Source organism: Ruditapes philippinarum, unplaced genomic scaffold (genome assembly GCF_026571515.1).
Source record: "Ruditapes philippinarum isolate M1 unplaced genomic scaffold, ASM2657151v2 ctg70_1_1_1_1, whole genome shotgun sequence".
NCBI lineage: Eukaryota > Metazoa > Mollusca > Bivalvia > Venerida > Veneridae > Ruditapes > Ruditapes philippinarum.
This window is the reverse complement of record NW_026858237.1, coordinates 19,192-91,280: the sequence shown is the minus strand read 5'-3', so window position 1 is coordinate 91,280 and position 72,089 is coordinate 19,192. Positions and strand designations below refer to the sequence as shown.

Genomic DNA, 72,089 nt, shown 5'->3' with positions numbered 1-72,089 from the left:
TATAGATCAATTATCGAGTCCCGTCTATTAAGAAATGTATTAACATTTACCTTATGTTGTCATGTTTGCATGATCTAAGTGAAATAAAGAAAATTAAAATTAAATTCAGAAACGTTTCTATTAAAAGAGCCCCATTAAGGTAAAAAAGTCTTAAAACATAAAATATGAATATTTACATAGATAAACACATAAAGTGCACTGAAATAAAAAAGAACAAACTCTGAAAACGATAAAATATATATCCGGAATTAAATTGAAAACCGATAAAAAGTGCTATTCATAGCCCAAATTGATTGACGAGCGTTGTATCATTTGTCATTTTTTGGTCATTTTGCTAAAAATAGAAAGATTATTCTGAAAACGGGGCGAGGGAGTGATCTGAAAAAGTTGCATTGAAATTAATTTTGAGTATGTTTTATTTATTATCCCTTTTTAACTTTATTATTTTAAGTGCTACACTCAAGCTATGTATTGTTGATTTTTAATTTTATATTTAAAGGTTTTTTTTACTTTAGTTGAGCTCATAATTCCTAAGGGTGACACGCAGGGACAAATGACCATACACATGGCATTTGTTACACGTTGACTATTCACCATTTACAAGAACGCTACATGTTATAGCTTGACCTGTACATGTAGGACATGGACGTCAATGCTTCTGTTCTTTTTGCTGTTGTTAGCGACCTTGCCTCTAAAACTATTTAATCTTTCGATATTGTGGTGTCTGTTAGCGGGATGATTTCTGTCAGTGAACACATCTATTTTTCTTTGTTGAATTAGTGTCTTGAGCTACCTTAAAGGGACTCCACTGAGGTTTAAAGCCTGTAAACATTTGAATTACTTACATAAATGAGCTGGGGCACTTTAAACAGATATAAATGCAAAGATAGACAAGAAAAATACTTTGAAATAAATTAATCGTATTTTATGCTTATCTTAGCCCGGTTTGAGTGAAAAGCGTTTAAACGCTTTTCATTTTGGGTCATTTTTTTACAATTTGAATAATTATTCTAGAAAAACGATGTCCGCGGATGATCTGAAATTTTGCACAAAGATAAGTGCTCTAAATATATATCAAATGGTACGTTTATCTGGAAAAACTATTTTCAGTCCCATCATGTCAAAAAAAGACAGGGGAGTCCCTTTAACAGCCTGGTACATTCTTTACATCTTCCTTACGGACTTCTTCAAATACTTTGGGATTCTATAATTTCACATATCTAATGGCCCCGAATGACAATTCTTTCATGAACAGCGTTTTTGTATACTGGATGAGAATGGCATTTAAAGTGACTTTATCTTTTATCTTTCGGAACCTATTTTTACTGAGCTACAATAATTGAGATTTAAAATTTGTTTATGCTCTCAATATGTTAAAAGCAAATTCCTGAAAAAGAAGTTTTTAACATTAAAGCTTTGATTTGCTACCGATTGCAGAGTAAATCACTTTCTTTGTAACTATATATAGTAGCCATATGTCAAAATCTGCTTTGATCCAGTTGACTAGCCGACATCTGATAATGACCTATTCGTCATTATCATCCGAATCGCTTAACCCCTGTTTACATATAAAGTATCATTATTAACCATTTCTCTGCCAGAGGGTTATTGTTTTATTGATCACCTATTTGCAAGAGGGTTTTCTAAGAAATTACTATATTATTAATTAATAATATTATTATTTGTTATTAGTATTATAATAATTATATATGTTTCCAAATCTGCGAGTATAATAATAATTATAATAATTATTGTCGATGGTATAATTTTCTTTATATTTATTATTATTTTTATCATTAACTTATTATTATTATTATTATTATTATTATTATATAAACGGCTAAAGCCGTCCATATGGCAAATGTGCCGAAAATAACAGAGACGGCATAAGCCGTCCCTATGGCAGTGAAAGGGTTAAGTCCGAAAGATATGCTTTCGATTGAATGTGTTTATAATTCAAAACTAAAAATCTTTTTGAGAGGATATGATTAAAACAGAAGTTTCCGCGAATATGTTTATTACTCTATGATGATTCTAATAGTAAATGTGACAGTCTCATTTATTTTCCTTAAAAAACATCTTTTACAGTACAACTTAAATGTTGAACGTGCATCTAAAATCTATAATTCAAACCACTGGCATCATAGCCAAAGAAAGTCAGACTTTTCTCCACCTTACCTTTTCCTGCTTTGATGTTTCCTCCCCGACTACTTCCTCTACTTTGGGCCGGGGAGGAAGCTCACATATATACAGACTTTTGCTCCCCATTTTTATTATAATCACTAGATTAATAGTGATTGCTTTATTTTATCATCAATACATATAAGTTAGAAAAAGGGCCTTTAAAGCAATTTACTACACATAATATCAATTATTTGAATGGTGTTTAATGAAAATAAATTGATTTATCACTAGACCTTAATGATTATTACAAGTCTTCATCAATTTATCATTACCCAACACCCATAATCTTTCAAAAAGAAGGTGCTGTTTGGATTTAAATACCTGATAAAGGTGTTAAAATATTGATTATTTTCTGGACAGATAAACATATCAATTTAAGATATTCGGCATGATATTCAGGATTTTCTGTGTTGCATGTAAGCCAATCACATTCATTGAAATAATTTCTATTATGAGATCTGAGGATTTTGGTGAACAACAAACTTTCATCTACTATGTAGCATTTTTTACCATAACACATTTAGAAAACGTTCCCTATTATAACAAAGTTCCCTACACTATTTCCAATACTTTCACATCATGTTAAAAAAATATAACAATACAATACCTTTGTGCAAAATTATGAAAATAACACGATTAAATCATTTTGGGGAGAACTGTCTGCATATTTCAAATTTTGGGAAGAACTGTTGGAGAAAACTGTTTAGAGGAGAACCCTCAGAGTGAGGAACTGTAAAATGGGGGCATAGTCTGTCATTCATAGTTAAAGATGTATCCAGTAACGTCAATTAACTAATCATGTGGATGTCATTTCCCTCATGATGAGATCAAGTTCAATTAATAAACTGATTGACTTTAGGAATAAGAAAAGAAAAGTCGAGCGTGGTTTTGGCTTTTGTTGTTGGAAAATGAGTGTTGTCATTGTTGTCAAATGAATGTGTCGATACAGAATTTAGAAGGAACAGTTTACACTGCGGACACAGAGCAAAAAATGTACAACTATAATCCTTAGAAACAGATATGACCTCCGATGAAAATTTCTAGAATTTGGACCACTGGCTTATTGAATATGGCATTTATTGAGCATGAATGTAACATTTTGGCATGTTTGAAGCGGTGTCATTGTTTTGTAATGGTTCACAGGAGAGCGATCAATGGCAATAATGGTCCTGTGCGATATGTTAATTATTTGTAATTCGCTTACACAACTAAGAATTCCATATTGCATGTTAAGATAATATTCAAACTGTAACGAAATACCGTAATTTTTGTTTCAAAAAGTATAATTATAAATTATGGGCTAAACTTCTTTTTAGACTAATATTTACAGTTAGCTGGGATTAAACCTTTTTGAAAAGCGCGCCACTTATACAGATTAACGCTTTTATATCTAAGATATGAACAATTTTAGTCCTACGATATTTGTTAAGGCCCTTTAATTATTTTTGTTCTTATGCTTTGCCCATACTACTTCTCTTATACTACTAATACAACTTGAGTGAAACACAAAGTAGCTACGACAGATAGGTAACAAAGTCAATCACCCCTCAATACAACGACTTTATAGACTTATAGACTGTCATTAGGCGACACATGTGATTAATGATCGCTCTTGTGTAATATTTATCGTATACGTATACAAAGATGACAATTTGAAAATAGATACCATAAAAATCGCTTTGATTTATTTTGCTTCATGTACAACATAATTAAAATGGTGGATATTGAGGATCTCCTTCACGAGGACACACGAGCTATTCATTCTGCTTAACACATCTATAATTAATAACACAAGAAGACGATGAAGAAAATGATTTATTTTAGAACAGAGATTAAAGCATACCAAAGATCAGATCAACAAGCTCCATACACCAACAATCTAAGAATAATTTGTTTATAACAGAGGTAAAACATATCAATTAATGCTATAACAAATTAAGTAAAAATACATATGATCACAATTACATGCGATTCACAGATAAATTAATGATAAGAATAGGGGGGAAAAATACAAATCTTAAGCGAAAAATACATATTGAACATAACTTATAAAAACTTTCTGTATAACCTATTTACTGTTAATGTAAAGGCAAATTACAGCTTTGATTTCACAAACATTACATCTATCAATTTATTTGATAACAGTCTTTACATAAAGTCTATTATAATGAAAAGGTTTGAAAAATTTTAGTTTCAGACAAACATGGACGTACTCATACTAAATAAAACTAGTGTGATATTCGTCTTTAATATTATTAAATGTCAAATTGTCATCATTCATCTTTTCTGTAAAAAGTACTGTACAGGTAAAATACCAATTACTTCTTAATTGGCATCTTTACTTTCGAATTTTTCTTTTTTTAAGATGCCGTTAAAATCTATAGGTTTTGGTATAAGCTCCCTGAAGCTCAATATGACAATACAATACTATTTTGACCTACAAATTGTAATATTCCATAAATAAATATCCTTGGAATCTTTGTAAACTACGCGCCCCTCAGGTGACATTTTCCATTCTTTTTTCCCGGAAATGTATTCGTTTTTACGAAATATTAATTTGTAATTACGAAATGATAATTCGTTTTTTACGAAATATTAATTCTGAATTACAAAATATGTATTCGTAATAACGAAATATTATTTTTTTTTACAAAATATAAATTCGTTTTTAAGAAATATTAATTATCATAATATAAATATCATTTCGTAATTACGACATATTAATTCGTAAAAACGAAATGTTATTCGTAATAACGAAAAAATAATTGGTAAATACGAAATAATATTTCGTTAAAACGAATTAATTTTTTTTGGGTTTCAAAGAGTTTTGGTAATATTTATAAAGAAGGCCTTGAAGCTTAGTTCCTAACTAAATATAAGGCATGTAAATGCAATATAAAAAGGAATTTATTTCTTTCTCCCCAAGTTTTATAACTTAACACTATCGTATATCGTATTAAAATAATCGCCTGTCAATAGCGTAACCGCCACAGCCGTGATAGTGCACGCGCTATGAAATTTTGTAAAAATGGGGGTCCTGTGCTTCAAATCTAAACACGGATCGTTTTTCGATATCATTGAGTTTTGAAATAAAATAGTATGTTTTTATGATCGCACGGTGCCCATACATAAATTTGTAAGGAAAAATATACTTTTTAATTGATTACATTGGTGAAAATCTGGAGCCCCCCCCCTTTTTTTTTAAATGCACTAAAGTATATGATAAAAGAAAGTCATAATATAGCGTTAATAATGCCGGGGAAATAAGTGTCGAAAATATCATTTTAGGGTCTCGTAGTAAACTTTCTCCAAATACACACTTTTAAAAAAGAAACATGTCAGAAAAGATGAATTGCCTCAAAAATTAAAACATTGCTGATGGGAACATGTATTTGACAATGGGGAAAAGGAGGATATTTTGGATTGAGAATGACTTCTCATTCAAAAACCCTGTTCACTTATATTTCGTAAAAACGAATTAATATTTCGTAAAAAACGAATTATTTTTTCGTAAAAACGAATTATTATTTCGTAAAAACGAATTAATATTTCGTAATTACGAATTAATATTTCGTAAAATCGTATTATATGACGGGGAAATAAGTGTCGAAAATGTCACTTTAGGGGATCGTAGTAAACTTTCTCCAAATACACACTTTTAAATGTATTACACTTATTTTTTAAATGCCAATGCTAAGCAAAGGAGAAAATTATAAAGAAAACAGCTCCATTCAATAAACGTGTGAGCTATTTAGCCATTTTGTTGTTTTTTGCTTTTTTAATTTTTTTTTGTAAGTTTTTGAAATAAAGTGAGTGACAACACAATATGTGAGTGAATAATTGTGAAGTGTACAATGCAATGTAAAAGAGTCATACATCTGTAAAATTTGCCATTGGTAAAAAAATATTGACAATGCTATTAACCTACATGTTGAATAACTGTTAAAGGATGGAATGTAAACAACTGTGCAGCCTATCAATAACTACATGGCGCAACTTGTATCATATATGGAACTGCAATTGTGTACTATTATTATAGCCTAATCTTTGTAAACTGCAAAATGGCTTTACATGCTTTCCATGTACATGTTTACCTTAAATATTGCTCTTTTGATTATTTATAAAAAATTGAAAAGTACATTTTTTGCATATATATGAGAGTAATTCAAAGAATAAAAGAATTGTTTTTTTTGTGTTTTTTTTTTTTTTTTTTGGTTCACACCATATATCAAGAAACAAACTCAAAGATATCATAAAAGAATATAACCTCATTGATATATGGAATAAGCTAAATGAAAACTCATTTCAATATACATGGCGGTCAAACACCACACCAAATATATACTGAAGACTATTTTATTGTATCTGAATATTTAAATAATTTAATATCTCAATGTAATATCAAACTAGGCTTTAAAACTGACCTCTCGTGCGTTACCTGAAATATTAAACTTGGAAATTGTAATAGAGGACCAGGATATTTTAAACTTCATAACAGTATTCTTCTAGACAATGATTTTAAATTGATGTAAAATGAAAATATAAATGAGGCGGTAATGATAAATTCAGAAGCATCACCAGATATTCTTTTGGAACTTATCAAAGGAACAATAAGAAAAACAGCAATAAAATATTCTACACATAAAAGAAAAATGAAAACGTATTAGAAAACACTTTAATTAAAGAATTAGCTGATCTAAACAGTACACATCACATTCGTTAATATTTGTAGTAATAATAATTTTAATACCGATAATAAAAATGAAAAATATGTACTTGAAAGAATATCCATGAAAAAAATAATTAGAAAATGTATATGAACAGTAAATAAATGGCTTATTGATAAGAGCAAAAGCTATCCATGTCGAAGAAAATGAAAAAAAAACTCAAAATATTTTGCTAATTTAGAAAAGAGACATGCTGAGGAAAAAGTATTTCGAAATAAGTTATAGATAGTAAAGTGATCAGATTTTACAAGAAGAAGTGAGTGAAATATTATAAATCATTGTGCACTAAAGTTCCGCAGAAAAAAACAACAGATATTCCTTTTTTTGATAATAATACAAAAAAATTATCAAATGAAGAAAAAACAAGAAATGTGTGAAGTTTTTTTTAAGTGAAAATGAATGTAAAACTGCTCTTTTTGAAATGAAACATAACAAATAACCTGGCTCTGATGGACTTACTACAGAATTTTATAAGATATATTGGAATAAAATAAAAACATATTTTGTTAACTGTAGTAATTATGCCTACAGAAAAGGCGAACTATCAGAAATTCAAAAACAGAGTATAGTAACCTTAATACCTAAGGAAGGTAAAGACCGAACTTCACTTTCAAATAGGCGACCTATAAGTCTTTTAAATATTGACTATAAAATTGCTACAAACGCAATTACTAAATAATAAAAAGTATAACATAAGATCATTAGTCATGAGAAAACAGGTTTTATGAAAGGACGCTATATAGGAGAAAATGTACGACTTATATTTGAGATAGAAGAACACATTGAAAAAAAAAACAAGTCTGGTATTTTATTCTTCTGTTTTGATAGCTTATATCATGATTTTATTGTCTCCACTATTTCAGTTCGGTGAATCACTTATTTCTTGGGTTATACTCTTTTACAACAAAGTAAATAGTGTAATCATAGATAATGGTCATATGTCAGAAAATTTTCATATTCCACAGGGAGTAAAACAAGGATGTCACCTTTCCTCTTTCTTATTCATCATATGTATTCAACTTTTAAAAAACAGGATTGCTAAAGATAATGACATTTAGGGATTTATAATGAATAATAAAGAAATGAAACAGACATTATTTGCTGATGATGCAACATATATAAATAATGGACAAAAAGATTATTTTGAAAAACTAATTAAAGTCATTAATGAATTTTGAAATATATCTGGTATCAAACTTAATACATCAAAATCATCAGATAAAATTACAACAAAATACAATTTACTGGACAAATTGGCATGATAAAGGTATAAATTATATAGATCCAGCAATTTGTGTGATTTTTGTTCTATGGAGATATAATCTATTGAACATATAATATAGGAATGTCAATTAACACAAGTTTTCTGGAACAAAATTCAAACATTATTATTCTCGGTTTCGGTATATTAGGTAAACATAACACTGTAAATTTTATCATAATTCTGTGTAAATACTTCATATTTAAAATGAAATATAGCAAATATATACCCACTTTTGAAACATTTATGCCACTTTTCTCTAATAGGATTAGAATTGAAAAAAATATAGTTAGTACAAGACAATCTACAAAATGTTGAAGTAAAATGGTCAAATTTCAATAAAACTTAAATTTTAAAGACCCCAAAACCACACAATAGACATATAATTATGCATATACATATAGAAAAAGGAAACGATCTTCAATTCTTATCCCTATTTAGTCCATTATTTTTATTTGTTTCGTTTTTAAAATATATTTTTTTACTACAGCTTTGTCAAATATCACGTTGAATGTAATTTTTAAACTACCTTTAAATAGGGACATAACTGATAAATTTATCTTTTCTCTCCTTTTTTTTCTCATTCCTCGTTGATCTCTCTCTCTCTAAAAATATAAATAAACCAAATAAAAACAAAAACAACCAAACACAAAACAACAAAATAAAACATGTAACAACAAACGAACAAAATTAAACTTTTAAGAACGTTATGTTTATTTGGTTTTGAAAACAACAGGTCCCGTCGTAAATGACGCAAAACATTATATAGAATCAAATCAACAAAAGTTCACATATAGGTCTTTGTCAACAGGGGAGATAATTCAAATATCCATATCTTCCTGAGAAGATCAGAAATATAGTTATCATGGTGAAGTAAGCATTGAGGCGAAAACTAAACACAAAATAAGCATCATACAAATTATGAATGGATTGTTAAACAAGCAACAAAAAAGTTAGAATAGTTAGGAAATATCATTGGAAGTCCATGCATGTCCCTCGAAGAAGAACTTAAATAAATTCCATAACTGAACAACTGCTCATTTATGTGATGTATATCAGAATGTTTTTCTATGCAATATGAAAAACAAGATCAAAAAGTTAGGGCGGTGTTCAATGAACATCTATGAACTAAGTGACACTGGAACAGCCCCTGTTTGCTGAGATTTAACATTATCTTACGGGCACTACGATTTTGGATTTGGCCTTAATCTTTTTGTTTTCAAATTCTGAGATCATACAAAGGTTTCGAATTCTTTTATCCCATTACCAGATATACATGCCTTTAACGCCTTTTTCACCACCTTTTGTTGTTTAAAATGGTGAAAAATGTCTTATTTAGGCCCCCAACACTTGTTTTTGTTCGAGAAATGTTGTTTAAAAAAGAGACCATTTTTTTCGGCGCCGCCCCCTAGCCAGAAGATACATCAGGGGGTTGCCTTCTGGATGGGGATTTGAATAGATGCGGCAGCCCCCCTTATCGCCGAGAAAATTTTTGACTTATGAGAGGCTAAAATGACCCCAGGTCGATCATAAGGTAACGTGTAACTAACGCCGGAAAGCCTTTGACTGTATCTCAAACAAAAGAAATTGCAGCACTTTCAAATCCATTTTGATGGACAAAATCAACGTAAAATAGTGATTTTGGCAATTTTGAGATGTCCCCTCGTTGCCACGGTAACAGGAAAATTTAAGACTTAGCATGCTTATACAAAGGCAAAGGTCCAACATTTGTACCAAGTTTGATTAGTATTGAAGCAGATTTTATAATTTTAAAGCTATTTGATTTGTAAAGGAAGACTTTGCAATGAAAACAACCATTTTTCACAAAATGCTCATGCGGTAATGGGTTATACAGCTTTTTGTATGCTGACATATCAATACGCATTAGACTGTTTCGTCCGTTTTTATTTATTTATTTATTTTTTTGCCATTTGCTCAAATATTATCTGGAATGCTACATGTAATTTTCAAATCTCATGCTCTCCAAGTAGTAAGCTAGGCAGTAAAATTAACGATAATCTGACCGAAGGCCAACATTTCGAGATTTGTATGAAATTTAGATATTATTTTTGTTCATATATAAAGTAAACAGAAATATAAAATTATTTAAAATGAAATACAATAACACCTATATAATAATTTGTTATCCTTATAGTACTTCCTGATATGGTTTTGAAATATATCGAATATAAATCAATGAAAGATCGTATTCCTGCTTTGAGGTTATTTATTGTTTGGTTTTATTAACCTGTCAATTACATATGATTACACGGTCGATGCACACAGTATATTAATCTTCGGTAGATGTTCGGCAAGTTCCGTGAGATATACGCTGTACGATGAAATTAAATTTAATTTGTATCTATAAACTTAGTGCACTCAGCGTTATGGCGCAATAGGATAAAGCATGAGCTTATAATCTAAGTGCCACACGTGTTTTAAGTTCGAGACCGCGTTGGTCCATGTTTTTTTTTCTTATCAATACTTTCAACATTATTGAAGCTATATATGATTATTTTATGCTGTTCGTTTTATTTTATTATGTTTATTTTAATTTTGTTATGTCTATACTCATTTAAATAACATGTTTTAAGGATTCATGTTTAAAATTAAAACGGATTAAAATCAATAAATGTCTTTTCAATGCCTAAAACACACTACAAATCTGTTCCATTAAAATATACTGCAGAAATAAAAAAAGAGTACTAGTAGACCTAAAACATTGGCAACAGTAAGGATCGAACCACAGACCTCTCAATCATCAGGCATTCTCTTAACCGACTGTGCTATTGTGAATTAACGAAAACCTTTACATTAAGCTGGCGTGACTTTCAATCCATGACTAATTTACTCCACATTAATTCTCGTAAACTACACGGACCAAACCGAAGTGAAACCGAATATTTAAATGAGTCCTATGATGTATTCATAATTGACAGGTCAATAAAATCAGACTATAATAGTATAAAATGTACTCACAGACGTTCTTCTCAATTATATAAACAATGTATACAAATCAATAAAATAAGGACAGAAACGAGGTCAGCGCATTTCTCATTACATACAACAATCACTAAAAGTGTAAACATAAAATTTAATATACATGTATATTACGCATAACAAATATCATTCTAAAACTAAGCTGAAATAGTATGTGTGAAAATGTAAATAATTATAGAAAAAAAGTTACCTCTTGAATAAATAAATAAATGTTATTTAGGTTTGCAAAAATGAATCATACAATCAATAAAAACCTCATAGCATGCTTGATATTGACAAATACATTTTTACAACAATTTACGTTAATTTGCATAAAAATTACAAATTAAACTTCATACGAGGTCATTGATTCTTTTCAGACTTGAGCCTCCTCAAAGATAATGGTACAGATGCCGTGTAACACCGCACTTTGGGGTCAAACGCACTTTGGGGTCCGACCCCAAAGTGCGTTAAACTTCGCACCGCACTTTGGGGTCCAACGCATTTTTGGGTCAAAATCGAAAAATTGACCCCAAAGTGCGTTAATATGCTACATATCAACGCACTTTGGGTTCCAGAGGTCTAAAGGTGTCATCTGAGTTCTGCGTAAAGTACTGACTTATTTTCGATCTGCGACATTGAAATATTTGAGGTGGAGTTCAAGATGGCGGTCAATACTTAATGATGCTTAAGGGGTAAAAGTTTCATTAATTTTACCACTTGAAATATCTAAAAATTGTGTTCATATAACAAAATTACGTTGGCATTAAAGAGATATTTGCATTTCTTTTGTTTTTAGTTTTGCATACATATTTCATTTTAGTTTTACATATATATTTTTTCAGTTTTGTATACATATTTTATTTTAGGTTTTCGCACATATTTTATTTTTGTTTTTCGTACATATTTTAGCCAATCAAAACAGCCTTCACATCTCATAACAGCCCATAGTTGAGTATAAAACTAGCACAGTGGTTTGGACACATTTCGGACCATTTTTGGAATCGGCCCAGTCGTTTTCGGCAGGGCAAGTCTGGTTGCGGCCAACCCTTTTCGGCCCATTTTTTAAATTATATGTATTTTATATAATTCTTGTTTTTTTATTATCATATACTAGTATGTTAGTGTCTTTTTGGAAAGGGCTATTGATTGGTGATCAGTTATTATTCCATGAATATGCACCACTCAACCCCACCCATTGAGAATAGCGGGGGGTGGGGGCATTGACTTTAAACCAAGCCGACCACTGGTAAAATCTTCGCCCTGCGGGGGATATTCAGATTATAACATTCCTGCCTTATGCCCCGGGACAGCGCAAACATTTAAACACGATTCTTTTTTAACCCGCACTCCATCGGGGGCAAGGGAGGTGGTGAAAAATGACTGGTGTATTACAATAATGCACAATAAAAGATCTAAATAGGTCCTTATATTCCACTGATTTAGAAAAAATGCTTAAAGCTTTGAAGGATTTTTATGAAATTTGGGTCAATTCTTTAGCACATCCAGATAATGTGCAGAACTTATATGCCAGGTGTGCCGGCTCAAGGTCGGGGTCACACCTACAGGTCAAAGGATTAAGACTTGGGTTTCATTCTTAAACCCCATGAAGGATTTTAAGGCACCTTGTGTCAAATGTTAACCACATCGAGACCATATGCAGAATATATTTATATTAAAAAGTGTTGTTATTTTTTTTTGATACCTCCAAAGATGAAAATGTTGGTGCATTTGCAAATGGGGTACTGTAATTTACAGATGGCGAAGTGTTTGAAAATGGTGTTTTACAAATGGCGTAATTATCACAAATAGCGTCATGTACAAATATGTACGAAAAAACAAAAGTAAAATATGTACAAAAACCTAAAATAGAATATGTATGCAAACTAAAAAATAGAATTCGTATGTAAAACTAAAAAAAGTATGTATTCAAAACTAAAAAAAAATTATGTACGACATACAAAAAAAAAATGTAAGAAAAAAAAGTATCCAAAAAATGCAAATGTCACTTTTATGCCACCGTTCAAAATACTCAAGTTCAGAAATTGTGTATTCCTAAAATTAAAAGATGCTGCGAAAAATATCCCGTTCTGTCAGTCATTTACTTGATAACTTTTGGTGCCATATTGAGCCACATTTTAAATATGTTGGGAATGAAATAAAATGCAGTTAATATTTTTTTCCAAAGAACTATAAGTATACTCTATTGCAATGTCCTGATGAAACATCAAGTTTTTCGATCGGACTATAAATACTGATTTTTACAAATACATTATTAAGCTTATTAACAAACTTAAGGGTTATTGTAAGCTCCGCAACAACCGTTCGCCAGAGGCCTTTTTTATGGGAAATCTTACATACTTCTTTAGAAAGAGCAAACATGAATTTTATAATGTTAATATAATGGTATCAGAGAAATGTAAGATGCTTGTTACCTGAATATAGTAGCGATAAATGTGAAATTATTTGTCATAAAAGTAGTCCAAACAATGTAGTATTTGATTTCCATATAAAATACTAATTCACTATAACTGTACTCATCATTGTCAAAAAGCAACAGATGAAAAAAGATGGTTCAGGTAATTGGCCAATGTGTAATTTTTGGATAATATAGAAGGACATAAAAAAGCTTTTAAGAAAAACAAAAAAAGCATAATGGGCCTTTAAAACGTTATTTTTAACCAATCGGTGGGATGGATATCCCACAATCCCCTCTATACCCCCACTGAGAATTTTACATTATTCTGAAGCTCCGCTCTTAATGTGCGACTACTTAAATAGTTGGTATGTTTAGTACTGCCTGTACGGACTACTACTTAAAGCCGCATCTACACCTAGTCAAGTTTCTTATATGTCACATTTAGCTAAATAAATCGCCATTTCAACATATTATCAGACACAATTTTGTTACTGAAATGTCTCACTAAGATTACCCAGTATTTATACCTTTGTCTCTGCAAAGACTATCATATTTCTATAAAATGTGTAAATAAAAAACGGGAAAATAATGCATTTAGCTAAAAAAAACAATGGAGTTAGGTGTACATTCTTTTAAAATAAAGGGAAAATTTGAGAAAAAAATGTTTTAAGCTTAATAATTGATACAAATTCATTATTTGGTGATTTCTGAAAGTTCTTCACTTCCTAATCAACACCATTTAAATCCCTATTGATTCTACTATAATTCAGGGCACATGTTTTGCGTCTATTTAATACCCTGATTTTTTGTTTACCATTGGCTTTGACTACAATAAATTATTTAAAACATAATGAACATTCATTTTCTATGACCCCAAAGTGCGGTCGTTTGCCTGATGTTAAAAAATGCATATGTACCTGTTTAACACACTTTGGGGTCGAAATTGGACCCCAGAGTGCGTAACGCACTATGGGGTCGGACCCCAAAGTGCGTTTGACCCCAAAGTGCGGTGTTACAATGCTCTAAACGTTAAAATAATTTACACGATTTTATATATAATCTTAAGCGCTATCCTGGCATGTGAGTACATGGAGTAGTTTTTTTTTTAAAAATCGCAGTTAAATATCATTATTTTTAATACGCTCACTCACTAAAAATCTGAGTGTTCGTCACACAAATTCCGGAAATTCAATTATGTTCTTAACAAAGTAACCGTTAGAGTCCTGATATGAAGTAACGAAAATATTCATTTCTTTGTATGAAACAAAAAGAGTTCATGTACATGGAATATAAACAAATATAATTTTACAATGTTGCTATATCAATCTTTTTTTATTTATAGTTGTTGGAGGAAAGATTGTTATTGTTGTTGAGTATAAAAAACCTTTTACAGGACTCATAATCTAAATAGTTTTGGATTGCGCACGAGGACAGAATCCCCCTCCGATAACAAGGTCGCTTTTTTGATTGGAACGGTTTGAACCTACTGCCGAACTGACACTTTGATTTTGTCTCGTTCACACAACTGTGTGATTTGACATTCATTTTTGTGTTTAAACAAAAATACGGGTACTTCTTTCGTTAAGAACTGCTCGCATGCCAGCATTATTGTGATTTGATTCAATAAAACCTTAATATATATACATTGCGAATTGCGAATATATCCGAATATAGGATGCGTATTTATATAATGAAATTATAAAATAACATTCACAATAAATATATATTTTATACTTAAGTTGCCCAAAAAGGTCGCAAACATACCTGTTCCCGAGAAGTGAACGTATCAACCTAAAATAAGCAAGTGTGTTAACTTGTCCCTAACAAAATATAAACTATTTTAATATTTATCAGCCAAAAGTGATTTAATTTTACAGGATCCTACACTGCCTATCTTTACAGAAGATCATTGATAATCCTGGTCGACTAGGACAGGAGTTTCCCCATTAATCCTAACATGTGTGCTCAAAAGCTTTGAATATATGTATGCGTCTGCAATCCTTACTTGCAAAGATATTCATAATAATCATTGATATTTTGTTTGCGTTTAAATTTGAGGAAGTCGACACAATATATTTTTCACGTGGATTGCAAGAATAATTGCACACTCTTTCAATTGTCCTACTTTATCATAAGCAGAAATTGTTCAAATAGGAGAATTGTTTATGAAAATCTATACTTTTATAATATTTTATTGAAAGTAGTTAATAAAAAAATGTTAACTTATTTAAGTTTTAGAGACAATGCTTTAACGACTGAAGCATTAAGAAAATCATTAAACAATCAGTTTATTTTGCATTTCTATCAATTTGTCATATCAATCATTTCATTAAGATAATAGAAAAAATGCGTAATGATATAATTACCTTATAACGAGACTTTTTTCGCTATAACTAAACTATGATTTTGAAATTGACTGTGCACTGACACAAAATGATATGTCGTATAACAATAATAGGCGATTATTTGAAAAGTGCTTATGTGTAATCATTTAACTTTGTCTCTGACATGTTTATTTGAGTCAAACTATTTACCGCGACTTGTTTGTCACTATTAATAATAACAACAACACAAAACAAACATAACACCAAAGTTTAAATTATTAAAAAAATCAGAATAGTCGAGAATCGACAGCTAGACGAACGAGACTGAACTGATACATAAGTGTTCAGCGTAAGGTTTGCTTTATCTGTGACACAAATCGATGTGTTATTATATCTTGAAAAAAAGTTGTTTCCTTAACCGATGTAGTGTAGTTGGCATTTGTTTGTGCTTTTTTTTCGAACCCTTTTTTTTAAAGACTTCTTCAGCAACTTTGTTATGCAATACTGTCATTATCGTCAAAAGGTCGTACCTGAATAATACAAACATAAGAAAGAAGACATTACAGACTGGAATAAAGAACAAAATAAACAATAATATAATGCATATATTATCACATTAGGTGACAAGATATAAACTGATTGTTTTCTTTTATGTATACCAGAAGAACGGTGAAGGAAATACATGACATCTTGGGCCGTTCGAGACCTGAAAATTAGTCAAAAATTAGATTAAACCATGTAATTTGCTTCGTGTAAATCGTTATTATTGCAAAAAATGTTTTATCTGATATATATCCTTACTATTACTTCCGGTGTCTATATGGTGTGAAGACAATCTACGTTTGGCAATTGTAAATTTAATCTAGATCAATGCAAATTATAGAAAGTCTGTGCCGCGTTTAAGTAACTTAAGATTCATAATAGTTCTAGTCATTTAAAAAACTTCAATAAATATATGTTTGCATTTATATCTAATTGCCAGCATTCCTGCATAGTATACTTCAAATTTATTCTTAAAAGGTAGCATTATTAATGTGGGACATCAATAAACCTAGGAAAATTGTTTTAAAAGTGTTTTTAGCTCGGATGAGTTCGAACATGGGTCATCTCGGATGAAAAACTAGGTCACAGAAGCTAACAAGAGGGCCATGATGGCCCTAGATCGCTCACCTGACCTATCAAACTCATCCAAACAATTACCTAGACAAGCATTCTGACCAAGTCTAATGACAGGTGAGTCAAAAATGTGACCACTACAGTGTTAACAAGGATTATCCATATTTGAGCAGTGTGACCTTGTTTTTTACCCAGGTGACCCATATTCAAACTTGACCTAGAAATCATCAAAACAAACTTTCAGACCAATTTCCAGGATACTTGGATCAAAACAGTAGCAACTAGAGTGTTAACAAGATTTTTCTATTTTTAGCTCCGGTGACCTAGTTTCACATGCGATTTCGAACTCATCCGAGCAATAACCTAGACAAGCATCCTGACCAAGTTTAATGATAATTGAGTAGAAAATGTGACCACTAGAATGTTAACAATGTTTTTCCATATTTGGGCGGTGTGACCTAGTTTTTCATCCAAGATGACCCATGTTCGAACTTGACTTAGAAATCATCAAAACAAACTTTCAGACCAATTTACAGGATATTTGGATCAAAACAGTAGCCACTAGAGTGTTCACAAGATTTTTCTATTTTTAGCTCCTGTGACCTAGTTTTTCATCCGAGATGACCAATGTTCGAACTCATCCAAGCTATCACCTAGAAAAACATCCTGACCAAGTTTGATGATGATTGAGGCAAAATTGTGACCTCTAGAGTGTTAACAAGGTTTTTCTATTTTTAGCTCAGGTGACCTACTTTTTCATCCAGGATTACCTATGTTCGAACTCATCCAAGCAATCACCTAGATAAGCATCCTGACCAAGTTTGATGATGATTGAGGCAAAAATGTGACCGCTAGAGTGTTAACAAGGTTTTTCTACTTTAAGCTCCAGTGACCTACTTTTTCATCCGAGATGACCCATGTTCGAACTCATCCGAGCTATCACTTAGACAAGCTTCCTGACAAAGTTTGATGATGATTGATGCAAAAATGTGACCGCTAGAGTGTTAACAAGGTTTTCTATTTTTAGCTCCGGTGACCTACTTTTTCGTCCGAGATGACCCATATTCGAACTCATTTAAGCTATCACCTAGACAAACATCCTGACCAAGTTTGATGATGATTGAGGCAAAATTGTGACCTCTAGAGTGTTAACAAGGTTTTTCTATTTTTAGCTCCGGTGACCTACTTTTCCATCCGAAATGACCCATGTTCGAACTCATCCAAGCTATTACCTAGACAAACATCCTGACCAAGTTTGATGATGATTGAGGCAAAATTGTGACTGCTAGAGTGTTAACAAGGTTTTTCTATTTTTAGCTCTTGTGACCTAGTTTTTCATCCGAGATGACCCATGTTCGAACTCATCCAAGCTATCAACTAGATAAGCATCCTGACCAAGTTTGATGATGATTGAGGCAAAATTGTGACCTCTAGAGTGTTAACAAGGTTTTTCTATTTTTAGCTCCGGTGACCTACTTTTCCATCCGAAATGACCCATGTTCGAACTCATCCAAGCTATTACCTAGACAAACATCCTGACCAAGTTTGATGATGATTGAGGCAAAATTGTGACCGCTAGAGTGTTAACAAGGTTTTTCTATTTTTAGCTCTTGTGACCTAGTTTTTCATCCGAGATGACCCATGTTCGAACTCATCCAAGCTATCAACTAGATAAGCATCCTGACCAAGATTGATGATGATTGAGGCAAAAAATGTGACCGCTGGAGTGTTAACAAGGTTTTTCTATTTTTAGCTCCAGTGACCTAGTTTTTCATCCGAGATGACCCATATCCAAACTCATCCGAGCTATCACTTAGGCAAGCTTCCTGACAAAGTTTGATGATGATTGAGGCAAAAATTTGACCGCTAGAGTGTTAACAAGGTTTTTCTATTTTTAGCTCCGGTGACCTACTTTTTCATCCGAGATGACCCATGTTCGAACTCATTCGAGCTATCACCTAGACAAGCATCCTGACCAAGTTTGATGATGATTGAGGCAAAAATGTGACCGCTAGAGTGTTAACAAGGTTTTTCTATTTTTAGCTCCGGTGACCTACATTTTCATCCGAGATGACCCATGTTCGAACTCATCCGAGCTATCACATAGACAAACATCCTGACCAAGTTTGATGATGATTGAGGCAAAAATGTGACCTCTAGAGTGTTAACAAGGTTTTTCTATTTTTAGCTCTTGTGACCTAGTTTTTCATCCGAGATGACCCATGTTCGAACTCATCCGAGCTATCAACTAGATAAGCATCCTGACCAAGTTTGATGATAATTGAGGCAAAAATGCGACCGCTAGAGTGTTAACAACAAAATGTATCGGACGGACGGACGACGGACGGACGACGGACAATCATCGATCCTAAAAGCTCACCCTGAGCATGCTCAGGTGAGCTAAAAATAGAAAAAAAAACGTTGTAAACACTCTAGCGGTCACATTTTTGACTCAATCATCATCAAACTTGGCTAGGTTATAGCTCAAATGACTTCGAACATGGGTTATTTCAGATGTAAAACTAAGTCAACGGAGCTAAAAATAGAAAATCTTGTTAACACTCTAGTGGCTACTGTTTTGATCCAAATATCCTGAAAATTGGTCTGAAAGTTTGCTTTGACGATTTCTAGGTCAAGTTCGAATGTGGGTCACCTTATTTCTGATGTTAAACTAAGTCACAGAAGCTAAAACTAGAAAAACCTTGTTAACACACTAGTGGTCACATTTTTGACTCAATTGTCATCAAACTTGGTCAGGATGCTTGTCTATGTAATTGCTTGAATGGGTTCGAACATGAATGGGTTATCTCGAATGAAAAACTAGGTCAAGGGAGCTAAAAATAGAAAAACCTTGTTAACACACTAGTGGTCACAGTTTTGACTCAATTGTCATCAATCTTGGTCAGAATGCTTGTCTTGATAATTGCTCGGATGAGTTTGAACATGGGTAATCTCGCATTAAAAACTAGGTCACAGGAGGTAAAAATAGAAAAATCTTGTTAACACTCTACTGGCTACTGTTTTGATCCAAATATCCTGAAAATTGATCTAAAATTTTGTCTTGATGATATCTAGGTTAAGGATGAATATGGGTTACCTAGGATAAAAAACTAGGTCACACTGCACAAATATGGAAAAACCTTGTTAACATTCTAGTGGTCACATTTTTTAATCAATTATCACCAAATTTGATCAGGATGCTTGTCTAGGTGATTGCTCGGATGAGTTTGAACAATGGTCATCTCGGATAAAAAAAAACTAGGCCACAGGAGCTAAAAATAAAAAAAAACCTTGTAAACACTTTAGTGGCTACTGTTTTGATCCAAATATACTGTAAATTGGTTTGAAAGTTTGTTTTGATTATTTTTAGGTCAAGTTTGAACACGGGTCATCTCGGATGAAAAACTAGGTCACACAGCCCAGATATGGAAAAATCAAACTTGGCTAGGTTATAGCACAAATGACTTCGAGCATGGGTTATTTAAGATGTAAAACTAAGTCAACGGAACTAAAAATAGAAAAACCTTGTTAACACTCTAGTGGTCACATTTTTGACTCAATTATCATCAAACTTGTTCAGGATGGTTGTCTAGGTAATTGCTCGGATGAGTTCGAACATGGGATATCTCGCATGATAAACTAGGTTACAGGAGCTAAAAATACAAAAATCTTGTTTACACTCTAGTGGCTACTGTTTTGATCCAAATATCCTGGAAATTGGTCAGAAAGTTTGTTTTGACGATTTCTAGGTCAAATTTGAATATGGGTCACCTTGGATCAAAAACTAGGTCACACTACTCAAATATTGATAATCCTTGTTAACACTCTAGTGGTCACTTTTTTGACTGGGATGAGTTCTATGGGTCAGGTGAGGGATAAAGGGCCATCTTGGCCCTCTTGTATTATAATAATTAAAGTTAAGTCTACAAAGAGTTTTGGTAAGGTTTGTTGACGCGGGGTATTAACCCTTGAACATAAAAGCCCCATTTGAATCATTATTCTATCAATATAATGGCAAAACAAAAATGTTTAAATGAACACAGACAATAAATTACCATTAATTACATAAATTCTTTGAAATTGAAGGATGACGTGTCTTAGACAAATTTCTTAAAATCAAGAGAGTCTCTGGAATGAACGCACATTTTATCAGATATTGGCTACTAGGAAACATTACGTTGGCAACATGAAATACCCAAGTAATATGCAAATTTGTCAGAATTTTGAATTTTAATGTGAACATTCCCCCCCCCCCTAATATTTTCGTCTCAAGTAACAAAGTATACTGGTATTGACCAACATAACCATATCATAAACTCGACGAATCTCTTTAGTATATATAGATAATTCAGAAGTCAGCTAGAGAACCCACACTATCCAGTAATTTCATATACCTGCATTTTGTTTGTACCATACGTCTATTATGATACTAAAAATAGGTTAAAATTTACAGTTGTTGAGTCCATAATAAACATCAGAATTACTACCACAATTGAAGTATTGTATGTAAATTTTGAATAAAATATAATATCGTTCAATGTATACATGAAAATTATATATCAGTGAAGTGCAATTAACATCATACGATGCTTAGATAGACATTTCGCATGTCAAAATCTATTTGTTTTTGTTCAACATAAACAACATATACATTGCATGTATAGACATATATAACAACTCTTAATATAGATGTTACATGTAGGAATATACAGAAGTTAAAATAGTTGTAATGATTAAAAATATCAACCAACTGATTGGAAAAAATAAGTTAACATCAAAGCGTGTTGTCCTAGTTGACTATATAAAAGTTTGTTAATTATTTGTTCAGTGGCATTAAATCGTAAATCAAAAACTTTGTCCAATTATTTACTAATCTGAGATAAACTATGTTTATTCGAAAATGACATAATGTAATAAAACTTATTCAATGTGGGAAAAGATGCATTATGATTTAGTCTCAAAAATAATGGACAACAAAGCAGGGAATGCTATTCATGTTTTGTGTACAAAGTTTACATTTTCTCTTATTTCACTCTGTTTAACCCTATTTATCTCAAATTTTGAATTTCTAAAGAAAAGGAGAACCAAGCCTGAAACATGAAGTTTTCTCAACTTTTCAGTTTGTTTTTAGATATTCCTCAAAACAACAATTATACAATTCATTGCCATTGACACACTGATCACAATGCATGATATGTATAGGCAAATGCTGATTGTTAACAATTCTGTTCAATAAACTGTAGATACCATTTTTACATAAAGCTGTCAAAGGCATAATTTCAAATGCTCCATAGACTTTGTTTCTTTAACACTAATTTTATTTTTAGTTTATAGATACATGTATCTTTATATTTGTATTTTCTTGGTGGTACTTGTACATTTTGCTATTGTATTATGTTGACTATAACTTGCAGTAAATAATACAGGACAGAGATCTGAAAATTCCATCCAATCCATTATAAATACATCGATCAAAGATAACATAATCTGTCAGCTGTACTCATAACAGCTCTATTTCTGAATTGTGAATGAAATATACAAATCCCTGGTTTTAAACGCTATTGGCTTTATTTTACACACAACCAAAAGAATTAACGTGCGTATCGTTGATTGATCGCTTTGGAATGTCTTGTTTTACGTCGGCTGGAAGAGCAGTAAAACAATTTGAGTAAATGTCCTCTACATGATCCATGTTTATGTCATATGATGAGACGAAATTTAAAGGATCAAAAATATTCAGCTTGGACTCGAATGAATTTATATTCCAAGATAGGATATTTATTCATTTCCATTTTACTTTATATTTTGTATTACCGCGGGACACCTGTAATTTTAGATCAGTTTTCTAATTTTGGTAATGGGAGAGAGAGAGACTACCGAAAACATTTTCACGTATTTTCCTCGCCACAAAAGTAATTTGCGTAAAAACAATCAAAGCACTTAAAGCATCTTTCTCTATAATCAACATGTTGCAAATATAATGTGCAGTCATGCCTATGAGATAGCTTTAACCAATGTTGACTAACACGTTCACAAAATTGTAACATAATTCAGACAAAGAAAAATGTAAAGTGCTCTAAACATTTCACAGATTCATAATCATTCACGATAAACAGCTATTATGAAATTATACAAAACAGCTCTACTTACTTGTCATCATTTTGTTATATGAATTATGATAGTTATTTATCCATGTTCACTGATAAAAGGGTATCGCAGAGGTCAAAATGAAATTTATGTTATTCAAACAAAATTATCGACAACTCACTTTTCCATAATAATGTATGCATACAAAGCAAGTTTAACAGATCGTCAAAAAGCATTTTAAACATTTGCAATTCATAAAACAAGTTATACAAAAGTGTAAAATGTGTTTTTATCTCTCTTAAACATTTAATGTTAAATTCTTCTATTTTGGTATTTAAAAAAGAGAATATATGAATATTTCGGTATCTTTTTATGAAAATTTTATCAGGCGCATACCATTGTATTTCAGGAGACCAAATTGTTCCTCTGTCACCGACATAAGATAGGACTGTTTCTTGAAACGGACTTAAGCACAAAACATTATTTCCAAAAGTTGATCATATGCCTTTTGACTAGATACTTTTTTATGAAACGCAGTCCAGAGGTTATGTCTAAATTTAAACAGGGAAATAGAGTTTTTTCTTTTCAATATGCCTTCATCTGCTTATATGCCAGTCTTGTTCCAAATATTAATTTAAAATAGAAACGTTAACACTTAACAGAATTTCGTAAAAGTCTATTTCTTGAAGGAATCGTTTAATTGAGTAAAAACGCAGCATCTCTGCCAGCAAAAAGGCCTCGTGTTTTAAATCTGCATATCTGCATATCTAGGTGGAAAGAAATTACAAAAATTGCATTATAAACATGTGCTGAAAAGGCTCTTTAGCATTTGTACTTTTTATCCTAAGATAGTTAACTAAAAGCATAAATACGAGTATATGTACAAAACATTGCATGCTTTTATCCTTTTTTCAACAAGTTTCAATTTACTTTAGAATAGAATATTGTTTTATTGAATTCAAGTCTCGATTTGACCTGGCTATTAATTTTCATACACTTATATTATATGTGCTTTACAATTACCTTCTGCTTTTATTCCATGTTTGCTTTTAAATGGAAATAATTACGGTGAAGAAGATTTTCTTGAGGGCTTTTGATACTACAATTCAACGGGACATGACAGTCTTTAGAGATTCTGTTTAAAGATAAAATATTATAGAATGAATGTTAGTTGTATTTTTACACATGTATAAATACTTGAATATAATGTCTCCGAAAAAGACAGAATTTCACAATATAACACCTATTATACTACTATCATTCCAGGCGAGCCGTGTCAAAAAGTGTGCATTTAGTGCAATTGATATACAAGGTTTCTATTTTTTTAATTACGGGCCATCCCGGTTCATAAAATATTTTTGCGGCCAAATTGGTTACTTGCAAGACTGTTTACCTAATGACGAAGTAAACTGATTACCCAGCTGATAATTTGTTTGATATGCATAAAACAATTAAGACAGTACAATAAATAAGTTTGAAAGTCATTTTAATAGAACTGTATGCACTTTAGACATGCACACAATAGCCGATTATTTCAAGGTGAAAGCACATGCATGGCAAACAAAAGTACGATGGATTATTCAAAGTGTCAATGGTTATTTTATAACAAATATCGGCGTCGAACAGTTGACTTTTCAAATCACTTTCAACTTTTCATACAATTAGCTTTGCTCTTGAGAAATACTGCTGAAGTAATAAAATGGGAAAAAATTGGACCAGTATAAATGGAAAGATGATCTTCGAGGTATTTTACAATGATTTAATAGATTATACTCCGATTTTATTGGAACGTGCGCTAGAGATAGGCCTAACATATTAAGTAAGCTATCGGATGTTATGACAATTTTAAAACGATGCAGGTCGAGTATAAAATAATTAAGATGCCGGGCACTGCACGATAGTGATATTCAGCATGAATGGTGGGGTGGTATGTGGAACAAGTTAAAAAGCGAAAAGTATGAATGCTTACGAAAATTTTAGTACACTAGAGCATCAGTCGATTACCATCATTATGTCTCAAAACGAAACAAATATAACAAACATATGCAAAATGAAACGAAAACGATGCGTAAATGACGCAAAAACCTTATAGCGAGTAGCAATGTTCTAAAGCGATTCTGACCAATCTGAAAATAAAGAATGTTACCAACTTAAAAACGGGGTTGAATGATTTTATAGATTTTGATGGATGGTATTTAAGATATAATTTATGTCGTTTTCATATATGGTGATGTCGTTTTGATAGATGGTGATGTCGTTTTGGTAGATGGTGATGTCGCTTGGATAGATTGTGATGTCATTTCATATAATGGTGATGTCGTTTTGATGGATGTGATGTCGTTTTGATAGATGGTGATGTCGTGTTCATTTATTGTGATGTCATTTTGGTAGATGGTAATTTCGTTTTGATAGACAGTAATGTCCTTTTGGTATATGGTGATGTTGTTTTCATAAATGGTGATGTCGTTTTTATAGATGGTGATGTCGTTTTTATAGATGGTGATGTCGTTTTGATAAATGGTGATGTCGTTTGGATAGGTGGTGATGTCGTTTTCATATATAGTGATGTTTTTGATAGATTGTGTTGTCGTTTTGGTAGAGATGATATTATTTAGATATATGATACTGTTTTGATATATAATCACAGCACCGTTGAGAAAATGAAAGCATCGTATATTGAGATCACAACACCATTTATCAAAACGACATCATCATCTATCAAAACGACATCAACATATACCGAAATCACAGCACCGTTTTTAAAATGAAATCGCAGCACCATCTATCAAACCGACACCATCATTTATCAAAACCACATGCCCATTTATCTGAACGACATCACTAATTATCTTAATCACATCACCATCTATCAAAACGATATCACCATATATGAATCCGACATCACCATCCACCCAAACGCCCTCGCGATCTACCAAGCTGACATCACCATCTATTAAGAGGACATAACAATATCTCAAAATCACAACACTGTCTATTAAAAACACCGTATACTGAAATAGCAGCACTATCTATCATACCGACATCACAATGTACCAAACTAACAACACCGTATATCGGAATCACAGCACCATTTATCAAAACGACAACACTATTAATCAAAACGGTTTCTCCATATATCGAAATCACAGCACCGTTTATAAAATGAAAGCACCGTTTATTGAAATGACAGCACCATCTATCCAAACGACAACACCATATAACTAAATGACATCACCATCTACAAAACCATATCACCATTTATAGCTTATACTTTTTATTTTACAAGAAGGTTTTTAAAGATTTTCCTAAATAACGTTATATAAAACTGATAAGTCCCTATTGGGCCACTTTTGTCCCTAGGATCATTATTTATACAATTGTTTTAGAGGGCCATTTGATGAAATTACATACTAAACATCAAAGCTCTATGTCTTGTCGTTTTTGACAAGAAGAGTTTTTAAGATTATCCTATGAAACTCTATGTAAATGTAGTGAGACCCTTATGGGGCCCCTTTTAACCATATGGGCATAATATGAATACTCTTCGTAGAGGACCACTTGATGATGTTACATTACACATATCAAAGCTCAACGCCTTGTAGTTTTTGACAAGAAGATTTAAAGACTTTTTAAAAATCTTTTGCTTGCCATGGAAACCAGAGTTCTGGATGGAATTCAATTATCTGAACAACTGTAGCACAGCTCCGTGCAAGGAATATGCCTGCCATGTTTTAATAAATTTGACATAATAATAAGAAAATATTTTAAATGTGCTCTATGACCATATATTCATTGTCAGCTAGTCCTCGATAATATTAGTCCGCTGATTCTGTTTTCATTTTTGATCACCATAGCAGAGCGCAATAATTGGCTTGCGATCCCTAATGTCAAGGTCACACTTCTAGATGAAGTTTTAAAAAGTCTACATTTTCTGTCCGCTCCATAACATTCAAAGCGCTGCAATGTTTTTAAGATAACTTAGCAGAAATGATCAACATTATGACACCATGTGCAGAGCACAACAATCAAGTCACTATCCTCAAGGTCACACTCTAAGGTCCAATTTATAAACATCTCTCTTTCATGATCGTTCTATACTGTTTTTCTAAATTAAAGGTTTTAAAATGTAATCCCCTTCTGCAAAGCGGAATGGCTTGCTATATGAATGATGTGATAAAGGCAAAAAATATCGATGCAATTTAATACAGTTTACGCACAAGATTTAAAGATAAGACTGTTCTTGATACCTTTAATTTCAATTACGACCTGATGGCCTAAATTTGAATTGTATGTACATGATTGCAAGTTCGGATCTTCGGCAAACCCTTTTGTTTTTGTTTAATTCATAAACTGATTAGAATTATACAACATGAGTTTAAATCATAGCGTTTATTATTACGCAATTTAATTAATTTGATTAAATCATTTTTTTTTCATTTAATTAATTTCATTATGTTAAGTCGTACAATGAGTGATTTACATGTTTAAGAAAACATAGCTGTCAAGTTTTTTTTTGGTCTTTTCGTTTATTTCAAACTTTTCGTATTCTATTTTTACAGTGTTGTCTTTAATCACCCATTGATTGTAAATTGGAAAATTTGATTTCCCGCTGTTTTTTGAACAAATTATTGTGGTCATGTGACGTAGTGCTCACCCTTGCACAAGTCTTGTTACTGAGCAGATAAAAGTGTACTTGCTTTGCTAAACTTTAATTAATTGTAACTATTTTGGTGTTCTTGGAAATTAAAGGTTGAGGTTGGTTGGTCTTATTTATTACTATTGAGTCATTTTTATCAGTCACAGCACAGTAAGAATCAGAGAGTGACAGGGGTGTATTATATATAGAAGACCTGATCCACAATGGTATCTAAATATATGTTTTGCTTGTGTAATTTAATTTAAGTTTGTCAATATGTTTATTGATAATTTTAAGTAAGGACTAAAAAAGATATTTCTAGACTGGCTGACTTGACCAAAGTGTGAATTTATAGCATAATATTGTTATATGTGTTTAAACTCATATATCATACATATATGTATTATACTTTAAAAATTTGTTATATAGCAATTTCTTGTATTTGTGTAATTCACAGGTTTGATATATCAATATCATATTGTACGTTACTGTCTGAAGATATGTAGAAACATTTGAAAGCGCTAACAGAAATAAACGTATAAAAAATTAAAGAACTTTGTACTCTGCATTTCCCAAAACATACTTTATATATATATATATATATATATATATATATATATATATATATATATATATATATATATATATATATATATATAATATATATTACAACTGGACTTTGTTGTATTGAACCCTTATACCGACTGCTGGCTGGGGCAAGTGTGGTTGGGCAATATTATCTTCATATATGGGCTGGAGTCCACCTAGTCACACTTCAAAAAATGATAGAGGAGAACAATATTAAAGAAATTAAAGAAATTCATATGATCCTAACCTACAACCTTCAATTTGAATTAGTAATTGCTACTCATTGTCACTGAGGCTGGTATATATATAATACATTTAGAAGACTTATGTCCTAACCAAGATTAAGATCATACTTGTAGTTTGAATGTGCTCATTCTCACAAGAACATGAACAATATAGCAAATATTTTCTTTTTTTCTTTTATTCTCTTTTTATTTCATAATACCTTACTGTAAATGTTAAAAACCTTTTTGGAGGCATTTGTCAGTTTTTTTTCTTAATTTATTTCTCAAGGAGACCCAGATGAGTTAGTTGTCGACAAACCTGATTTATAGGCCAAGTTAAAATTAGGTTGTTTATGTTTGTTAAACCATTTATGTTTTGTTTTTGGCTTCAAACGGAAGTATAATTGTATTCTAATAGACGTTATAAACATGGAATCTTTTTCGGTGCGCCAATTGAGACGAATTTGTAAGAAAGAAGGATCGATGGAAGGAAGGAGGAAAGGAACAAACAGAGAAATAAATGGTTGTATAAAAGTTAAACAAAATAATTAATAGCAACAATAACTTTTCAGTTTGATATGAACGGCGAATAATTATGATAAAATACTACATGTTTATCTATATTTATAAAACGTTAGTGCTTACTTTGATGCATAGTTTTCCAATAGTGTGCACAACGTTTGAATATATACAGATCCATCTCTGTCATTTCTAAAAGCCACATATCCAGAAGTTGTAGCAAAACCAAGTAAAAAGTCAGCTTTTTCTGGAAGTGATCCTACTTTAAGGTTCCTTTCACCGCCCAAAGCATTGGGGCCATCTGCTTGCCACCCTTAGAAAATAATATGTTTGGTCAGAAAAATTGGTTAATGTGCAAAAGTTTGCTTCATTAGAAAAAAGGACGACGGCAAATAAATGTTAAAATTTGATAAGATATAAAACTTACACAGACAATACGCCAAATGAAAAATAAAATATAATAAGACCAGTCCACTTTTGTCAGTGCTGAATAGATAAATAAAAGTAAAATAGAAAATGGTTATAAACTACAAATGTGTTTAGCAGTCTTTAATATCCTTAGTTGTACTAAATATATTTGATAGTTTTTGAAAAACTTGCAAATATCCTAAATAGAAAGGGAGATTATTAAGCAAAAAAATGCCTTTCACGTTTAAAGTGAATGTTTTTGATATATTTTAGGAATGCACCAAAAACAAGGCTGTCCGCTAAAAATTTCAAAAACAAGAAGAGCAATGACTGAGCAAATATAAATCAGAAGATAAGCTGTCCTATAGAAACAAATCCAGATTTTGCCATTGGGAGAACAAAAATTATTTCAAGTGCAAGTGAAAAGCTATGGCTGTCTTTTAGAAATTGACCGACATTGACAAAAGGGCATTACTTTGCGCAAAGAAATGCTGTCATACTTAGAAAGTTAAAATGCATTCTAAATCCGAAGAGACGTACTTTGAAAGTATCTGAATAATGGACGCAAACAAAAATGTTAACCAGGGCAAAATCCAAGATGAACAATAATACTACAATGACTTGGCCATACACGCCCGAGTGCAAAGTTGTTTTCAGTAATAAAAAGTTATCAAAAATTATTTTAAATAAGAGAAGTGATCCATTTATTGCACTTGCATTGAACATATTTTATGTTGCGCCCTTATAGTTTTAATTTTGAGGTACAAAAAGGTGGTATTTTGCATCCATATTAATGGTATTCACGGCAGTAAGCCGCAATGAATTTACCAGAGCACAGTTTAGCCACCGCATCGTTTCTGGACAGGTTGCCAAGCAGTTAACTAGTACTAGTTTGCCTTCACTTTTGCTAGGAGCTTAACTGTTGCATATACTAGAGTAGAGAAACAGAGCTTATCGTCACATTAGGGCAATAAAGTAATAAGTGCTTCTAAATTTAATAGCAGTTATTTAGTTATTGCACTAAGGTGACGTTATGACCGTAGAAAGGATTTCGTGATAAATCACAACGAAAGTGACCTACACCGTCCGGTAATCGAACCCGAGTCGCTCGATTCACAGTCCAACGTTCTACTTATTGAGCTAACTGGACGGCTCATTTATCTCCATACAATTTTCACGGAGTATATATACTGACTGAAAACAAGAATAGTGTTGGTTTTTCAAATGATAAAAATTCAAAATAATATGTCTGATAGTAATCAAATTTTTAAAATGGTATTTTCTTATTTATAACCTCCCTTTATATTAATAATTTCAATACCCACACAGACATTCAACGTAAGTTTATGATTTGTACATAATAATAATTCTACTCTTGTAAAGCCAAAAAATGATGCTGCATTATAAATATTTATGCTTTGCACGTTGTAGATAGGAAAAAAAGACTTTTAAGACATCGACATGTATACATTATAAATCTGTGTATTTATTGTGTACATATTGTGTGAGACCTACACCCTTTTCACTCCTCCTGGGCATACCTTTTTCTTTAATATCAGTGATTTTGTAACTATTCAAAGGATCTTCAAGGTAAACATGATACATGCCAAATTACTAAGATCTGTAATTTGCACAGTAATGCATACACGTAAATAAGTTTTCCTGACTAAGTGAGCGCTGGGACAGGGCCATTATTGACTCCAGGCGTATGATTTATAAACATATTGTAGATGTTAACAAGGCAATGTTTAATGCAAATAATCTAAGTTTTAACATAAAATATAATATCTTTTAAACATGATTAAGATATTGGTAAGTTTAGCCTAACAAAAGTCAAATCTGCCTCTGCAAAACGTATCATTATTGTTTGGATTTCTGCTAAGGCGTTTCAGTTTTCTTCCTATGGTTCAAAAGGTACAGACAAGACACGAACACTGATTTCAGATGGATGGACAGACGGACGACCAGATGCATAGAAGAGTTATAAATAGAGGCAAAACTTTTGCAAAAAAAATGTTGGCGTCCTTTTACGCAAATAATAATGTGTATCAAGTTTGAAGTGTACAGCTGTTATAGTTTGTGAGGAATGGACATTAACGAAAACGATTACCAACTCAGACGCCGGCGCTAACACCGACGAGACAGTCATAAAATTACTCTATTTTTTCTTTCTTCTAAAAGTGGACCAAAAAGGCCGGCAACTCATCCTAATGGTTATCATACATTTTTCAAGCAGGAATATTTAAAACATCCATGTTGAAAAAGATCAAATTATAAATAAACTATAAATACTTCAACAATATAGTCGTGTTGAACTAAGACCCAGACTGTACCAACCATTTATATTAAATCTTAAATAAAATTAGAGTTAGATAGTTTGTATACCAGTTGGTAATCAAACAAGGGCTGTTTTAAACTAATCTGAAGCTTTCAAACTATTGAAGCTAAGAACATATGCACCCATTTATGCTTTATTTATATCATTGTATAACAACAACTTGTACGTCTGCATACAGGTGTCCAGCATCTCATCCAAAATAAACAAAAAACACGAACATGGTAAAATTGCTTTCTAAATCTATTGTTGTTTCCTATGAACAAATTGGCGTTCTAGTCACGATCTTAACAACAAGAAATATATCATCGAAAATTGTAAATGTTAAATTTATTTATCTAAATCTACTAAAATAAGCGGCCGTTAATTTTAATCTGTCATAAGCTTATATGTTTGATTTTTAGATGCTTTATAAAAAACTCACCGCCCATATGATCACTCCCTTGACATGCTTGGAAAAAAAAGAGTTTTGGTTTTCCTGCAAGACTTGGGCAACATGACGCTTGAAAATAACTAGTCATTGTTTCAATAGTAACACATTCTTCATCGCAACAAATTACTTCATCTTTATCTCCATGCGATAAGATACAGCAGACAAAACAATCCATCTGAGTGTGATTCTTTTTAGCATATTCCTTCAAAATTGAATCCATGGCTTCGCCACGCATATTTTCTTTCACCTCTACTATGAATTTAAGTTTCTTGAATACTTGCGACAGACGTGCTAAAATATCAAAACAAGCAGATCATCTATTTATTTTATATATAACTGATATATTTTATTTTTACTACAAAAATTTCAACAAGTAACTCATAGTGTATGAAAAAAACCACTTTCAAAATGTAACCAATGAACCGATTTTGCCCCATGTAATATCAAAATATAAAATAAAATAATAGGTCCAATATTGTCAGTTCAGTTTCGTTTTCAAAATATCTATATTAAACCCGTATTGTATTCGAAATAAAATAATATTGCCAAGTGCGGTGGTGTGAATATAGAGAAAGGTCAGAATATATATTTTAGTGTACACAGCGGCATGTTCAAAATAGGATCGACAGCTGTGTACGCGTCTAAAACAATTTGTGCGTACAGATGTATTAAATCCTTGTTACGTCAGTTCTACTCATTTTAAATTTATTGCAAATAAATATGGACAATTTAATAAAAAAAGCTGATTAAAGTCATAAATGTATAGCAGATTTCATCGATAAAAGTGTAGTGTGGAAAATAGGAACAAGTCAAAATCCTAATTAAATGTCCAAGAAATATTTGAAAAATATAAATTCGTGATAAACCTCTATCTTTATGAGATCCTTTTCTTTCTGGAACAGAATTGTCATATTCCTGGTTGTTTATTATCAAACACCATCCTATAATATAAATAAAAACGTTTCCTTTCGACGTATGGTTAATAAGGAAGCCCTTACTTGGAGTAAGTTTAAAGCATTTTTCAACTGATGAAAATCCTAATATAACTTAGAATGCTATCATTTTTTTTTTATCTCTCAACAACTTTCTATTTCCTGCAATCTTGTTACAATTTCCAAAACAATTCTCATTTGCTACCAAAATAAACATTGCCTTCATTTGCTCTATTGTCAATGGGGTAAACATAGTGATAGAGTTTTTTGTATGGGTACCACTTTATTTACATTTTGCTACCTTACCATCACATAACTACACATTCGACGCAACTTTCTTTAGATGATAAACATATTATATACTCTTAAAGCTGCATGCCTCCAGATGTACGAAAATATTTCAATAAAATCAAACTTGAGAAAAATGTACTAAGATTTATGGAAAAGTTAAAATATTCAAGATTTATGTAATAATTTATATTACATTTTATGTGCGATTTATGACTGATTTTTCAGTATTTTTAACTATATTTCTACTGCATTACTACCGCAGTTAGGGCTATTTTTGCACATTTTGTCCCCTTTTTTGTTATGTAAGTGGGTTGCAGTTGCAATTGATAATGGGTAAATTGCTTCCTTTTGGTTATCTCACTAAATAATACTTTTAAACACATTTTCAAAATTTTCCTGAAAATTAGCATGAATCTGTATGGAGGCTATTCGTTGCCAAAAATCCAGCCGTTTATATCTGAGTTGATCAGTTTGTTTACGGACACAATACAATTGTATTCCTTTGTATGTAAACTCCAATGTTGTATTCTTGGACTGAGTTTGCCGATTTAACATTGAAAGCATGCATTTCAACAAAATACATTTTGTTAAACGACAAAACATTAACTGTTTTCTGATAGTAGCAATACCAAGTGTTCATCTCATTGTTCGTGTATACGCCGACAATCAGAAGTAACTTTCTTAGTTTTACATTGTCAAACCATCATGATTCGGATCAGCATAATCCAGCTTTACTCGTTTTTCAATAAGAGATAGAATAAGCTCCCCCCATTTTCCCGCCCACTACATCATCGTAAATAAACGTATTTATCTGCTCATTTTCGGTATTTACCGCCAACGACAAAAGGAAAAAAGAAAATAAAACCGTTTAACCACACCTTTTAGGTGTTTAGTTATTCACCATAACATAATCCATTTGTATGATTGCCATTCTATGTCTTTATTCAATCAATATCAGCGGTCTTTAAATGATTATAGGCATTTAAGTTTTGAAACGTTGTAGATACTAGATTTCCTAGAAAAAGAAACTAAAAAAAATAATTTAAAAAAAAACTCAACAGGTTACTTACTGTCTGAGGTTAAATATTTTTCAAGGAAGTAAAAAGAATTGATAAGACTATACTCAACGACAAATAAATTTTACTGAGAGGATACCAGTTTGCATAGGAATGAGTAACATTGACAGTTAAGCTTTCAAATTTTCAAGTCAACATCTGATAGAGATTTTGATACGACTAAATACATATACAGACCAAATTCTGGCTGTTGTCTTTCCTAGTAGTAGCATTTACTATTAGTAACCTGAATTCTAGCGTATGTCTTGACAAGAAAAAAAACTTTTAACAATAGTAATATAAAAACCAAAGTTGTATGTACCCTTTCGAACATAATGTTTTATTTTTACCATACTGTATAGATATATTTTCCAATTTTTAACATTTTCTTTTCAATAATCATATTTAAATGAGTCCAAAGGTATTTATATTGATTATCAATTTAGGTATTACTTATTTATTTTATCTCTAAGAAAACACTATCAAAACTTAATAAATATTCCATGTAGTATTACATGTAAATAAAAATAGTTCTCTGCTTTTGATCAGAAGGTAATATCTATTGACAGCAGCATGTATACACATATTTTAGAGCTATTATTTTTTCAGTACAATGTATAAAAGAAGACCTTAACCTACGTCAGCTTACATAAATATAATAAAAGGCTGACTTAAAATACCTCCCAATGGAGGTAAACATAGATGCTAGGACACACTGAATATTTATTTCAACATTTTATTTCAACATGATATTGGGACAAATTCACAAGTTTTTTGGTTATATTACGGAATTATCGATACTAAACTTTGAATTGTTCCGGGCTTATACACTTGGTAAAAAATTGCGTTTTTCTACAAGCCAATATAGTCCTTTAAAGAAAGAATGCACAGCCTTACAGTTCTCTTTACCGTGTTGCCAAAAGTGACTTGCATGTATCGCATTCTAATACTGTTTGTTGAATGTAAAAGACATAAGTATGTGAACTTCTGTTGTGACGTTTGAAGACACACATACTCTATCGATATCTGTAAAACTGTTTGTGTAGTTATATATGGGAAACATTTTCTTATGTAAATTCACCAACTTTAGCATTTGCATATTATTATGCTCATTATCAGTATAAACGTTTTTACATTGTTACATTATATCTTAACCAACTTTGCATTACTTGAATATCCTGTACTAAAATACATTTTAACAACATCTGAGGATGATCAAAGTCAACTGTAATGCAGCTGATGTATGTGAAATTTATAAAAGTTTATATAATTTGAAATATTTTTGTACTAGCAAGAGTTACCTCTCTTTATATTCTGCTTTCGTGAACATTGGCTCCGTCTATTAATTTTCGCCTATTTCCGAGATAGTTCCATACATGGAAGTTGCAAAATCGTTTACAAATGTTAATCGCGTTAGAATGTAAAAGGAAAGTGCGGTGTTGTCAACCTGAGAGTGTCACGAGATGCAGTTACATTCTCAACGTCATGATGCACACCATTAAACGTGTTGTTTACGTTCTATCGTTAACATTTCTACACGTCAATTTGAAGTTATACATTTCTAAATACAGTTTGCAGTTTATCTAAGTTGCATGTTTACAGATTCCATTTTATCAAAGCAAAATAATCAAAACGCGTAATACCAGTGCAGTATTTAACTCTCGGATCGCCAATTATATTTTTACTAATCTGTTTAGTAGAACCGAAGTGTGCGTTGTCATTTTTCAAAGGCTTGATTTTTGGCATTAAATAGCCTCCATAAATCTGGAGACAAGCTGCTTTAATCCATTACTAAAACATTATTCAACACATGTGTGATATTTCAAAAGAATTAAAAATATATTTGGATTTCAAACGACTATGTTAAAAGTGTATGTACATTTGAAACTCATTTTAATTATAAATATAAGGGTTGTCCGGAAAGTTCGTAGACAAGACTTTTAAATTACTATAAACAGTCATTATCAATATGAAGATTGAATATTTTGCTAAAGTATTTATTTGCTACATATTTCTAAATTAAAAGAAATGATAGTAATAAAAGAAACAGTAATATTCGCAAAGCGCCGATCACCATGGCAACATGATCAACGAATCACGGAGCACTTTGATTTCATGACGATAGCTCGAGTAAAAAGTTGCTAAAAGTTTAATCTTTACTTTAAAAACAAAACCATCCATAAAATGTTGAAGGCAACTTGTGTTTAAATGTCAAACAAGATTAAGAAACGGTGATGACAGTATATCGTATAAGAAACGCTCCAGACGCCTTAAGTTATCATGGGCTAGACATCGTATATAGCATGACATGAACAATGACTGTTGAAATCGGAAGAAATTGAATAGCGGGTAACCATGAAGTTAATATGACGCCGTTGACGTTGTCAAAGTGCTCCATGATGATGTATATGTTGTATGTAATTACTGTTAAAATACAAACGTAAGTCACAGTTCAGTAATTTTTGATCAATGTGTTCGCTAGATATATATATTTTTGCTGACATAATTTGTACAACATATGTATTGTTATACAATAAAAAAATAAAGAAATATATGAACTTTCCAGACATCCCTCGTATGTTTACTTATTTAAAACAGCCACGGCACTACTTAAAGCGATTGTTCTTTACCCAACGAAACAGTAAAAATCTAATATATAATCGTTGATCATGTCAAAGTTACCAACTATTCATACAAAAGTATTGCTAAAAGTATCTTCCTGTCAAATGCAAAAATTATTGATAAAGGATAACTCCATCAAAAATTTGTTTAGTAAATATGTTTACTAAGATATCAGCAAATGCATAAATGAAAGTGACCAATTACTCATAACAAAGGACACACAAAGGTATTTACGTACCAAAATTATCCATTCAATAACACCAGTGTTTTATTACACCAGTGACCTTGAATTTAACTTACATTTCATCATTTCTTACCAACAAATTAAAATCTCCTTAGGTATATCCATACTAAACATGGAAAGCGTAGGCAATAAATTAAGATTTAATAAGCAAAGTGTACCACTCATTATTTATCATTATTAAAATATATCATTATAATCATACTTAAGCAATGAAGCAGATTGCCTTTTATCTCTCTCGGATCTCTTTTTGAATAAAATGTAATCAATACTTTTCAATTAATCATCTGAGCATGAGCTTTTTGGACCTATAGACGTTTTTACCAAAGCTTATTTATTCACCTCTTTTATCTTTCTCTTTCTCCATTCGGTATTCTTCGAAAGCATCTAAAATAAAAAAGACACTAGTATAATAATGTTATTTAATATATATATAATTCTAGAAATGGCGAAGAAGACAAAAACTGTTTGTAGCATAACGCCTCCAGATTCATGCTAATTTTTATTATTCATGTATGGTTACGGGATAAAGTCTCAAATATATTTAGTCTTTATGAGATAATAGGTCACAACATGGAGTAGTAAATTGATCTTACATATATCTTACATATATCTTACACAACCCACATTATCAGTTGTTCCCAAGGACTCGGTCCTAGAACCTCTCTTATTTCTTATCTATATAAATGTTATTTGTAACTTCTTAAATTTTCTTACTATCTACTATTTGCATACGACACAGCTGTGTATCTTTCTACTACTGTAGCATTTCTCTCATACCACCTACAGCAAGAAATACACCAGCTAAAACATAGGACACGAAGTATATTCCTTGAAATGTCAAGTCATTCAGATTACAAATCGGTAGACATAAATACAAACACTATACACCATCCTAGAATCATCAGAGTACCTTGGTGTCACTATACCAGAAAATCGAACTTGGAATAGCACCTTGACAACATTGTTAAAAAGCAAACCAAATACAAGGCTCTTGCGACGAATATCTCTGAACCACTTAAAATTAAAGCCTAAAAGACACTTTTCCGACCCGAGTACAGTTCCAGTGTTTGGTTCCCATACACTTGAGCTCTCATTGACCAAATTGATGTGAAGCATCATGCTACGCGCTGTATCAAAACGAACTGCGACCGTACATCAAATTTCTCTGCTTAACTTGATATTTTCTAAAGTGGAGGAGCCTAGAACAAGGACGAAAAGATAAGTCCCTTATCATGCCTCAAAATATCCTGCAAATAAGGTTGCAATTCTTCTTCCTTACTACCTTAAGTCGGCAACTAGACCAAACCAAAGCGAACAACCCATTCCTTTGCTTAATACAAATGCAAACAACTACCAATTACTACAAAACCTCATTCTTCCCAAGGACCATTTTTCATTGGTATGCCTTCCCCACATGTTATCACCATGGCCCGGGCCTATACCGTAAGCAAGATTGGTCATTTACACACCCGTCTTGCTTTTATTTTAAACATTTATCTAATTGTTTTACCTTTGTCATAATTAAGGACCCCGGCAGGGTTTTGACTAAATGAAAGACGGACAGTCCGATAGACAGAGGGATAAATTATTGCTTGAACTATTTTACTTTTCGCAAAATCTTAGTGTATTTTTGTCACATTTGATTGTCTTGATGTATGCTGGCTCAACTGGAGGCATGCATCTTTAATACATTTTTTTCACAGACACACATTTCCCAAACCTGTGTTACAAATATGTACCAAAAACCATCGAATTTTTTGTGTGATCTTTTTAAAACTATTTCAATAAACTTGTAAAACAATTTTCCCTTACAGTCTTTTTTTAGGATTGTATAAATATAAAGCTGTATTTCAGATAAAACGTCGTCGAGCGTATGTATTTCTGAGGAGTTATGTATATATTCTGTTCTGACTTTAGCACATGAGAGCCCTCAGAAAACACGAAAGCATTAAAACGCTTAATTTCAAACTCAGCAGAATTATTCATAAATACATAACAAACAGCAATCATTGTCCTTGTATATTTCTCCGATCGTGTATTTGGATTGAATATTAATTTATATAAACCTGATTTAATCATTATTAAGTAAAAATATTAATATTCTAAAAACATTGTTACACACAAACTCGAAACATATGTTACACACACAGGCGAAACCGAAACTTGTTTATTTATCATCAGTTATAAATCACTAACAAGGTAAAATCTGCCCAATATAAAACAATAATCAGTGAAAAGCTGCAATAAAGCTAAGTGTTATTTCTAAATATAAGACAAAATAAGAGTTTTGAAAAATATATTTTTAGAGGCATGAATAATTAGCAGAGTAATAATACTGACAATACATAATTATTTGTACTTCTTAAATGAAAGTGTGACGACTCCTCTTAGTTTTCGTTAAGTGATTTTCTATAATTGTGTAATGTATTTGTTCAAAAAGATATCACACCTTTCCGTGGTCCTATTTCCCGTAAGTAAGTTCTACCTTATGCTTTCCCCAGTCACTAGTATTGAAAGATCAACAAAAAGTTCTGGAACAACATCCGACACGAACCGACAATTGGTCGGACGTCCTTTATAAATTACAACGCTTGAAGAAGGGTAACCATAATTTGTTTAAATATTTTGATTCAGCTGTTTTGTTAAAGATGTCTATGTTTGCCATGAATGCGAAATAATCATAATGAAGTTGACGCGGCTTGTAGGACCCGGGAAATATAAAAAAGTCTTATTTTATAGATTCAATGCAATTACTTCTAATAATGAGAAACGTCGATTTTGAAAAGGTTTGCGAAATGTCTCAATGTTATTGAGAATGATATTATCCCAACATACACGATATGGTAGACAAAACCATCAATTTATAATTAAGAAAGTGCAAAATGAATCTTTCTTTGTGTTTGGGTTCCTGCACGCCGGAAAATGTAATAAATGATTTATCAGTGGTGGATAATTAGTTGTGATCAAATGTATGCATCACAATTGCCGATAGTAAAGGTGTGAGGCGAATGGTACGTATTTCAGTAAGTGTATTGTCCCCACGCCAACTGTGACTTTTCTAGATGTAATATTTTATGTCAAAAAGAACTTATGCGTTGACCCAAAACCACAAAACTCCCAACACCATACTGTTAAGAGGCCTGCTTAAGTTCATTTAAATAAGGCTATCATTAGTATAGTACTTGGATAATTTTAGTTTCTGGAGTTTAACTGTTACCTCTCAACGGCGTTGTTTCACTTGGTTCTTTTGCTTTCTTAGGCGGAAAATCTGTTTCTGCATATTTTGTTAATCTGCTGTCTCCTTTTGCCATGTATTCATTCATTCCAAATGGTTCGGCTTCTGAACGGTCCTCATAAATCTTGTCTACAAATATAATTTTTCATAGAAGTAACAAATTAAAGAATCTATATACGCTAACATTTGTTTTGTCCAAGACGTACGGATACTTGTAAAGGGAAGAAAATGAATGTTTCGTGATAATTCATGCAACACATTAAAATGCATGTATAGGCTATTTTGACAATACTTTTTATTACTTTATAGCAATAGGGGAAGCCAGATCAAACCTGTGACTTATCTGGAAAAACACTTTAAAGCTTTTTTAAATTCCGAACACTCCCGAGCCAGAAGAAAAGTTCGGATTAGAAAGGTTTCCGGATTAGAAGGTTTCTTACATGTTCTTTTTCATGTTAGTTGCAGAATAGTTTAGGGATAGAAAATGTAAATGCATTTGAAATTGCAATATAATTATTTTATTTTTGCAATCTCTTATCGTTCATTTTAATGCATGTGATTACGAAAATAAAAATTAATAAAAATAAATAAATAAATGAATTAATTAATTGAATAATTAATAAGCAAAAAAGTTTTGTCCTCAAGAGTAAGTTAACCTACTGTGTTTAACAGGAGGCTGAGACATGATTAAATACTCGTACCAGCATTTGTAAATGGTTGTTTACTCTTATCTGATTCAGCAATTATCCGAATTCACTGACAGTTTTATTAATTTCCGTTACTTACTCACGTGTCATTTAATTCATTAAAAAGATTAAAAGATATTTCTGTTGCATCATGTCAAATATTCAATATTTATTGAAGGTGAAGAAAAACAATCAATAGATATCAAGGCAAGCTAACTGTAATATTACACTTTCGCAGATCATACGTTTCACACAAAATCAAGCGAAGTTACTCTTTACAGTTTGGTGAATGTTTACACCTGCAGGATGTGCGATTATTTGTTATTTTGAATGTAGGTGTGATATTTTTTGGCAAAATCTTTTAGGATCCGAGAGGTTAAATTTAGAGTACATTATGAACAAACCATTGAAAAAAATCGTCCGGAATTCGGAGTAGACTTGTTCCGAATCCGAAATAATTTTTTTTTGCTATTGAAAATAGAAGGAATAAAATGCGGACCGGACACTTCGCTAGGATAAGAAAGGATTCCGAATAAGAAAAGAACAGAACAGACATTTTATTAGACTTATACATAAGTATATCATCTAAATACATAAACATCAATGTTGAACATTTCACATATCTAGAATATATTACAAAATGTTAATCAAATGCACTTTAACATATATTTACATATACAACATACATGTATAACAAAGACAATAAGGTGGTAATAGGTATACTACAGCGCATCAGATCATATTATTTATAAATGAATTTCGAATAACAAATGCCTCTTTCATATATTTGCACGAATTGACAATATCGTTTTTATTTGAAGAAGTAAGCAAATGATGAAATTTAAAAACAGATGGATTGACAAAATAAAAACGAGAAGATTTCGGATTAGCAAGGTTCCACTGTACTTATATCTGAAATATAAATATGAGATCATCGCAGAATCTAATTGGTTATAGGTAATCAGGTATATAGAGATGACTGTCAAGTTTTAAAATTTAAAGTATATTGTATTACTTTACATTCTGTTTCTATATCCTGAGCTAAATTTCAACTTTTCAAAAATATTTATATAAAATTGAAAACATTTCAGATATGTTTGAAAAGGAAAGTAAAAGTGTGTTTTACAGACTGGTTACTTTGGTAAAGAAGCATGATGAAAATGCTCATTTCAGAAACTTTAAGGGCCATATGATTCAAACAAAATATTATTAATTGTCTTGACATATTAAACATACAAACCACCTGTTTAAAGTAGCTTGTTACTTTCCTACCAAAATTTGACAACATCTCAGATTTTTTGATGATTTCTGATATGCAAACATGTATTATTTTGTAAAGAAATAGCGTTAGTATGACATCAAAGCGATCCGTTTCGTCGGCGGCGGAATAGTGTCTTTTTATCAATAATTCCACCTGTTTTATCGATACTCATTCGATTTCTTCGTTTAAATTTTACAAGTAGAGGTATCCCTTTATATTGATATCTTTCTTAGAATTTTGCTGAATATACTGATATTCTACGGCTCACTTTTCACCGTTTTGACGTACACATCGTTATCGAAATACTAATTGTAATATGAAAAAAAAATAACACGGTGAATTTTGCTATAATTTTTATACCCCGGGCATATAGTAATTGAATCGTCCGTCCGTCTGTCCGAACGAGGTTAACCTAGAACGGCAAGTTGGATTTTTCTTAAGTTCTTCCTGTACCTTGGTTGGGCTAAGAGTTAGGTTTGGTGCACCATTTACCGGATTAAACTCCCAAGCAGTACTTATGCTGCTGACCGTTCCAAGGCGGCGCCCTTCTGTGTTCCTCAGATGTATGTCTTTGTTGTTTCATACTGCTTTGGGGACACATTGGTCTGTGTCTCTTGTATTCTCGTCTACGGTAAGTATCTCCACTTTTGACCCAAGTTTTATTTCTTTTATTTTGCCCCACTCTTTTCACCGAATATCTTATCCCCTGTGTCCTTGCTTTGTGGGCCTTTTTATTAATCATTTATTTGTTTTCTTTGATTTCCTTGTCGGTTACTATAATTTCTTCTTATGCATCATTTTAGTGATTAGCCTGTCCTTGCTCTGCCTTGCCTGTTTTTGTTTTTGGTCCTCCTTGGCTCCTTGCTTCTAGTTCTTGTTGCTGGGCCGTGTGGGGGTTGCATTCATTGAACGCTGCCTTTCCTTGTTGATCTTGTTTATCATATTTGATTAAATTTTATCATGCCACCAAAGGTGGGCCTAAAGGAATTGATCATTATGTTTTCTAAGGTGTATCAAAATTAGCAATGCTGCTGCCTTCTTTTTTCTCGGTTGACTCATTATCAAAGCATGAAATTCTGCAGGAAATAAACTGAAAATAATTGTAAATTAATTACAAATAATGGAAGCTTTTGATGTCTCTGTAGAGATGTGCAAGACTGACAGATGAAAAAGATGGTCTGAGGCTAGGTCTTTATATGTCCAACATGATAAATATGCAACGCTTGCTTAACTAAAATTTGCTTTGTTCGTACTCATCGTGGTCCCATCTGGATGACATCGTACCAAAACACGATGGCAACACGACGGTATTGCGGGGGCTTCACGTAATCGAATACCCTTCTAAAGACATTAGGGAATCTTCGTGTTTCCTTCGAATTGTCTTCTTGAGGCGATTGCACCGATGATCACACGAAGTAAATACGAAGACTACACGATTTGGCAACATGGCTTCACGACCGCCTACGAAGCGCAAAATTGGCATACGAATTCAACACGAAAATGAACCTTCGCAAAGATTTTGCGATGGCTCCCGATGACTGGGGTCATACGATGACAGAAGATGCCCTCACGAATGTGCCGATGTTATTTCGATCAGATCCGAATTTGACAAATTCGGGACAGTGTGACGCCTGCATAAGAATAAGCACCAGTTTGATCATGTGTCAATTTTTTGTTCAGATGATTTTCATTGTGTAGACATGTTTATTGTCATTTTCAGATATTTCTGATTAATTGAATAATTATAACAGTAATGGAATATAAAATAAAGTAAAAAATTGAATCGAATCATAAAAAACTTAATAGTATCAGGGTTAATAAAAAAAAACAATATTGGAAAATAAAGTGAAAATAAGAATCCCTAAAGAAAGCCCAACACGGCAAAATTGAAAATGTTGCAGGCTCGGTTTGATTGAGTCTGTTCATGGACGGTACTGTCAAGTGCAAACTACCGTCCACGCCCCCTAGCACCGGCTTAAGCAGAACTCAAAATTTAAGGCGTGCTAACGCATATTCAAAGCGTACTTACGCAAATTTTATGGCGTTGCAATGCTAGGTTTATAAACGCGATAATAAAATCAATGCTATGCAAAAAGGCAAAGTTACGCGAATGAAGGTGCTAGAATGCATATGAAGGCAAGTTAAGCTGTTTTAATGCGCAAGGATGACTTTAAAACTCATCATTAGGCATGCCAATGGAAACAAATGCGTATGAACGCAAATGAAGGCATAATAATGCAAAATACAGCTTTTTAACTAAAACAAAAGGCGTTATGACGTGTAACAAATGTGTTTGAATATGAAACAAAAAAACATAATAACGCTTAACAAAATAGTATTTAATGGCTTCATGAGCAATTAAACTAAATAAATTCTGAATATCATTTTTTCAAAAATAAGATAAGCAATAGTCATAGAGAATCATATATTTTCGTCAAAAGAAAGGATATTAATATAAAGACAGGATTTTGTGGTAAAGGACATTGAAAGGACATGTTGTGGTGTCTGTGCATAACATATATTACCTTTGTTATTTTCAACCTAAAAAGAACAGAAGATATTCAGTTAAACACATAGTAGACATCTTACCTGAGATTTCTTTTTGGGAATGTGATGTTGAAGATGGCAGTTGTAAACAATCAACTGCGCTAATTGTCATGTCATCTGAAAAATAAATTCACTAACTGAAATCGTCAATGTTTGAACACATAATATAAATGCTATCAGCCTTCGGGTTGGGTCCGTTAAATGGTTAACTGATCGGTCACAAGAATGCTATGAAGCACTCAAATGTTTTGCACTTGATATAAATAAAGAGTTTTACCGTGTAATAAAAAATCATTTTCAAATTACCATTAACCTGTTTTTTTTATCAAATAATAGTATCATTAAATGAGAATACAAGATCAGCCATTATCAATACTATCCAATATGTTCTAAGAATTAAAATAGGATGATTTCGGACAAAGTCCGTCTGAAAACAGTTTGACTTCCTGTAAATACCAAACGTATTTTGACAAAATAACTTTATGAAAATAAAGTTTACTTGGAAACTTTATAGTATATCGACAAAACTTCATATATGCATCCAGCTCAATTTTAATTTTTATTTCGTTTCATTAAACAACAATACCAAGCGCTAAATACATTCTGTTCAAATCTCAATTGACACATATTACCTTAAAACGATATTCATGGCTATAAATGGAATTGTAGATAAAATGTTGATTACGAATCAAATAGCGATGTTTTGTTCATAGTGGCGTCTGCGATCTTCCTTTTGAATGGAATGATATGTAATCATGAATAAATCGTAGAAATAGCATAAAAAGCAAATGATATATTTGGTACAATATATTTTTTAAACAATACTTTATATCTATTTTTTCTCAGTTAAGAGCACTTTAAAAGATGTAAAACTATGTTATATCAAACTACATGTATACAACAAAAACAGTTGTATACAACAAAAACAGTTCACCATGGAGGTACTTTCATGAATAAAACAACTGATTTATCTAATAAATGACTCGGTAAATTCAGAATCTACCGAAAGTCTAATTGTTTAAACGTCATAAGCTTGCCATACAATTTGTTGAAATAACCCTTATGACAGCCCTGTACTACTGCATTTAGTGTAAGAGTTTCTTTCGTTTGTTGAAAATACAATTCCTGCCACTATGTGAAGTATGTAATATCTAATTTTGTTAGTTTCACTGTCTGTCAATATATGTACATGCTTAAAACTGTTGTAAAGATAAATGTATAAGTGATATGCACATATACAAAAGCAATGTATATCAGGGAAGAAGTTCTTCTGTTATGAGTTTTTTATATTATGTTTACTGAAAAAAGTCATTCATCCACAGAGAATGTTCACAAGTAATTACTGTCAAAATAAAGCAAGCACTGAGCTTATTTTCATGTTTTTAAACCTAAACAACCTATGCAAGTTAAAGAAGGTTTACTTCGGTCTGGTGTCTTTTTCAAAGAATTCTTATGTTGTTATTAAGGTTGTAACCGCATTTAGGTGAAATTATAAACAATTTTCAAACATCGAAGAAATATGTACTGCAAATATTTGGCATATAATATATAATCATCAAAATTTTTGCATTCATTTCTTATTTTAAAATTTGACTTAGACTTTATAGAAAATAAATTTCTAATTACCTCCCTTTATTAAAATGACAATGTAATTTTCGGTTATACTTTTACAAATGATGCTTTTTTTTTAGCCTACAATATCGATAAATCTTCATTTGAGCATATATTAAAGATATAAAACCACAAAACAATTAAATTACGGGATCTTTAAAGATATTTTTGATTATGATTTATCATTGTGGCTAACTCTTAGAATGTAAATGAAAATGTCGCTTGCTTCAACTTACGATATCAAATACTGGATTAGGTATTTATTTTTTATAACAAGAATTTTCTTAACTCTATGCCGGAGAACTTCTTTATGATCCTCCTGAATAAGCCAAACGCAACGTATTTTCGTATTTTCTTATTCCGCGTCAATTGTGTATGTATTGTTCTTTCATTGTATTTTGTTTTTATATGTATTGTATTTGTAAGAGTTTGTTTCTATCTAGTGTAGAAATATTTAACCCGGCGACACTGGTGGCCAGTGTGGTTTCTTATGGTCACAGCTGCGACCGGAAGATTCTAGATCTACGGAAGTAGAAGACGAGATCCGTATCTTCTGATGGAGTCTCTGGTCCTTACAAAGCTAGGAGTGAGGTTCCCCGAGAGCTACGAGGAGAGGATTCGAATCCCGACGACGTCCTTTAAGGATCGCCAACGTAAAGTATCTACGAATATTGTCTTTATCACATATATTCATTATTGGATACTTCGAAAAGATTTGAAAGGATCCAAGAATATAATCATATATAGTTTCTACGTGTTATTAAAATCTGATGTATCAGTGTTTTTAAGTCTAGCTAGCTAGCAAATTCATTATTTAACCGTAAGGAGTAATTTTTCATCATTTACTGATAACGCGTTCCATAGAAATTCATCATCTTCACGACGTGTAGAATTTACGAGGAGCTGGGATGACTCACGACATGAACAGTGTGCAGAACTTTTTATTTTAAAACCAATTTAACGGGTAACTCCTGTTAAATTACCTTATAGATATTTTTGTTTTGTAAATTATTGGATTTTATATCATTGTGTATAGTGTGAATATTGAGGTATGTGTATTTTTTTTTGTTGACATGTAAAACGTAATTTTGTCATATATCCCGGAACAACCATTTTTCAATCACAACCTAAATTCAAACACATTCTTAAATTGGCGTCAATGTTGTCATGTTGGACTAAAGTGCCAAAAGTCTCAAGTAGTATTGACTTCAACTCCTACAAAATTGCCATACTTAATTCATTTGTCAGATATTATCAGAAAAAAAGAAATTGTTTGTTTTATTGTAATCATGTAAAATTTTCCCAATTAAACTATGTCAAAATAGTAACATGTTCAAAATTGTGATAAATTTTTGTGAGGGTAGGTGAATTTGTTGAAGTATCAGCTGCACAGTTTGACCATTTTCATCAGTCTTGGGTGTATTGCAAAATAAGTATTTAGGTGATGTACCACTTAATATTCATCAGATGTAACAAAGGGGTCCTTAGTAATAAAATCTTATTTATTATCAAGGGTTATTCAGGTGACGACTGTAAAGTTGATCATCTGTAAGTTATACTAGCCTGCAAATGTAGACAAGTTCCTATATTTGGTGATTTTATAAAGTGGGGGAAGATAAATTGGCTGTTTTGGTTGGATGTATCTATGATTTTGCATCCCAGCAACAAAGTGTACAAAGAGGTGGGCATTATACTGCCTTTTTGTACACATTAACTATAGCCATACCAATGATTTGTACTAAACATTATGTTATAACATTTAGTGTAAGTTTTTTAAAATCCTGAAATCATTGAAAAGAATTTTATGAAATTTTCTACAGCTTTTAGCATCCCTGGCATATTTTGAACAAAATATTCTGGAATGTTGAACCTGGTGTTTGAAATTGGGTTAAATATTCTTGGGAATTGGCTTAGTGGGTCATATGTCATGTCCTTGAGAGGGTTCGAACCTGTCCGAATTGCATCAGGTGAAAAACGCCAACTAAACCTTCTGCCCATAGGGTACCTATACAGAGATCATATCCCATGGAAACTGTTTATATTGATTATCTTTCTTTAGAAAAGTCAAGTGGTGGATATGAAAATATTCTTGTAATTAAAGATCATTTTACTAGGTACACCCATGCCATACCGTCCAGAAACCAAACAGCCCACGCAACAGCAAGAGTTTTGTTCGAGAACTTCTTTTGTCACTACTCCTTTCCTGCAAGACTACACCGTGATCAGGGCTGTAACTTTGAGAGTAAGGTTATACAGGAGCTGTGTATGATTGCAGGGGTATAGAAGTCTCGAACAACACCCTACCACGCTATGGGTAATGGACGAACCGAGCGTTTTAACTCTACGTTACTCGGTATGCTTGGTACTCTGGACTCGGAGGGTAAGAGCAATTTGAAGGACTTTTTCCAGCCTCTTGTTCATGCCTACAACGCAACGAAACATGTGTCAACTGACTACTCTCCACATTATTTGATGTTTGGATGGCACCAACGCCTAGCCATTGATGCATTCTTGGGTATTGAACATCAACAAAAGTCCAGGTCCAGGGAGTCCTAGTTGACAAGTTGAAGAAGAGAATAGAGTTTGCCTATTAGACAGCCCTAGAAACCTCCATCAAACAAGGACAAAGACAGAAGACCTTCTATGATGCTAAGGTAAGGCAAATTTACATTTAAGAGATATTTTCTCTCTTTTTATAACCTTAATTCTGTTATTTCAGGTGGAAACCAATCCAATAGTTCGCACAAATATATGTAGTAACTTAAATACTAATGTTTCTAATGGTAACAATTTTTCTTTTGTTACAGATGACCCCATTATTGTTTGAAGGTCATCAAGGGTTAGAAAACCACCAGATATGTATAGTGAGTTGGTTAGACCCATCACAGCAAATGTTGATTATTCTCAAAATGACATTTTGTATCCTCAATCTTTTGCAGACCAGGGGAGAATGTCACATATGAGATATGACTTGATATTCATAAAAAAATATGAAATATTGTATTTCAGTTTTGATTAACATGTATTTTGTTTACTGAACTGAATTTCTGTGTTTTATCTAAATCTATATCAGAAATCATTATTATTTATGTGTGTATAATTTATTTTTCAGATTTTCGAGTGAAAACAAATAGATGAAATATGTGTATTAAATTTCGAAATGTAAGGACATGCCTTTGTTTAATGATTCATATTAAATGCATTTCTTTTTTATATTTTATCTGAACTTTGTATTACTCTGAAAATGTAATATTTATCTTTTCAGAAAATATGGTGCAGTACCTTTAATGCTGACAAATTTAGTGTTGTACCTTTAACATGCAAAATTTTATCATGTGCCTTTAATGTACCATTACCCCAAGTTAAATTTCAACTTCATGTTATTCTTATATATCTATTTCAGTATGCATAAATGAGATAGAGTATGTGTTTTTAAATACGTGTTTTATATTAGATTGATGCAAATTGGAAAATGATTGTTATTTAAATGTTCAGCAGATGTATTCGCAATTGTTTATTGATTAAAACTACAAATGTTCAGTATCTTAACTTCAGTAACTGTTTTGGAAATTTTTGGCTGAAAATTTAAAATTCATTTCAGTTTAATTGCTAAATAACTTTTGCTGAAATTTACTTAAATTTATTAGGTAGTATAAATTTAAATGTATTTTTTAACTTGTTGATAGGATTCTGAAAATTATATAGTGTAGGAAATTGTCAGGAGTCATTTTCTCCTACCAGGGGAGAATGTCACAGATTGAAATTATTTGGAAATGGCGGATGTGGCTTTCCATAGTTTTATTTATGCACGCGCGTTTCTATTCGGTTGCGTTTAGTTTTTATCGTGTAAGTTTATCTTCCGGTATTGAATCGGTGAAACTCGACAATTTCCGTCAATGATGTTCATTGTCGATCTCACCCGTACAATATCGTGAACACTTGTCACTCTTTCTTTGTTGTATTTGTCCAATTGTTTTGTTTGTTGTATATGTTTCTATGTGTGGTTCTTTTAAATACTATCAACTTCTGCGCACTGTTTGCTTTTCCAGTCTCGCTCACTCTTTACAATCATCTCTTAACGTATAGTTTATGAGATCTACTTTATTACAATTTGTATTGAAATATTATATAAATACAGACGCTGTGGTAAGAAATAATATTAAAAGTAAGATATGGATTGTATTACTTATTTATGTATTTTTGTATTTTATTATTCCGCGTCAATTGTGTATATATTGTTATTTCATTGTGTTTTGTTTTTATATGTATAATATTTGTAAGATGTATAACTATTTTATTATATTTTTAGATCAGTTTTACTTGGGATGAATAAATACATCGAACCTACGCCCAGAGCTTGTTTCTATCCAGTGTAGAAATATTTTACCCTGCGACATAAATAAAAAGCAAGACAAAAATTTAAGATATGATTTAGATCTTAAGCGAGTATAAACTGTTATGCTATGTTTTTTTGGAAGTGAAAAGCTGATCCTTGCGAAAGAGAAGACAAACAAGAACGTGTTTGTTAAACACAAATGCCCACGGCTATGATTCTTGTCAGTTACAATATTTCAAACAATGTTTACCTATTCCCTCGGTTAAGGAAGGAAGGCCCCAAACATGTAAACACAGTTATATAACGTGGCAGAGTCGTGGCGTTTTGTAATTGTGAAACATATCACTTGGCAAGTCATTGCTATGACTTGTGATGAAGTTGAAAATATTCAACATCATCAAACACTAAATAATCTTTAAGACTTTACCTTGAATTAAAAAAAAACCAAACTCCATCCAAAATTAAAGGACTACATAAGGTATGTTCCTTGTAAATATGAGACATTTGTTAAAAAATACAAAAGGTTGTATAAAAAAAGTGTAAACAAAAACAATGTTTTGTCATTACAAGTTAAATTGGCTTTGTGACTCCCAGCACTGGACTATCCAAGGTATGTTCATTTCAAATATGAAAAAATTCAGGCTATAAATAAAGGCTGTATAAATCGTATAAAATATATTTTGGCACCCATGACTTTGACCCACTGACTCCTTATTCGATCAAAAAAATATGCGAGATTTCTTTCTACCAAAAATGAAAGACATTTGTCAATAAATAAAGAGCAAAAGTTTAAAAATCTATTTAAAGCACTGGTGACCTTGGTCCAACTGACCCCTAACACAATCTGTGGACACAAGTAATCATTTGTTCAAATATGAAAAATATCAGTCAAACAATAAAGGCTGTTTTAGAAAATATGTAGAATCTATCATTGGTGTTTTTTACTTTGACCCACTGACCCCAAATTAAACCGAAAGGACGAATAACTGGCAAGTTACCTTCCAACTAAAATTAAAAAAAAAACATATGTCCATAAATAAAGCTATGTGGGCAAAAGTAAGAAATAAATCTATTATTAGCAATGATGACCTTGATCCAACCGACCCCTAACTCAATCCAAAGGACGAATACCATGCAAGTTATCATCCTACCAAATATAATAACATCAGTCAAAGAGTAAAGACTGTATAAGCAAGCATCTAGAAATCTATTTTGGAATCCGTTACCTTGCCACACTGAACACTTCCTCAATCAAAAGAACAATTATAATGTAAGTTATGATCCTACCAAGTAAGAAATACATATGTCAATAAATAGGCTGTAAGGGCAAAAGTGTACATTATTATTTTGAGCACTGGTGACCTTGACCCAACTGAACCCTATCTCAATCAAAAGGAAGAAAACCATGCAAGTTATCTTCCTATAAAATATGAAATTCATTAATTTTGTCCATAAATAAAGGTTGTATGAGTGATAGTACCCACTAAAAGTTTGACCTGTGAAGGACGTACAATATCTTTCTATTTTTAGCTCTGGTGGCCATTTTGTGAAGCAAAGCGGAACGTACCATGATGTGCTTAAGGATGGTACTAATCACTTCTGTAAAGTTTGATTTAAATCCCACCAGTAGTTTGATCTGTTAAGGCCGGCAAGATGTTTCTATTTTTAGCTCTGTTGGCCATTTTGTACAGCAAAGCTGAACGTGCCTGTGATGTTCACAACTTGGGATGGAACTGGTTACTCATTTAAAGTTTGATTGAAATCATCTGAAATGGCCGGACAGGCTTAATGCGGACGGACAGACGGATAACAGACAGACTGCGAAGGCACAAAAATAGGTCTCCCTTAAATTTTGGGAGACATGATAAAGGCTATATGAGCAAAAATGTTTAAATTTGTTTTTTACACCAGTGCCCTGGACCTTGATCCTAGACTCCATAAAAATTAGAGGACAATTTTACGTATCCACCTACCAAATATGAAAGATATCATTAAATAAATGAAGTAATTAGTAGTTATTTAAGATAAGACCAACTTGCCGGAATAGGTGAACCATCCAAGGCCCTATTTTCAAAGTGATAAGAAGGAAAATAACTGGAAAAAATGGATGGCACATTTATATAAATTAGCAATATCATGTACTTTGTATTGATAAGTAAATGTGGTTATTATAAAGCCATAAGTATAGATAGAACTTAAGATATATTCAATTATTTATTTTCTAAGTGCTTAAAAAGGGCAATAACTTGGTAAAAATGAAAGCCATAGTTATGTAACTAGCCAAAATCATGTTTTGTGTAAAGTATGAAGCCAATGGAATACGTAAAATTTAAGAAAAATCCAATTTGCCGTTTTAGGGACAGACCGACGGCGAGACGGATAGACGGACGGTTCATTTACTATATGTCCGGGGGCATAAAGAAGAAGGCCACCTAGAATTTGACTAAAAAATATAAATACAAAGTTTATAATCGCTATGTACACTTACAACAAAAGTTCAAACTGCACTTTATCATTAATTTTTATGTGCAGAAACACGATGACGCATTAAAAGTTCTAGACGGCAAGACAAGGTTTTTATTATGTCCGGGGCCTTCTGCAGATGCTTATGCAATCAAAAGGGAGAATAAACGCTATTCTTGCACAAAAATATCTAATTCGGTTATTTTGCGATTTTTTTTCTTTTTCTGTAACGAGACAACCTGGTCCGTAATTGCTGTAAGCTGTTTTTGTTAATGGCGCATATCAAAAATGTGTAATCCATGTGCATGCTATCTTTGCCGTTAATGTATACCCGATGGCGCGTTTTCTGTAAAAATAACAGTTTATGCGCTGAAAAAAATATATTTTTCCCATAATTTAGTTTTAGACTTTTGAGTTTTAAACTATTTGGTACACGCTAAATAACCATGCTTCAAACGAGCTTTCAAGTGTTCATCGTTCTCCTTGTTCAATCATATAGGATATAATTTTAGTGATAAAGATTATAATGAGAGATATCAACGAGTGTTTGTATAAAACATACGAGCCGCCAAGCGAGGGTTATTTTGTAAACAACTGTTTAAATACGGCCATTTAAGATCAAAACTCTGTATAAAGACTTTATATTACTGAAAACTGTCTTTGTGTGGGCATTAAAATAAAGTAATACAAAACCAATTCAAATCATTTTACACACTTTGTGTTTATGCATTAAATGTATTTTGTTGAATTTTTATCACTTCTTACCATCGTCATGATTCAAATTTTGTAAAATATATCCAACAAATGGCTCTTTATTTTCTTCTGTTGAAACATGTTTCCTGTAGCAGAAATAAATATCATTAATACATAACACAGTGAAAAAGTTATTTGTGCAGCTGTAAACAAATTTGACTAACGAACATTATTATGATTTGTTACAGAGAAATGCCAACTAAATTCGTCAAGAAATAATAGAAATGTGTGGGATTGGAGCTAACTAGTTTCGCTCACAAACAAACACGGGCAGACACGCAATCATTTAATGCTACACATATTCTTAAAAGAAGCACTAGAAAAGATAAAAATAAAATATTTTTGTTAAATATTGCCTTACAAAAACTGAAAAAATACGTAAACTTCTAAAGCCTTTCAAGAAATATTTATAAGATCTTTCATCAAAATTCTTAACGGTGTTTTAGCGTCTTATAATTACGATTTCTTAATTTTTCATTGCTCAAGACAATATTTTAAACGCAAAAAAAACAATATTGGGATATTGTTTTTCAAGTCATAAAACAAACAAGAAGAATCTTTTAAAAAGATACTCGGCCAAAGTATAACTGTTGAACATGCAAAAGTATGTTATTTTTAAGTTTTCAGTGCAAAAAGAAATGTCAGCAATGTATGCATAACAATGACATGATAATTATTTCTTGTAGCTGAGAAACTACCCATTTTTTAACATTTAAATTTGATATTGGTGATTTTTCAAAGAACAACTTCTATTTAAGGTGTCTTTTTACTTGTTTTTCGTTTGACTTTTTAAATTCTGTAATCATTTACAAAATAACCTAAAAGTGTAAGAGCTATCCTTATGCCCGTATTTTATTTTAAAACTATCATTTTTATTTTATTTTATAGTGACAAAACCACCCCTTACATTTTATCATAGAGCTATCCTTAAAACTTTACTTTAGAATGGTAAGAACTTTTTAGAATGGTAAGTATAACTGTCCTATACATTTATTTTACAATGACCAATGCGATTCACCAATTTCAGTTTGTAATTTTAAAATGCCCAATGAAAATTTGTTATAGTAAGTTTTTCCCTGTTAATTTTACAGAAAGTTAAATACATAACAGACAGACTTCGTCCTAAAAATGTAGTCAACACAGTACAAGAGGAAGATTTAGTATGGTGGTTGATTAGCAACACTTTTTTGCGTTGTGTAGCACGACAAAGCGCCAAACGGAGCGTTGTCAAACTTTCCTCTTGTCGTTTTGTCTCAAACGATGCACACCAAACGGCGAATTGTCGAGATGTCACATTGTAGTTCGGCTAAAATCGAATTATTGGCTATTTGTATGTATTTATATACAAATAGCCAATCTTTCGATTTTAGCCAAAGTACAATGTCCATATATACTGTCAAAACTACCAAAAACCCCACTTAGGCTGACATTTTTTAATTCTTAAATTTACGAAACATTTTAAGTATGTTTTGTATTTGAAACTATTTTATTGTTTATCTATCACCAAAGATTTGTGTAATGTTGGAATTTTGTCGAAAATATAACATGACAAAAAAACGATTTTTTTCCATATGTATCTATGTCACAATTTTACGTTTTAACCTAATATTATGTGTCTGCCTAAGGCTAGTTCTAATAAATAGTTTTCGTATCCGATTTATTGCTTGTACTTTATTGTAATAAGTGATTATTCACAATTGCAACATTTTTTGCACTATTTTGTGTATAAAGTAAAAAGGTACAGCAACTCTCATGCCCCGTGAAACTCAACTGGCACAATCTCTTGCAGAAACGTACCTTCCTACAGACATTTTTTTTTCGGAAAATGACCAAGCGTCTTCTTTACTTCTTGCAATGTCTAAACCTTCCATATCTTAGGCTATATACGTCAAAAAATTAACTGCTAATGTCGGCCGGGGTGTGTGCAATGAGGTGAGAGGGGGTTGAAGTAGGTATATGACTTAATTCCAAGAAAAGCGGGTTAAAAGCTGTATTCCTGTTGTGAGTAATATTTCAAGTATAATTTACATTTAAGTACGAGACACTGATATTGTGTCTAGACATTTTGAGTGACTGTTAGGAATTGTTCTATCCCTTATGAATGAAGTGTTGATTAATTCTTATTTCAAGTTTAAAAGCAATTATTATCACGATGTCTCTAATTATATAGCATGTAGTTAGCGATGTGTTTGCTATAGAATTGATTGTATTTGTGTAACCTCTCTAAATTCTTACGCTTTGAGACATTTCTTCAAAATTGTCTCAAACGTCAAATGCAATAAGAACATTTGGCAAGCACTTATACTTTTCAAACGAAATTTTTCTCAATTTTATTTTCTTTAAAAATAATTATAAGATATTTGTAATTCTGTTGGCAACTCTAGTTTTTATAAAGCACTTTTACATTCAGAGACTTTATACAAGGATATAAGGGTCATAATTGTCATCTTGTTTATAGTATAGTTGATTAAATGACATTTCAGCATTTATAATAGAAGAAATTTCAGAGGCTAGAAAATTGTTGCAATTAAGTGTACCTAAAATTTTGGGTGTTATGAGCATACCTGCTCTTCTATTCCTTCCGCGGCTTGTCATTATGTCCCGTAGAGTAAATTAATAACATATATAAATGTGCGGACAAGGTTTGTTATTTAACTTTAACTGTTTTATTTCCCGTAGTATGGGACATTTGTCGACACATTTATTTATGTATGTATATATATTTATAGCGACAGCATAACAAGATGACAGTGCGGCAAGGCGCCGTTTTGCATGTTCACTAGCAACAAGACGAAAATGCGAAAACGATATAGGTTGTGTTGTCGCTATCAACAACGCAACGCACAAAGGGTACCAAATCAGCCACCATAATTTAGTGATATGTATTCTCTTGTCTCTTGTCCTCCGAAGATATGGCACAGTTGTGAATATGTTTCTGACGTCATATGCATCACATTAACATACAAGCATGTCAATTTAAAGATCTTGATGACGGAAAACAGTTTGATATTTTTTGTTCATTTTTCGTGATTGAGTGAACCTTTAGTGAACCTTTAACAATTTTAATATTTAAATTTGTATAAATTTGTACTGGTTATCAAATTTTTGTTTCACAATAACAACATCTATAACAACTTATTCCAACACAATGCTTTCTGAATTTGTATTTTTTCTTTCATATGTCGTTTCGAAGACTAAATTACTGATAAGATGGCATACTTAAGTTATTCCTTTTACAGGGTAGCTTTTTGTAAAGTGCTTTTGAAAAGATTGTTGTGTGTGTATGTTTCGCCCTTATGCCACAATAACAAAATATACAAACAAAAAAAAGACACAAACTAATCAAATGATAATTAATCATAACTTATTTGTGAAAGAATTTTAACAATTCCGTAAATGTAATGTTAATTATAGCATATATTGTGTTATATACTTACAACCCTATCAGAGAATGACATCGCCAACAGCATATATCCATAATACTGTTGAGACAAAATGAAAGTCTACACTCCTGAAATAAATACATAGAGCTTTTTTTTCTTTGGTTTCTTAATAAAATTTAAAAGTGAAGTATTTGGGGCAGCTCCTATGTAGACTATAAAAATAATAAAGTAATCGTGTAAGTTCTGTTAATTTGTTGAGAAATAAAATCATTCAAGATTTTAGATTAAACTGATCGATTATAATTACGAGTATGCGACAATAATTAGATGTCTGTCCAGGCTTAAAAGAAGAACTGGTAATGGGAATAGCTCTGTCGACTAATATTAAACTGGCCGCAGAATAGAAAGACAATATCCATAATAATAAATGTATGCCTTTTCTTTCAAGAACTATTGTGCACATTACTGTTCCGAAAACATTACATGCCTGGCAATGTTGTAAGTTTAACAGTAAATTTTCACATACTATTTACTGGGGACAAGACGATAACAATTTGAAACCCGAAAAATTCAAATGAGACAATTCAAAGTATGAATGTTACCGTTTTGAGCCATATCATGGATAATGTGCCCAATAAGTTGTGTATAATGTATTATAGAAACGCAAAAAGAACTTGAACTTTACATTTTAATTCTACATAAGAGTACAAACTACTCAGGTCAACTCCCATATTCGAACTCTCTCGACTGGGCTTTTGGACCACTATAAATCATGACAGCTAGCCACATAAATCTTACAAAATACGTATACTCTCAAATAATTATATTATCAATCATTCTGGCATTTGACCACTACAATCTAAGGCGGTTTCGCATATGACTAAAAATCAACCTGCAATGCAACAAAGTATCATATGTTCACTGTTGGAAGTAAAACCCTTAACCTTTTATCTCATTTAGACGTGTTTTGACGGCATTTTGCCTTCCCCCCCTTTCGAGGCCTCAAACAGTGAGAAATATCCACTATGTAGGCCCCAAACACTGTTTTTCGTTTACAAAATGTTAAAAAAGCGATCACCTTTTCGTTGCCGCCCCATCAAAATGGTACATCAAGGGGTTGCCAGAAGGGGGAGGTGCCAAGAAAATTCTGGATATATGACAGGCTAAAAATGGCCTAAGGTCGATCTGAGGGTAACTTGAGGATAACTTGTTACCAACGCTGACAAGCCTTTTGCTCTATCTCAATCCTTTGAGAAATTGCAGCACTTTCAAATCAGTTTTGATGGAAAAAAACAATGCAAAATACTAACTTTGCGCAATTTTGAGACGTCCCCCGTTGCGATGGTAACATGAAATTTACGATTTAGCATGCTGATACAGAAGCTATGGTCCAGCCGACATTTGTGTCAAGTTTAATAAGTATTGAAGCATTTTTCATAGTTTCATAGCAGTTTGAACTTGTAACAGGATGCTTTTCAATGAAAACTGCCGTTTTCCACAATATGCTCATGCGGTAAAAGGTTAAGATACAAAGACAAAATAGCATTATATTAAAATGTTATGTAAGGTGTTATGTTGAAAGGCAATGATACTGAGGATAAGGGAACCAAGCTGTAAACTTTATCTCGTGTGCTGCACGTGTTAATGAATGTCATAAAATTCTTAATTAAATTCACCAAGAAAATACGAAAATTAACAGTTTGATATATTAGGGGAAAATAATTCTAACTATACTGACTATGATACTTATTACATTGTCTTACTCTAAATATATGAAATTGAAATAATGTATTGAGGTATAAGCCTCTAAAAGAAAATCTTAATAATATTTTTGACATTAAAGAGAAATTAAATCAAACGTAAGAACTTTGCATAATTAAAGAAAATCATGAAAGAATAACATTTGAGAATGATTTAGACCAAATTTAAGATGATTCAGCCATTGTTTCATGCTATAAGAAAAGATATTAGTTTTTGAGATATTCAAAATTAAGTGAGAAAATTTTTAACCATCTTAGGTTGTTTATAACAAAATTTTTGATTGTTGAGCAATTTGAAAGGGTTTATTATTTTGACTTTTTGACTTTTGACTACGAGTAAATTGCACTTGAATATCACTAGTGCGCCAAATTTGAGTACATTTTAGAGTAGGTCCACAGGTCTCATTCCCTTACTTAATGTTTACCTGAACCCAAGGTTATGGCGAAGTATTCACGAATAATTAAATAACTAGATCAAAATGAGTATCTAAGTTTTTTATCAAACTTTATCAACTGTTCTCACATAATTTGCATTTCCAAAGTCAACTTCACTGCGAAAAAAGCCTTGGTTTTGCAAACGACTTTCCCTTAACCTTGTTCTACTAAAAACACTTATGAATGAGTTTATGTTATGGCCATTGCTACGCATGCATAATATAATGTATGATTTCAAAGAGGATATTCCACGAGTGTCTTTCATACTTATATAGAAAAAAAAACATGCGTTTTACAAATATAATTTAGTGAGTTTATATATTGAATATGACAATACTCTTTATTCTTTTTACTACTTGAACGAAATAAGCATGTACAATTTGGCAATATTATTTTGAAGTCGAACTTATCGGTGATTTAAAGAAAAGAAAGGAGCGCTTATCGTTTGTTTTTGTACATCAATTTTCATTTTTCTTTTATTATTGATATACTCGAAACTTTTATTAAGAAACAGATAGAAAATACTGAATATATCATATGACGTTAAGACTAATGTAAATCGCTGCTGCTCTCAAATGTTATCCAACATTTTCTTTGTGGAAAATGGTAGTACGGTAAATTAATAATTTACAGAAACAAAAACAACAACAATATACGAGTATTTCATTGGATAAAAAAAAACTTCAGATTTCACCAGCGAGCATGCATGTGTTGAATTTTACTTTTGTGTTTTTCTGACAGAACAGAAAAACACATGAGTGTTTTTCTGACAGAACAGAAAAACACATGACATAAAAATTGCATGTATTAACTCAAATGTATATAAATACATATGTAACTTGATTTTGCATGTCTAGAGCAATACGTTTATTTTCATTCAAAATTCACGTGACAAAATTTAAAATTTATCTTATTTAATAGAAGAAGATTGAATATTAAATGGAATGGAAAATATATAAAGGGCAAATAATTTTGGATAATATTTTCTCACCTTTGATTCCGGGCAAAAACAGAGTGGACAATACATAACCTAGCAAAGTTAACTTCATTCAACTGAAGTAAGGTCTACACATTTGATGTGGTAGTGCCGTTATATTTGATAAACATAGATATTTTGAAAACATTCAAAGCGGGAATTTACTTGGCGGTCATGTGAAAAGATACTTTCAATTAAGATCATTTATAAAAGATGGACAAATGATACTAAAATGACAGATGAAAAAAGGAAAACTCAGAGAAAGGTCATGTAAACATCTTCTTGACAGAGATTCTTTTATTCACACTAAGATATTGTGACACTTTTAAAGTATATAATTTACTGAAAAATTAAATTGATGAAAGGGATAACAGCTCTCCAAGTTTTCTCTAAACTGCAGATTTAAGTGTTCCTCGCACAGTACAACTTGTAAATAAACATATAACAGAACACTTTAACCCATAGCCCTATATACACGCCTTTCAACGTCTTGTTCACCCCCACCCCTATTTGTTGTCTCAAATGGTGAAAAAATGCCTTATTTAGACCCCAACACTTGTTTTTGTTTGAGTAATGTTGCTTAAAAAAGTGACCACTTTTTCGGTGCGGCCCCCATCCAAAAGATATATCAGGGGGTTGCCAGAAGGGGAATGTGCCCCTTCTGTTTGCGGGGTTTGAAGGGGGTGGTATTTCTCCTCATCGCCAAGAAAACTTTGGACTTGTGAGAGGCTAAAAATGACCCCAGAACAATCATAATGTAACGTGTAACCAACGCTGAAAAGCCTTTGACTCTATCTCAATCCATTGAGAAGTTGCAACACTTTGAAATCAATTTTCATGGAAAATATCAATGCAAAATAGTGATTTTTGGCAATTTTGAGATGTCCCCTTGTTGCCATGGTAACAGGAAATTTAAGACTAAGCATCTCGTTACAAAGGCAATGGTCCAGTCAACATTTGTGCCAAGTTTGGTTAGTATTGAAGTATTTTTCATAGTTTCATAGCAGTTTAAACTTGTAACAGGAGGCTTTTCAATGAAAACTACCATTTTTCACAAAATGCTCATGAAGTAATGGGTTTATGAAAAAAAATCCAAAAAAAATCTACAAAACATCAATTATTCTTCACAATTATATGTTAGGCCAATTTTGGGTAGTTTCAGGTATTTTCATCATTTTCATCTTTTTCTGTTAAACGCAGGATTTTTCGTGAAATCGGGGCTTTATAAAATATAAATGTGCTTGCCTTACGATATTTATTATAAGACTACAAATGTGTCGTCCCGCCAAGTATTCCCCCGGATGCAGCCAAAATTTCAAATGTTATAATAATATTTAATTCCACCTTTGTTTGCACAAACCATTCTTTTTTTTTTCATTCTAAGTTCAACGCACTTAAAGGGATACTCAGGCAAATAAATGACAAAAATACTAAAATAATTTAATGTACTTAAAGCACGCTAAAATGACATTTTTTAAAGTCCCAGCATAAATTTCGGTATAAATTCTATATATTTTGGGTTTAAAACGTAAATATTTTAGATATGTTGAACAAAATTAAGACGCCGACAGAATCACCGAGTATTTTTAAAACAAGTCATGTGACTTGATCAAACCCTGGAAGTTACAATAACAGAAATTGTCGATATTGTAAAATTGAAACAAATCTAAGTCATTCATTTGACATGTTCTTTAAAGTTTTCATAGTTCTCTACAACAGCTATTGTGACATCTAAATGCTCTAACCTGACCCACGTGGGTCAAGTTAGGAAACCACCATTTTATTCTTCATAAGGAGAAAAGATTTGTTCCTATGACTGCCTAGTTTATTTATTTTGATGACATTTACAAAATAATGATAATGAATGAAAAAATCAATACGAAGAAATGAAAATTTTGCCTGTGTCTCCCTTTAAACTTTAAAATGTTAACACAAACCATTTTTATACCATATTCAAGGCCTTAAAAGTATTCAGTGTAAACCTTTAGCATATTGCATATTTGTAGCCGAGATAATGACTACATACATTTCCACAAACGTATGAGGGCTAAAACTGAAAATCCAGAGACCCGTAGTTCGAGTCCTGGCTGCGGTGTGCCGCTTTTTCTATGTATAATTCAACGCTTAGGACTTACTTTCTTTATATACATGCACAGTTCTTTAACTGGAGTACAGGTATAAGTTACCCGCAATACAGAGCATATCTATTGATTAGCTCATTTTGTTCTAGGTTTTACTTATTGTGACGACAAAGATAGGGAAATCGATAGTAATATCATGTTCATATGCTCGTTCAGTGGTTACCTTTTTTCTGGCGTTTTAAATTGTGACAGCAGGGAACAGACATGTGCATGCTAAAACTAAAGAAAAAGAAAAGAGTTTCAAATTGACATAATAATACTAGATCAAAGCGTTTTATAAATAAAAAAGGGGGCAAAATATCAAGTTGAAAAAGGAATGTGAATTATATCATATTTCTTTCAACTTGTAATTGAAATATTATATAATTCTATCTGATGCGGCCTTTAGCTCCTATTTTCTGTTTGAAAAAACAAGTTTGTGTTGTTTCGAACTACGTATGTCAGTAAAGTTATTTTGGATAAGTACATCACCTTCCACGGAGCAGTTTATATTGCGTAAGTGACGTTCGTGCCTGGAAACCAATCGTCTGCGTAACTCATTTACATCTAGAGAGCCGAGCGGTAGATAAGGGGACTATAGAGGGGTTTCCTTATTGTTTATTGCTTATGTATCTTATCGTCGGCAGACTTTATTTTTCATCTTAGATTGTTTTATTTGGGATTTATATTTATTTATGTTACTCAATTAACAAATTCCGCATTGTTATCAAATTCACTTTTTTGACAGTTTTGTTCTATGTATATGTGCATTTTTAGCCAAACAATTCTAAAAATGGAAGCATTACTGGGTTAAGTGTGCCTGAAAATATACTCTAATATACTATTGACGAAAAAACAACAATAAGGGACACACAAGTGTCACCATAATAATAAGAATAAAAAATCAAAACATACTTCTGATTATTACAGGGGGTGCTAATTTGGACCGGTCAGCAGCATAGGCATTACTGGGTAGTTTAAACAGGTGAATGGTGCACAAAACCTCGCTCTAAGTCGGTATTGCCGTATTATTCAGGCGGGAGTGTCCCGTATAATAGTGATAACACTAATTTTGTATTTTCCAAGGGAAGTATTGGATCAAACATTTTAGGTTTAAATCGAGCTGTTGATATTTACCTAACACTTTCCAGACGGTAACTTTTTATTTTGAAGAATTCTTATTTCGATATACACGTATCCGACCATATTTCAAGATTTTTTCAAAAGCGCAAACGACCATATTTAATAAAAATTCTTAAGCAAATATCTTTGAACAAGTTAAATTGTGGTCATCATTCCAAACATAAGAAGATGTCCACCTCATTTTCAATATGTTACACAAACCTTTAAAACTGAATTAGTGGTCATGAAGTCTACTATCAACGGTATAGATAATTTGATATTTATTTATCTTTGTGTGCAAGAAGAATCTATTTATGTACATTGAAATTCAACAGAAAAACGTTGTTTTTTGTTGTTGTTTTTTTTTGTTGTTGTTTTTACTTTTCAAATTATATTCTTGGTGGATGAAATATCCGCTATATGTCCCTGGGGGCCGAGAACCCAGTAAGTAACACAGTGTATGTTTTAGATACTTTTATTCACTACGAGCGATTATTGTACACTACTTGGTATTTAAGAGGCTGATACAGAGTGGCTATGTAACATGATACATATATCTACGTCATCATATATTGTATGGATACTACAGTGGATATCTTTACTTAATAATAAAACTTAATAATAAAACTAAAAGGTTCCCTTAAAAGAAAGTCATATAACTTTGCCAATACACACAGGTTCTTCTTATTTTTTTCTTCCCCAAATGAGCCTTCTGTCATATCTAAACATACAAAATTGGAACTAATGCAAATGTAGTTTTTTCTTGTATATTGTTTTACAAGGAATATGAGACATAATATAAGAAAGCAAAACTTGTTTTGTAACTCATGTTTACATGTCTTTTTAATTTGGTTTGGTTAAAATATGTATTTAAGCTCGATTGCGAAACAAATGTTGCCAAATATATTATTCACTTTCGAGTTCGCTCCAAGGAACCAACCAGTACTGGTGTCATATAAGAAACATGGTCAAGACCCAACGAGTGCTCGAACTCATGATCATTGGGCTAAACGGAAGACACCTTAACCACTAGGCCAATATCTTGATTAAATGAATTCAATTCGATTTTCATATCTTAAGAAACATCCCAAGTAAACTTTTTAAGTGATACCAGACGTAAGTTAAGACTGGAGTTATCATTAAGTTAAGTCTCAAGTTTTCACAAATAAAATAAATATTGCCTTTTTTCAAGGCCAGGACAGTTGTTAAATTAGCAAAATAAACTGTTTTATTTTATGCTTTTCAGTGGATTACTGATTTATCCGTGAAAATTATATTTGATAAGTTCACAGTAAAAATATTCAAAACATAATTTCACACTTTTCAATGACAGGACTATTTTTCAAGATTTTGCCCGTTGTGTACCTTAATTTTATTTTTGCTGACAATTCTGCCAGGGCTGTTGAGAAAAAAAAAGCTGAAATTAATAAGTAACTTAAATTCCAAAAGTAATAAAAAGGAGAAAACTTACTTCAATTCATTCAAATTATCAATCACCAAATATCGCCTCTAATTTTTCTTTAATTTTTACAGTATGAAAAAAATGCAATTCCTTCCACATGCAAAACTGCTCTTGATGGCAATTGGGCATATCTAAGTATCCTACGAGCAAATACTAATACAATATAAAAAAATTGAAAAGCATTTACAGCCATCAGCTCGAAGAATAAGTAAACAACCCAGCGTTCGTAAGGCAGTTTTTAACAATTCCTTGTTTTCCAATATCATAGCAGCTTTTGAAATGTTTACTCATCTGTCAACACGTATTTATTGTCTGTAACAATCCTCAAGTAAGTGTTCTTTCTTATAAAAAGATGTATGACTATGAAATCTAAATGATATCCCTCTGAATCAAACACAATTATTTTCCTCCCGTGAAATATACAACTGTTAAAAGGGGCGGCCGATTAAACTGTAAAATGCCGGTCTAAAATAGATTCGCTGTAAGTAACCGAAATAAGGTCGAATGGTGTGACTTTTCTCCTACTAGAATTGTTTGTTTTTATTAATAAAATAAGCGATCTTTCATATTGTTTTGAATAAAATAAATAATATCATCGCCATTCAACATTGATTGTCGGACTTATGCCTAAGACTTATTGTACTTTATGGGAAATTCGACTAAAATGAAGCTACAAGTCGAAAAACATATTTTAATATTAAAGTTAATATTAAGGAAATTGCATGTAAACTTGTTTTCAAGCATCAACTAAAAAGAAAGTGTGTTTGTATGTTGTGTAAGATGTTGTTTTATTTCAATTTGTGAACTTTTAAGACAATATTCCCACTCGTTGCTACGCCACTCATGAGAATTATGTTTTCAAAGCTTACACACAAATAAAAAAATATCGACGACAGATAAAGACATTACTTGCTTTCGATTTATTTTTATAAGAATACTCTTGTAAAGACAGTAATTAGAATTAATTTACTTCCTTAGAGTATTAAATGAATTATTTTATTATTAAATATGTAATATTTTTTTAGACAACAAGAAGAGCCGCAATGCGACAAAAAACAGGTTCTCAACCACAAAGTATTGATAAGACAGGAATTGGGAATGAAATATAATCCCAAGTTGTCTCTTGATATAAGCTACTCACATACTAAAGTTGGTTTCAATAGGTCTAAGCAAACTCAAATTATTATGCAGAAACTGAATTTCTATTTTTAACAACAGTTGACGATCCCCCGCTCAAGAAGTGTCTCACTATTAGGTACCCGTATACAAAGTTTTGTGTCTATAGGTCTAAGGAAACTGAAGTTATTGAGCGGAAACTTAATTTATAACTTAAGCAATTATGACCTTGACCTTGATCAAACACATCTGGAAAGCAGACCCAAGCTGCTTCTTGATATAAGCTACCTTATATTTTTGTCGTCACTAGGCCAAGCAAACTTAAGCTATTGTGCGGAAACTGAAATTCTATATGAGCAACAGTGACATTGACAGTGATCATAAGCACCTGGGTAGCATTCCCAAGCTGCGCTTGATATAAGGTACCTATACACCGAATTTGTTGTCAAACGCCCTAAGAATACTCACGTTATTGAGCAGAAACTGAATTTCTTTTTTTTAACAACAGTGACAGTGACTTTGGCAACAGTGACCTTTGTTTTGATCACAGACACCTGGTAGCAACCTCAAGCTGCCAAATGATATAAGCTACACAGATACAAATTTTGGCATCACTAGGCCAAAGCAAACTCAAGTTATTGAGCGGAAACTGAAATTCTATATGAGCAATAGTGATCTTGACCGTTATCATAAGCACCTTGGTAGCAATCCCAAGCTGCGCTTTATATAAGGTACCCATACACCAAATTTGTTGTCAATAGGCCCAAAAATACTCAACTTATTGAGCAAAAAATGAATTTTTTCTTTAGCATCATTTACCTTGACCCTGGTCACAGACATCGGGGTAGAAATACCAAGCTGACTCTTGATATATAAGCTACCTATATAAAATGTTTGGTGTCAATATGCCTTGGCAACTCAAGGTATCGAGCGGTAATTGAGTATGCATTTTTACAGTGACCTAGACCTTGATCATAGGCACCTGGGTGGCAATCCCTAGCTGCCTCTTGATAAAAGATACCCATACAACAAGTTGGTGTCAATAGGCTCTAGCAAACTTAAGTTATTGAGCAGAAACTGAATTTCTATTTTAGTAACATTGACCTTGGTTTTGATCACAGGCCCCTGGGTAGCAAACCCAAGCTGCCTCTTGATAAAAGCTACCAAAAAACAAATTTTGGCGTCACTAAGCCTTAGCAAACTGAAGATATTGATCGGAAACTGAAATTCTATATGAGCAACAGTGATCATGACCGTGATCATAAGTATCTTGGTAGCAATCCAAAGCTGCGCATGATATAAGGTACCCATACACAAAGTTTGGTGTCAATAGGCCTAAGAATACTCAAGTAATTGAGCAGAAATTGATTTTTTAGCAACAGTGATCTTAACCTTGGTCATAGACATTGGGATAGCTTTAAATATTTAAGTCATTGATTTTTAGCAACAGCGACCTTGACCTTTGTCACAGACATCTGGGTAGCAATCCTTAGCCGTCTCTTGATATATGCTACAGATACAAAAAGTTTGGTGTCAATAGGCCTTAGCAAACTTAATTTATTGAGCGGGACCTGAATATCTATTTTAGCAGCAGTGACCTTGACCTTGATCACAGACGCGTTGGTAACAATCCAAAGATAACACTTGATAAATGCTAACCATACAACATGTTTGGTGTCAATAGGCCTTGGATAACTTAAGTTATTGAGCAAAATCTGAATGTATATTTTTAGCAACGGTGACTTTGACCTTGATCACAGGCACCTTGGCGGCAATCCCAAGCTGCCACTTGATAAACGCTACTACTACAAAATGTTAAGTGTCAATATGCAAACACAAACTAAAGTTATTGAGTTGAAACTGAATTTCAATTTTAAACAACAGTGACCCAGACCTTGATCACAAGGATCTACGTATCAATTAATTCCAAGCTGCATCTTCATATAAGCTACCCATACACCAAGTTTGGTGTCAATAGGCCTGAACAAACTCAAGTTATTGAGCGAAAACTGAATTTCTCTTTTTAGAAACAGTGACCTTGACCTTGATCACAGGACCCTGGGTAGCAATCCCAAGCTGTTTCTTGATATAAGCTACCCATACAACCAACAAGTTGGTGTCAATAGGCCCAAGCAAACTAAACTTAATTTCTATTTTTAGCAACAGTGACCTTGGTTTTCTTGGATATCAATGAGTCCAGCATTTTAAGTGTTGATAATTGAATACCGCTCAAGCCGTGCTAAGGGGCTTGAGGAATGTTGCACTTTTCATTATCCCTTATGTACAGACTCGATCAAACCGAGTCTGCAATTGTCATAATTATAATGTTTCTGTTTTTAATGCTTCCAAGGAATCACTTTAATGCTTCCAAAGAATCACTTTTTTCCAGATATTAATATAACTGGAGTTTTCGGAATGAATAGACGCGTAATGTTACAGGGTGAGAAAAACGTGAGTCTGGCCAGGACTAGTATCTGGGACACTCGGAATACTATTATTATTGGCGTATAGATAGCTTCGCCACTGAAACTAGATTTTATACAAGATACCTTTTCTTAACTGATAAAACTTAAATTAGCAGAATGATATTTTGTTCCGCAGCATTTTATTCTGTTTACGGACAATATTATTGTGTAAAAATAACAAACTTTAAGTGACAACTTTTTCGAGAATCAACAATAAAATTGTAGAAAACTTTATAATTGTACTGTTGATTAATTTTATAAACATGTTTCATAATAGTTTTTAACCCTTTCAAGCCTTATTTTATAAAGATATAAAAAGAATTTTCTGTCAATTTAGAGTACTGTTATAAATCTGATCAAATGTTATTCCAAAATTATTATTTTAAAAGGGAAACCTAAAAGTAACAAATAAACCTTAGTTAGTTGTATATGACTAAGAATATGCTTTTGAATGCTTTAATTAATTAAATGAGTCCTGCATGCGCACAGGCATTCAAAACACCATATTGTCAAATTTCAAAAAGAATAAATATCGTTACACATGACGTGCGTCATTTTCAATTTAATAATCATTCTATAAACGGAAAGTATTTTTTACAGTTTCAAATGTATGTTTAAAATGTATTGTTACTTTATCTCCCTGCGACCGCTAAATAAGCGTCTCTCTCTTTGAATGTAGTGTATTAAAATGTTGTTTTGTTTTTTTTCATATATATAACTATCAATTATACCATATCTTATACTCGAGCAAATAAAACTTGTAGCAGGAACGTCCATTTTTAAGCAAAAAAGACGAAGACAACGTTATGTGAGTCTCTCTTGAAAAACTGCCTGTGTTATTGTTGTTGTTTTTTATACTATAAATACAGGCGTTAAAATGTGTATTACTTGAAATTACGATACCAGCATAGATATGTTTTTTCAATATACGAGTATTTATGGATTTGTTAAAAATTGTATTACAACTCGTCATTTCTTTCTGTAATTACTTACTAAAATATATAAATAAAACAAAGCTAATTAAGTAAACAATTCTGTCAGCCTGGGAACACATTGTATACGGCGAACTATGCAAATTAACACAAAACTATGATAGAACTGTTCAGGAAAGTATTCACACCCATAAAAGATGGCCTAAATAAATATATTCTTCTTGTAAAAAGACGACAGATGCTTTCTGTTAAAAGTTAGTTGTATTGTATGAATTGAATAAAACAAGTAACATGACTTGTTTCATTATGAAATCATACAAATACAGAAATATTGAATTTTAATCCTTTACATTGACGTCCAACTCTTCTGATACCATTTGTTAATGTATTAAGACGTTATGTTAAATACCAAGTAAAAGTCAAATCATTATGTATGCGTATCAAAATCATTGAAGAACCGTGTTCATTTCCGTTCTGAACTGTTTAAATCGAACAGATTTCATCATAAGTCGTAAAAAAAAGTTATCTGTTTTAGTAAATGTCTGTATGTAATCAATTAATCTTCTTGCTATCTTAATGGGACTAACACGACAGAGTATGTATATTAAAAAGAACAGTTGCATTGTTTTTTTATTTATTTGTGCAATATTTCAAAACATAATATTTTATTACATTAATTTCGAAACTAACCTTTCATGGATTTTGGTTAGTAACAGAAACGAAAGAACTGACAAAATATAGGTAAAGACTATGTTCGCTTACCTTACAGCCTCTTTCCTGAATGACTTCCCTAAAGGTTTTAACATCATAAAATTTCCCTGTAAAAATAAATGTATTCACTTTTACATTATTGCAATTATTTCGCACATATAAAATTTCTTCTACCTAAGTTAAGAATTCAAACGTTATAGCACTCAATAGCAAAATGGTTGATGACAGATAAGTTTAATCATAACATTTTGTGGTAACAATTAAGTACCGTTATATTTAAGGACACTTTACTGCTGATGATATTGCACAGTTCAAAGGTAATAGAAACATGCAACATGGCGGACTCTAAGAAAAGTGTTAATACTTTAAAAGATAGCATTGCTTATAAATACGATATAATGCAATTCAAACAACTATCGTTCTGATTGGTTACAAATAAACTACCTTGCTGAAGTATCTCTGTATACTGCAGTTAATACGTTCGTATCAACATACCATGAGAAACTTTCAATCATCTGATTAAAATTAGCTCATTAATAACTGATATAGGCAGATCTGAACTTAAATGGAATTGAACTATACAAAAAAGTCAACAGTTACGGTCACAGAAGATTCAAAATAGATGCAGTTCTTTTGGATGGTTAAGTTTTGTGTCCGGCGGGTTAATCAATGAAATAAAAATAAAAGCACATTATGTTTTGTGTAAACGTTAGAAGTAAGCAACATGTTTAAGGAATTGTTGTATGGTAATAAACCATAATGAAATAAATATTGCCATTTTTATAAGACAAAATTTACGAACTAGAAGAGTAGTGCTTATTTATTGAAAATGAATATCAATTAAAGTCATATAATATCGATGTGTTATTAATCTTTAAACTTGGTATGCAATATGTTGCGGTTCGGATCGGAATATCCGTCCCCAGGGAACACGCCCATTTGGCGGTAACGAAGCTTATTCGGAATATCCGTCCCGAGGGGACCCGACCAATAGGCAGTAATTAGGTTTGCCGAGTAACGGCCCATTGGGACGGTTATTCCGATCCGAAACGCAAACATGTGTCAAATATTTTTCTTGCATATTCTACCATATCCCATCATATTTTAAATTCTTTACCTTAATACAACAATTTTGCAAGGAAATATATGCCATTACACTCGTAACTATTTTCTTACAACAGCATATGAAATTACAGCTTCATTCATTACGACAAAATTACGTCATCCTAAGCATGCAATTGTATAGCATGCCACATATTTGGCACTTCCAATTTCCAGGCATGGATGAAACTAATAGAAACACCAGTATGTTATGTAAGAAAATTCAATCT

The 72,089-nt window shown here is 32.0% G+C and overlaps 1 protein-coding gene across 1 annotated transcript; it reads right to left on the bottom strand.

Annotated features, from left to right (window-relative positions):
* Nucleotides 1–25,856: 25,856 nt before the first annotated feature.
* LOC132752569 (caspase-8-like) lies at nt 25,857–41,304 on the bottom strand. Its single transcript, XM_060742908.1, has 6 exons — nt 41,280–41,304; nt 40,602–40,748; nt 37,724–37,768; nt 33,107–33,181; nt 32,232–32,531; nt 25,857–26,047 (listed from the first exon to the last, which is right to left on the bottom strand). Exons 1-6 carry the CDS (start codon nt 41,302–41,304, stop codon nt 25,857–25,859), a joined length of 783 nt encoding a protein of 260 aa, XP_060598891.1.
* Between the last annotated feature and the right edge of the window lie 30,785 nt (nt 41,305–72,089).

Excerpts from the sequence above, each read along its gene's own strand:
- LOC132752569 (XM_060742908.1), bottom strand. The coding sequence starts at position 41,304 with ATGTCTCAGCCTCCTGTTAAACACA. Across the intron at positions 40,749-41,279 it reads TCAGCCTCCTGTTAAACACA|ACAAGATTTATGAGGACCGT; the intron begins GTAGGTTAACTT and ends TTATATTTGTAG. Across the intron at positions 32,532-33,106 it reads AGGATCTCATAAAGATAGAG|CACGTCTGTCGCAAGTATTC; the intron begins GTTTATCACGAA and ends TTGATATTTTAG.